The sequence below is a fragment of the Pholis gunnellus genome (genome assembly GCF_910591455.1).
Source record: "Pholis gunnellus genome assembly, chromosome: 20".
NCBI lineage: Eukaryota > Metazoa > Chordata > Actinopteri > Perciformes > Pholidae > Pholis > Pholis gunnellus.
The window spans coordinates 7,448,559-7,505,814 of NC_136547.1; the positions used below are offsets into that span (position 1 = coordinate 7,448,559).

Here is a 57,256-nt window from a genome sequence, read left to right on the forward strand (position 1 = left end):
AACAATAAAGTCTTGTTTTAACATAACTCTTTCTGTTTCCTGAGTGGCAGCGGCGTGCGCCTTGTGAACTCCGTGTGAATAGATAAAAGCTGATTGGATTATGTTTGTTTTATTTATTTATTTTCCTTTCGCTAACATTAGATTTATTATCTCATGAGTGTGTTGCTGAGACAAAGAAAGGATTCGAACAAAGCCAATTTTATTTGGATTTGTCAGTCGCTAAAATGCCATTTCAGTATCAGAATGTTTGGGAGATATGTGGCTTGTGAAAATGAGGTCCAATATTTACTTTGGTGACTATGGAGTTAAAGAATCTCTCATCTGTGTTCACAACCTGCCGCTAGTCTCCTAAAGGGGCGAAATGCGTGTGCATCTGGCATACAAATCAAGCGATCGGTATATTTTGGTAAAAAGCAGTAAATTTACACAAGCTAACATTAATATTCAGTATGGAACATGCTCTTAACCTCTTCAGGAAAACAGTAGAAATGTTACCTTATGCTAACGTTACATTACGCTGACTTTACTTGTTTTTTATGGTCACGTTATTTTTTTTAAATGCTAACTTTAACGGCCTCTGGGCTCTAAACACGTTGCAGCTGTTTGTTGATCGTCTGGGACTAACTCACAGTTTATATCTCAGTCACTGCAGAGTTAACTTTTTGAAGCCTCGTTAGCGTTATTAGCCACCTGCTAGCCATTTCTCACAGGAATTTAATATGTCACATTAGCTAACTAGAGCCAACAGATGTAACAACTGCTGTAACAAAGGTTTGGAACACTTGTTTAAAGTACTTCTACTGGTTTAAAGCAAGCTGCTCAATATCTAAAAACTGGAAATGTGTTGTTGTTGGGAAACGTACAGGGCCAAAGCAATTTCTTTAGCTCAAATGGTCACAACCAGAATATTTATGCCACAAAACTTGATAAGTAGTATAGTGCTGTCTGTATGTACACAAGATCTAAACTGAGTACTTTTTACCAAAACCAAATTCAAAGGTATAGTTTTTAGCCGACAGAACCCACATCTCAACACATCTAACTCACTCTATAGTAACCTCAAGGCCTGGATGTTTATTTGACCTCATCTGTTATTAACTCCTAAACATACAATATACCTATAATTATTTTTGTTGTCGTCATCCAGGTGAACATTGGCACTGTCACAATCAAAGTCACTTGAATCACCAAAGCAAACTTGAATGGGTGGAATGATTGTGACGTACATGACAAAGAACACTCAAATGCGTCATGGTAAAGACATTCATTGAAACACAATTGAAACAGTTCTCAATAATTGTCTTCATGCTGAAATTATGCAGTGATGTAAGAGCACTTATTGTACTGAGTGAAAGGCATCATATTTTGACCTTTAATTGCATTGTATAGCCGGATTGTAATAAGGTGGTTTCCCTGTTGCTTTCTGGTAAGTTTTGCCATCATGCACGTACATACATGCCGTGGTGATGATGAAATACACACCTCTGACAGCTGCAGAGCGTGGCAAATGAATGTTGGCAATATGTAGCAACAGGTAGGACAACCAGTAAAACAAGAAAAAAAAACTCCAATTCGAAGATTTAAAGAGGTACTGGACAAAAAAATAGTTTTGTAAACTAAATGACAATGCTGTAATGAAGAACACTTGAAAGTAGCGACTCATGTTTACTATGTCTACTGAGGTAATAAATCAAGTGAGAAGTAGGGTCATTTTCAAATAGACTTCTATACAATCTCACTTCTTTTTGCAACGAGAGAAGTCGCCCCCATTAGAAAGAATGCAGGTTTGAGACACTCCCACATTGGCTTCACTTCAGAACCAGAGGTTGCCGCCTGCTTTTTCCCAAAGACTTACATTGGGAAAGATACACTTATAATTTGTTAGGTAAATCAACTTCCTAATACAAACACTTAAATAGCCCTTATTTCAATCATTAGGTCCTAAAAAATGTAGAAATAGCGAAATCCAGAGTGATTGTCCTTCATCCGTTCATATGACTGAGCACGGAGTTAAAGGAAAAGCTAGTGGACTTGCTCCATGGTCCAGTGGATGTGGAAGATCCCTGGAAGATGTGGTTAATTTGATACTCGGAAGTCAAGCTTTGTTTACTTAATGCGCCACTGAACAACTTTCATGGGAATGAACGGCGCCTCCAACGCTGTATCCAGTTGTCTTATACATCCATGCTCCTGGCTCACATGTTAGTGAGCTTCAGAGGTTCTGGTATGCAGTTATGTTTAGACAGAGCCAGGCTAGCTGTTTCCCTCCGTTTCCAGTATTTATGCTAAGCTAAGAGGTTGCTAGCTAGCCTTATGTTTACCGAACAGATGTGAAAGTGGTATCAACTTTTCATCCAACTCAAATGATTCCTTTAAAGATACACAATGGAAAATCTGCAAGTTGAGTGTTGTACATCTGTACATTTAAAATGTGCTTTTGTAAAATATGAATGTTACAACAGTTTCTGTATTGCTTACATTCAAGTAAAATGTCTTCATTTAAAATGTTAAGTTTCATTGAATCTTGAAGTATTTTTTAACTTGTTTCCCCAATGTTTTCACCTGGTTCTAATAACTACACACAAGCACCTACGCACACACAAATGAGGAAGGAAACTCTTGGGATAGGTCAGCGAAATGAAAATGAAAAGAATGCACTCAGATAATGGGAGGTTCTTTCAAAGCTGATCAGTTAACACTGTATATCGCTCTTATGTATGACGACTTAAAAGCTGCAGGAACGATGAGCATGATTGTAAAAACATTTCTTTTTGTTTTCCTTGCAGTCTGAAGAAGTAAACCTGTTGGGTTGGTAAAAGGGAGCGTGCTCGATAATGTCACTTGATTACTCAATGCTCTAATCTCTGCTTTGCATTGCCAACTACACCTGCTGGAGCCCAAGTTTCCAGGTGGAGCTTTAAATTAGTGGGATTACAATAGACACAAAATGATACGATTGTAGATACTTTAATTTAAACCTTGCTGTGTAATTCATGACAATGGTTTTAATGATGTAATGAGCTTTAATAATGGTTAAATTAAGAATGAAATTCAAGAGTTGGTCTCTGTGAGTGTGTTAGCACGATGTCAGGTTACCCATTAAATAAATAATCGACCCAATAGTGGAATGTGCATAAAGGCTGTCACAGATTGAGATAACAGGCGATACTGGAGTTGTTTGTCTCAACCAAACAACAGGTCAAAAACAGGTCAGACTCATTAGTCAGTCTAATTGGAGGATAAAATCCCAACAGTTTAGAGAGGATATGACAGGTAAGTAGGAGGCAACAGGTTTCAGCCATTCACTCAAGCACAAAGGTAGTATGAGTAACGTGGCAAAGAACAGCAGTAATTATCTCTGTGGGGTCATTCGAGGGCAGTTTTGGACTAAAGAGTATTTTTCGAAAAAGTTGGAAACGAAATGAAACAAGCATCTATTTAGGCACATAATGTGAATATACTGCAAGGAAAATGACCAATATCTGACAACTTAAACATCAAAACAAAGCGGGCAACGACTTCATTATTTCCGGGTTTATTGCAGTTTTAAAGCAATCACTGAAACAGACGAGCACGTACATACAACGAAGTTGGAATAATAAAAAAAAGAACATTTAAATACACAAAACACAGAGGAGAAAAGAAAAGTAACTTCATTAAAAATATCAAGGAAATATTAATAACGTGCGCACAAATGTAAAGGCAGTGACATTATGTTTATGTTACAAACGTTAAACATTTAGACTTAAAACTTGTGTGCATTAGTTTATATATCCCCCATGGCACAGTTATGCATTATCTAGATATTTATCCTGCAAATTCGAAGTTTACCATTTGGCTGCAAAACGAAGGGACTGGCAGACAGATCAGACTAAAGGTGAAGTTGTTTTGGTTCGATAGAATTTTACGTACAGTTTATGATTATTACATCACAGAGAGAGACGTTGGTGAAAGACTTTGTGGTTTCTTTACAGAGAACATTCCATGCTTGGATGCAATATCAAAGAGTTTGACAGAAACTTGTCAATCAACTTTCTGCTGTATGCTCAGTATGCGGATGAACGGAGCTGACAGATCTGACTGATGGAGGAACTTCCTCATGTGTGAGCGAGTTCATACCTGCCGGGGCCAGGGTTGCAGCGCTTGGGCGTGCAACTCTGAATTTTGGTATTGGCGCAGTGTCACAAATAGTTGATAAAAGCACTATTAACATGTCTAGGGAATATACAAAGAAGGCCAATTGGTCTTTAGAAACAGGAGTTCTTCAAAATCTTCATTTGTGTAAATATTTTGCAGCCAAATCAAATTGTGTACAGGATGTTCAACCTTTTGTTTCTAGACAATGCATTTAATACTGGACGTGTTTCTTTACAGAGCTTGTACAAAGACAATAAAGTAGTTCATGAGTATGAGACATGAGTTTACAGATAATTACAATCCCGTCTCGTCATTGTGGAGGTTGGAGGTTTGGTACAAAGCTTAAGACGAAAGCAATGCAACCTTGTTTTGGCAATATTCTGTAGATATATCGAGACTTTCATTGGACGTCACTGAACAGCTACTTTACGGACATTTTGAGAAGGATTCTGAGTGGAGTGTCACTTTAATCCGTTTCCATGTTTGCTAGGATGCATTTTTCTTTCAAGCACAAACACATTGTGGCGTTTAAATGCACGCACGGATACATACAGTAACGCCTGCACTAGAGCGCTTTGGTTTGGTCAAACCTGACAGTGTGTGGAGATGTAGAGTCAAAACGTCGGATTCAGTACGTACGACGCAGTGACGACAACGAGAAAAGGCACTGTGGAGAGAGAGGGAGCGAGAGAGAGAGAGATCCATGCAAGGCTGGTGGTGCACAGATGTGTGTGTGTTCTTCTGCCGATCAGAGTCCTCCAGCGTTGTAGTCCGTGTGTCCCATCATGCATCATCTTCCGAGCGTTCGTCAGGCCTCAGCCTCTCTCTCTCTCGGTGCCGCTGGATGGCCCGCCAGATGCGGCAGAGGACCCCACCCCTGAGGAGAACGAGGGTTAATCACGACAGATTGGCGTATGATGGCGTCAAAAGGTATCTTTCAAAGAGGAAGACCTACTTCAGCTACTCTTGGAAGCTGATTTAAATAATATCAGTCTTGTTTCACATTCACATTTCATGTCATTTGAAATGTAAATGTCAAGGAGACGATGCATCTTAAAACCTGTAGATGTCGCACACGAGTGCATTTCTTTTTTAAAGAATTAGAACTTTCTAATTAAATAACAAATGTCAGCGGCCAAGAGTAGCTTCATTTCATGCTCCCTGATGACAAAATGGTATTATGATATGAAGAGCAGATACCGTAGACGTAGACAGTGGAGGTCATCTTTGGTAACTTCAGTGAGAACGTCGGTCAGTGTGTACTCCTCCAGCACAAACTACAACACAACACAATCAAATTAAAACATAATGTGTTTCAGCAGCTTATGGAGAGATGTTCAAACGGCGACGTATACTCAACCTTATCTATGGTGTCAGCGTCCGCCCCCTGCTCTTTAAGCCAATCAGTGAGCTGCTTGTCTGGTTCGTGGTCTGCTGGGATTTTGAAGATGGATGGAGGTAAAATGTCTGTTCAGAGAAAACCATAGAGTTAGAGTGGAAGAGAAGCCCAGACAGAAGAATAATCCCTCAGTGTGTTTACCGAGCGGTCTGTGTCGGGCTCTGACCAGCTCCATGTCGTGTGTTCTCTGCTGCAGCGTGGCCTTCAGGACCTGCTGGTACTCCTTCTCCTTCTGCAGCAGCTCCTCCAGCAGCCTGCAGCGACAGTGACATCTGTTATGATAGCCAAATAATCTCACAGGCGCACAGCATGGAGGGCACAGAGGAATAGCGGCACGGTCTAACCAGAGAGCTGTCGCAACAGATAGAAACGTGTGCAGAAATTACTCTGTTATGGGCGACAGTAGGACGAAGGGGATTGAAGAAGAAGCCTACACGCACCTCCCAAACACTTTGTGTGGCCCTCATAAAACTACTGGTTAGTCCAAGTTCCTGTCAGAAAACGGGGTTTTGTAATAAAACACTGCAACAGAACTGGCCAATTTACAGTTTTTATTTAGGGATTGAAAATGCCAAAGACTCTCATCAGAGTGCAATTGGCAACGTGTAAAGAGCTATATATTTGGTGTTTGTGTGTAAAATGGTGACGCAATATAACTTTTTAGATGAGTTTACATAGTTTTGAATGAAATGTTTTGTGTACATGTTTTCAGAGTTTCGACAAAGAGGGACCTTGCTTCAGAAAAGGTGTTTTAGCACCACAAGTATCAAAGCCACGCAAAAGCCCCCCTTACCACACCCGTACAGAGAGAGAAGAATACTCTGAAAAGACTGCAGCTCGCCAGGCTGAAAACTCCCTGAGCCTTCCACTCAGCACTTATTGTATTCATACTAGTTTGTTGCACTTATCGTATTTGTATTAGTTTGTTTCTGCACTGTTTGCTCTGGTTTATGCTCTTAGATGCTTGTTTGAAAAAAGGAGATGCACTTGTGACTTCTGGTGACTGTTGAATACCGATGTTGAATACACTTATTGCAAGTCGCTTTGGGTAAAAGCGTCTGCTAAATGACTGTAATGTAAATGTAATGTAGCCTCGAGTGCCTGTTAATGGGAGAAGAGCTACAAGATCTCAGATTAAAAGAGCCGCATAAAGCAGCTGCAACGGAAGAATTAAAAAGTGTTTCACACAGAGTGTAAACTGTGAGGTATGCAAACAAGAAACAAACAAGAAAGAAAGATCCAAAGTGTGGATGTTAGCCAAGAGCAAGGTGGGGCTACAAAATGAATTCTAAAGTAAATTAGTTTTAGTCCTTCTCTTTCTCTGATTGACTTAGAGATCTTCCTCATTGTCAGCATTTTTATGCTCTGGTTTCTGTTAAGTCCTGGCAACATAAACTACAGACATGCCAGGTGTCCAAAGACAGATGTGTTAATCAAACCTTTCATCACATTTGTGTTGTTGGTATCAGTGAAGATTTTGGTATGTTTACTATTTCTAGTCGCCCACATTAACATTCTGTCGCGGTTTCTCGGTTGGCAAGAAAATATGAAGTTATCATAGATGTTGGGCCTGTTGTAACACAATCTGGAATGTATGAAATGGCCTCATGTTGTCTCAAACTTTTCCCAGATGACAGCTGAAGTTTTAAAAAGCAGTTAGTTGTTTTTTGCTGAGACATTTTAACAATAATGTGTCTGAATAAATAATAAATCCAGAAAGCCTTTCTCATGTTGAATAATCTCTCTGAGCGTTTGCATCGTACTGCGTCTTTGTCTTTATTGCCACACCTGAAACAGACAAATGTAACTTCAGTGAGACTTTCACCCGGTTAAAGAAAGATGTTTTAACACAGAACAAATTCAACGTTTAGATGTTATATCAGTGTTCAGGTTTTTGTGTGTGGAGCTCTTTTACTCCTCTTGTTATGAACCCTGCTGTGTTTCATCACCCTGTGGGGTCAAGTGACAAACAAGTATCACACGCAGCCCTGCAGCTAATGTGTCCGCGACATGCATAGCGTGTGTGTGTGTGTGTGTGTGTGAGTGTGTTTGCACATTATGGGTGTGTGCACATTCTTTCCAACTCCTCCACTTCTTTGCACATGATTGGCTTCGAGTAGAATTTCATCATCATGACCTTCATTCACACAATGTGCCTGCAGCACATGGTTTTTCCATGTGTTTGACTGTATGTGTTGAAATCTTTGAATGGCACTTTGTCATGTAACCACATCAAAAGAAATAAAGAGTTGCACCGTACAGCTTTATTGACACTTTGTTCTTGACTGAGAATAAAGCACGTCTTTGTGTGTTTGCGTGTACCTGTTGGTCTCTTGTTTGAGCCGCCCCAGCTGTACTCCCAGTTGATAATGCGAGCGCTGATGCTCCTGCGAGTGGGCGGAGTTTGGCGTGCTGGCCACGGGGTGGGCGGGGTCAGCTGTGGTCCCGGGATGGGCGGGGTCAGCTGTGGTCCCGGGATGGGCGGGGTCAGCTGTGGCCCCGGGGTCGTCGGCGTGAGGAGCTAAAACGGGACCGAACTCTGCCTCCTCTTCGTCCACTTCGTCCTCCTTCTCCGCTCCCTCGCACTCCGACGCCGGGCCGAAGTGGGTCTGCAGCTCTGTTAAAGAGATGCGTCAATTCATTTCTTGTAACATCATATGAATATTGATCTGTTTAGGTTTAGTTCAGGACAGAATGTCACGCATGTGTCCACTAGATGGCGGTAGAAGCTCAGGCCAGGCCTCTGACCTGGAATGAGGATGGTGATCGCAGCCTGCACAGCTCGGCGGATGATGTTATCCATCGCAAACATCCAGTGAGGTTTGATGTGATGGTTCCTCAGGACCTTGTTTACCTGAGAACATCAGACAAACAAACAAACGAGGACACATATTCACACCTAAGATGAGTCATTACAGTTCATTTATTTTGTTATGTGCCAGCAGCAATTAAAAAAGACCAGATCTCTGATATAACAGCTTGCATATCCTGCTTATTTCCAGGTATGTGTGTGTGTGTGTGTGTGTGTGTGTGTGTGTGTGTGTGTGTGTGTGTGTGTGTGTGTGTGTGTGTGTGTGTGTGTGCTGACCGAGTCCTGGAAGCCAAAGAGCACCAGCTGGATCTGGTTGATGGAGGTGGAGTCGAAGTCCAGGTCCAGCTTGAGCTTGGAGATGGTGGCCGCCATGACGCGCCTCTCTGGGGAATGGATAAAGTCTCGGAGGATGCAGATGATCTGCTTGATGTGTTCGACTGACAGCTGGAGCTCTTCACTGCCCTGCACACACACACACACACACACACACACACATAAACACACGTTCACATACAGAAATGAAGTAGAACTTCATCAAAACACTGATTTAAGATTACAGCGCTATAAATGTCCCAAATGTAAAGTCTATCAGTGATGAAGATTTATGTTACCGTATGAGTTTACATCTTTCTAAAGTACTTCCCTGTTTTATGATATTGTATATCAGAAAGCTAACTATGAAGATACAGACACTACACACAAACTCAGGTACAACTAATAATACTATAAATTCAAAACCTCTTCGATGTCATCAAAGAGCCTATTCGTAGGATTTTAAAACATGTGCGCCCCCCAGTGGTAGCATCAGAAAATACAGGCTTCTTTTCTTAAACGCTTCAAAAGTTTTGCATGAAAATGTCCTGTAACGAACCAGTGGAGTGTATTAATGGGCTAGAAAACTCATCTAAATAGATGTCTTATAATCTGTTTACGGACGCTTTAATAAATAACACTGTTTTCCAATAGATGTGCAATATTAATGCAACACAAGAAGAACAAATTGCGAAGCAAACAGAGGTTACACCAATGAGATATAGGAGACAAAAGAGTATTTTGATTCATGTTTCTTTATATAAATGAAAACTGTTCTCGCTTTAAATGCTGTCCCAGACACACCTGGATGTGGTTCTCCTTCAGGTTGGAGATGACTTTAGCCTGGTCGTCATTGAGGACCTTGAACAGAATGGCCCGTCTCTCGCTGTCCTTCTTCAGCAGGAACAGACCGCCGTCCCTGTCCTCGGGGGAGGGGGGTGCACTGCGGTCGTCCGACGCCGAACCCTCATCTGGAACACTGCGACGCGCGCGCGCGCGCGCACACACACACACACACACACACACACACACACACACACACACACACACACACACACACACACACACACACACACACACACACACACAGTGATCTCACCGCAATATAAAATAAAACATGAAGCACGCAATTGATTTACAGCGGCGTGACGCGCCGTCCGGTTTATTTACAGATACAAGCCTCTCCTGGCGACTGTGTGTGCCCAGGAAAGTGCAGAGGCAGCATGAGTCAGCGCGCCAGGGTCACACGCGCACGTACGCACGCACGCGTGTCCGTGCACGTGGATGACCGTGTGATGGTGCGTGTGTGCTCAGCCTGCCAGCTGAAGCTCGTAAAGTTATCAGACCTCATTATATCAGTGTCGTAAAAGGCAGCAGAGCATGCTGTGGGCACAATAAGGCCACCTGCCACCAAAACACACACACACACACACACACACACACACACACACACACACACACACACACACACACACACACACACACACACACACACACACACTCATGCACATTCATTCACATCTTCTCAAATGATGTGTACTGCCCCAGCAGGATTTTGTCTGCAGTGACAATGTTGTAAGAGTATTTAATATATTATTTTTGCATTTAGAATAAGCATGACTCAAAAGAAGGCTATTCTGATGCCATCCAAATTAAATTTGCAAGTAAACATCAGTATTTAACCTGCAAAAGAGATCAAATAAATCTGACTTTTGGCTCTCAAAGTCCTGTAAAAACCTAGCTCACGTGAAAAGCCGACGTACACACCTCAGGTAGTTGGAGTTGGGGGGTTTGAGGAGGTTCTGGGAGCCGGGGCTTTTCTTCTTTACGAAGAAAACGTCGTGTTTGGAGTCGCAGTCTGGGCTTATGGAACCCGGTTCGCTGCTGCTGCTCCCGGTGGCCTCGCACTGCAACTGCACCGGCAGCGACACGTTGTGGATGTAGTCTGCAAAAACATCAGTTGATGTTACTGTAACATGTATGTAAGTCTGGGGGGAGTTATTCTACAACACGTCCAATGTGTGTCTTTTAAATGTATATGTTTTTGTGTGTGTGTGTGTGTGTGTGTGTGTGAGTTGACCTGATGGTTTGAAGGCGATCTTGCTCTTCTTGCCCTTGGTGTTTTGTCTGACAAACGTGTCTCTGAGGAGGTCCGAGGTGATGGCTCTCTTGTGAGGGTCCGGCTCAAAGCAGCGCAAGATGAACGACTTGGCCTCCAAAGACAAGGACTCTGGGATCTCTGGGTGGATCTTAAACATGCCCACCTAAAACCACATTTACTCAGAAGAATCAGGGCCTGGACATTTGTTCATCTGATGGATGTAATGGAATACACATGTACACAGAGTCCTACCTTAAACATGGCCGCCTGTGGTTCTCCCAACTCATGAAAGGGCGGTTTCCCAGTGGCCATTTCTATAATGGTGCATCCCAGGGACCAGATGTCAGCTGGGGCCCCGTACCCTCGAGGGCCCTTGTCAATGATTTCTGGAGCCATGTACTGCAGAGTACCTGCAGACAGAGAGACAGATGGTAAGCTGGAACAATTATCTCGTAAGAGGTAACGAGAGGCAATCAAATTCAGTTAGCATCAGAGACAACAAATTGACTGAAGATGAGATTTTAAAATTGAACATTTCTGGACACAAAAGCTGGAATTCTATCTCTGAGTATATTTGGTCTGCAGTCAGTCAGTCTGAGCATATTTGGCATTCGTGGTCTGCTCTAAATACTGATGTAAACAGTGAGAGACAGAGCTCTACAAAGATGGAGACAGAGGAGAGACAGATAAGGACACACACACACACACCTGCTAATGAAAGGTAAACACCCTTCTGCCTCTGCTTGATTAGCTAATCTAATCACACACCTCGCTGGCAGCTGGAGGAGGCCAGATGGCCGATGAATGTGCATGTTCGTATGCGTGCGAGCAGGTTCGTGCACGCTCGTGTGTCTGAGCGTTTCCATAGAGGCTGATAGTGGCTCTCGTCATTTTGATATTTATACTTCAACGTTTCTACGACTCCGTTAATGCTGTCCAGAACCGAATCACCCACTTATGATGTGTGCAGTTTCTTTCTCCCTCAGTCATTACTATCACAGTTCATTCTTTTGTCTTCGACAAAGCTGTATGTAGTGGTAAACCGTCTTATTTTGTCAAAAGACACGAATAGATGGACGTCATCATTTATTAAACCCAGGTTCAAGGAAACCCTTGTTGAAGTCTCAACTTTTTAACTTGCACTTTAATTTAAAGGAATACTTCACCCACAAAATGACCATGATATCAATTACTCAGCCCATGTAACCTTTAAGTCTTTAAGGAAACTCTGTTTTTCTCACATTCCTCAACAAGCGAAAACGTGACTGTTTATGCGGAAGTGTTTTAGATAGTTAGGTTTTATCGAAGATGCATGTGTTTGGCAAGTTGTGAGCATACGACTGGATAAATGAGACTGGGACTAGACTGCACGAGTTGTGTGAGAGTTTGTGAACCATACTTAATTGTCAAACTGTTAAACAAGGCCCCCACTTACTTCAATTGATCAAGACTTTTGTCCGTTTTCTTCAAGAATTCATGGTGAGTAATCTACAAATTGTCATTTTGTGGGTGAAGTATTCCTAAATGTAATCTGGGGATTTGGGGACATGTCAGTTACAAATAAAACTAAATATATGTTTTTGTGTACAAGATATTAGCGAGACAACAGATTGAACAACAGATTGTTTTGTAGAAGAAGAAGTTACCGGTGAAAGTCTCCGTGCAGGGGTTGACTCCCGCCAACCGCTTCGAGGTACCAAAGTCTGAGATCTTCAACACACCACTGTAGGTGTTCACCAACACATTATCACCCTAATGGAGAAACAGCAGCTGTTTACTGTCAAATGACCAAAACCCCACCACAGTGTTCTTACCAGGGTGTCACCTCTATTGTCCCATGAGCATGAGCACTGCAGTGAAAGTCCATTCCTGATTTCATTGATGTTTGCATTATAAACTCGCACCCTGGATGTTACTCTTGGTCAAACCACAGACTGTGTTGCTGCCTCGTACCTTGATGTCTCGGTGGACGATCTGGTTCTCGTGCAGGTACCGGAGCCCCTCCAGGATCTGTCTGGTGTAGAAGATTATAGTCGCCTCCTTCAGCGGGCCCCACTTAGACCGCAGCAACGCGGACAGGCTTCCTGGAGAAAGGAAGAGAAGGAGTGTCCAAAACCTATCATGAAATGGGAAGATGACCAAGCAGTTAGAGAGACCGCCCAGTAACCGAGAGGTCACAAGCATCGATCTCTTAAATAGACAATTCTTTCCGACATGAATCAAGAACATCTGGCTGCCTGCACAGGATACAATTATCAGTAAAGCACAAAGCATGTTGAGCGATAGTACACATATTGAGTTTGTAGTGTATAGTGTGCGATTTCAGACGCAGCCAGAGTTTCTAAGGATCTAGTCCTAGTTCACACAACTGTGTTTTACTATCTCTCTCTCGTACCTCCAGGCACTTGTTCCATGAAGATCTTGATGTATCCGTTCTCAGAAACGGAGCCCAAATACTGAACAATGTTCCTGTGCTTCAGGTACTTGTGGAGAGCAATCTCTTCATGAAGGGGCTGGGAGTATCTGATTTACAGAGAGGGAGAGAGAGAGAGAGAGAGAGAGAGAGAGAGAGAGAGAGAGAGAGAGAGAGAGAGAGAGAGAGAGAGAGAGAGAGAGAGAAAGAGTTATGTTGAAATGATTTGGAAAAGAACCGATGGGTTGGTTGCTGACATATCTTTAAATGAATACACACTGCAGCACCCGGATGAACGGAACCGGTGCCGCCATGTTTCTTCTTGACAAGCTCGTCTGACCTATTAAGAGTAACTAAGAGGTAGCGGGACTTTGAAAGGGTTGATTACCAACTCTGAGACAATAAAATACCAATTTTCAATGTCAAAGGTGGTAAACTTTGACCCGGGTCACTCAAGATCATCATCTTTCGACCCAAACGTGCCTACCTGCTGTCTCTCTCAGGGATCTCTTTGATGGCGATTCGGACCTGGTTGCTGACGTCTCTCCCTGCGTACACCACTCCATAGGTGCCCCGCCCCAACACCACCCTGTCCCCGGTCTCATCGGTGTCATACTCATACTGTAACACACACATATTGTTAATCAGTAATCACAAACTAGAGCTAGAATATGTATTTACTAAAAAAGTAATGGCTATATTCAAGACCTCCAGCGTATCTCCGTCTCCTTCCCCCTCCAGCTCCACAGCGTTCCCCGTACCATCTGATATCATCTCTTTCACCATGGAGCAGAACCTGCAACACGACATCATAGCGTTACCATTTCCTGTTCACTGCCATGTTTCAAGACATTCGCACATACGTACTGTACGAGCACAAACGCAGACAAACACACACACCTACACAGACACATCTAGAGGTGTGTGTCCTCACCGACCGCACTGTTCCTCAGTGGAGAAGTAGATCTGGAAATCATCAGAGTTATCGTGGACGTAGAGGAAGCAGCACCGCTCATCAAACTTACTGATGCTGCAGACAGGACAGTTAAGAGTAGATGAAAGATCATTTAACACACTTTAAAACATATCTAAAAGTACTCTTAAAAGTGTTACTGTACAAGTGAAAACAAGGTGTTTTGGCGAACATTTTGTAAAACAAATAACGTGACACATTTTGTCTCTTAGCTGCATAAAATCCAACATGCCAAATGTACATTCATACCTTATGCCTTTGATGGACGTCGCAGTGAAGTTCCACTCATGGATCCCTTTCTGTAATGAGAGTGAATTAAGTGTTAAACTTTGAAACTGTTCAAATTTGCAGAGAATGGTCTTATATTCAACCAGGACTCATTTAAAGTCAAATTTTTTGTTTAAATGGATAAGGAACAGAAGGACATAGCACATGTGTGATGTTTCTTCTAGATACGACTGTTGGGTTTCCATTCAAAGGTAGTGGAAATTTGAACTGAACTTCCTGAAAATTAACAAAAGAAAATGTTAATTAATCTAGGTTTCTTTCCAAAGGGATCAACCTCTCAACCAAGCTTATTGTTTTTTGGCATACTGATCATAGTATAAAAACAGCTGGATGTAACACACTTTGACAGTTAATTGTCGATGGTGCAATGCAATGAAATGATGCGGTAATGAGGAAGTGGGTTAGGTGGTACAGAAGGACATTTTCTTACCGTTTCGGGAGGAGAAACATGCCAGATAGAGACGTTCTTCTCCTCAGCCTCGTTGTTAATGGACACATATGAGGGCTGGTAAAGCTTAGTTGGCTCCAGGATTAACACCTGTTACACAAAAAGAAAAAGATGAACAGACAAGGTAGCATGAGTCTTTGAAAATCTGATCGAGCGTGTTCATGTATGCGCGTTTGTACCGGAAACCGCAGTCGATTGGTGGTGCCCTGCGTGGCCTCGACGATGATGTCCATCCAGAAGTTGAGTCTCTCCCGCTGTGGAGAATGTTCCACCGACTGCTTCTTAAACCTCAGGATCAGCTGCAGGTTCTGCACCACCGACCGTAAATACCTGGAAGAAAATACACATAAAATAACATAAGTGTTTTTATGGAGCTAAATAATATACAGACCAGCCACAAAGATCAAGGAGCATCTCTATTCCCCTGTTAATATTTACATTATTTACTTTCATAACATTTTTTGGTTGGTATTGTGACTTTTGTGTCATGCTTATGGTCACTGAAGGGGAATAGGAATTATTTTTGTCATCAAAAATACATCATAAGAATAAGAGTCAACATTTTTTGAAGGGGGTTTGGCCTGCTAGTCATTATCAGAGCCTCCTTTTAGTCCTCCTGTAGTCATCTGGTCAGTGGTATTTGAAAATGCAGAATATAACACAGACTAAAACAGTTATTTTGATTGTTAACATGTATTTCATTGAGTCTATTTCCTTTACTGTCATTATCCTGTAGAAATAAAGTTGCTTAAAACAAAAAAGTACTTTTTTTCAGACTACAAAAAGCTCAATCTTTCTGATACTGTACCATAAAAGCACTGACTACATAGTATATAAGTAGTATTTATTGTGACTGTGAATATCTACCAGAGAGGCGGCTTGAGTTTGAAGAGCTTCTCGGCCGCCTGAGTAGCTTTAGGGATGTCGTTAGCTAGCATGCTAACAGTGAAGAACTGGCCCACGTCCCAGTAGTTATTCATTTTTTCCAGGGAACCTTTGCGCCCGAGCAGACTGTTCAACCTCACACCTAAAGACATCAGATTAAAAGTATGAAAACATTATGATATATTATAATATCGAGAGCAACTGACACATTTGAGAATATTTGTATCGGGCGGTTTCAGCTTTATTAATGCATTTTGTGCTGGCTTGATCAAAGGGGGTGGCAGGTTCAGGATCCTCCTCTTACCTATTTTCCTGAGTTCAATGGAGCTCTCAAACTGTTGGCCAGCAACTATGAGGAGGACAGCCAGGTTGATGCCAGAGTAGAGAGTTGGCTGCAGCTCAAACCCCTTTCTGTACCTGCACAGATGTAAATAATTATATGCAGATTACATATTTTTAATGAAAGAATGTGGAAGGGATGTACGCATTAGAGTGCGAGTTCTCACCACTGTATAGCGTTGTCCCTGTTTTTCATGTCTTTGCAGTCTGAGTCCAGGAAGATGTCTTTGTATATCCGTCCACAGAGGCAGAACATATCGGGGGCTGGATGTTCGCACGACTGCAACACCTGCAGCATCACTCCGAGAGCCTGCTCCCTATCACCAGGACTGTTCCTCCTGCACACATGAGAATTAATGTTAAACAAAATCCACAATTCAATACAGAAATATAAATAATGTGATTTAAAGATAGCTTAACAACACCAAATTGCAAGAACTCAACTAGACTTGGCAGCTACTGCTAAAGTGCTAGTTAGTTACCGTTAGCCGGAGTTAAATGTTAGCCAGGTTTGTTGTTTCCACCATGAATGGATTTGATCACACCTCAGTTGGTTTACGGACCAATTTACTTAATTGCCAGGTTCATCAAATTGGCTATTTTTCTAGGGGAAAAAAAGTTTATATAGATTTAGCTAAGCTTTAGCAAAGGTCTAGCTGATAGATTAAATTTGATTTGATCTCTCCTGCCAGCTGTCTGTCTCTTTGTGACACATTTTTATGGCACAGTAATGAACTTTTATTGTAAAACAGATGCCACAATGTCATATTCTAGACTTTATCCAATGCCTTGCAAATGTTGTGTCAAAAGTACGACACTGATTCCATCAAAAACAAAAGTGAAAAGTTAGCGAAAAGGGAATAAATATGTAAGAAACTAATTTGATGGGTGACAAAATAAAAAGAGTAGTTATGACTTGGTCATTCTACCGAAAATAAACCCCTTTTAGCTTAAGGCTTAATGTTTGGCAGTAAAAGCTTCTTTTGGCACACTATGCGTGGACTCTTCTCTAAGCCTGAGCTTGAATCCACCTGTTGAGGGCGAATGCGTAGTGGAACTGGATCATGGGCTGCGTTGCCAGATCACAAGTCGGCAGCATCTCCAGAGTCTGCACCAGCTTCACCATGGCATCGTAGTCCTGGTGGTGGAATAAGGCAAACTTATGTCTTGCTTTTCACATTAATATGCACATATTTGTTTAGCACAGTTTCCGCAAATTGTGTGTTTGTACCTGTATGTCTCTGTAAGAAAACAGCAGGTTCATGACGATGTCCTGGGTGAGAACTTCCGTGTTGTCGATTCGGAGTTTGATGCGGGAAAGCTCCTTGGCCAGCTCCTCTCCCTGGTACTTCTCTCTGGCCTTCCTGATGTCATTCAGCAGGGTGTCCTTAAAAGAAGCACTGCAGACGACAGATGAGTAAAAGTAAAGACAATTAGAAGAGAGGAAATTGGTGATTAATTAGATTTGTGGAGAAAGACAGTGACACAAATCTAAATGATGACAATCACTTGTCGATTAAAAGATTTACTTGACAAAAGTTTTAAGTTGTCATTGTCTTCATCCAAAAGATTGGTTTTAACCAATTGTCTCCGAGTTTTTGTGTCCCCCACACATTAAAAATGTTTTGTCTATCACACAAAATTATATCCTCTTGGGATTAATCAGCTCAGAAAATATTTAATACAAGGTGAAGAGAAAGAAATATAGGAAGAAGACACAAATGAGTTGCTGGTTAAGTAGGCAACCACCACCAGGAAGTGTTCATGCCACGTGTGAAACAAGAAGTCAACATTGATTCATTCAACGCGTAACCTTCGTACTTCAATAACGCCACTTCTGTAGTTTTTTTTAATCCATTTGGCTTTACGAGAGAGTCAAGGTCTTGGCTCTCTGCATGTTGGGGCCTTTGAACCTACCGATCAATACGCAAGTAGAAGTTAAGACAACTTGTGTATGATCACGTTTATGCTTTAAATGTCTCACCAGGATGTGACGTGGATGTCCTTCAGCAGGCTGGTGAAGCGGTCAGTCAGGGGGACGCAGAGCGGCCCCAGCAGGTTGTCCCAGCTGGGCTGCATGTACTCACTGGCCCTGCGCTGGGCGTCACTCTCACAGCACATGTACTCGTGGTTAGGAGTCACTATGTAGGGGATGAAGTAGTAGTTACCACTGGATGCCTGGAAAGACAAAGAAGACATTCAATGATTCAGATTTGGGTGTGAGTACCAGAAATAATTAAATACAACACAGCTTTATATCAGATAGTAAGACATCCAGGATGTTTATGAGTCCAGGGAGAGGAAGTAATGGACACATGGTGATTATAGAGGGATTAATAACTAAGCAGAGGATCAGTGCACCACTGAGATTGTTTGGTAGGATCTTGAAGACAGCAGCAAAGGTAAGCTCTAGTAATGAGGCTCAAGTAGCTGTTAAATATCCAGAACAGCAAGAACTAATGCACACAAATACACACTGCAACAACAGGCTTTCTTTCTTTCTCAGTCTCTTGGTCTTTAATTAACATCTACATTTTGTATAGAACAATGTCTGTCTTTTTCCAGTTCAATCTTTCTTGACTGGCTGAGCGACTGTTCGGTTGTGCTGGGATTTAACCAGGCTGCAACCTCCGGTTCTGATGATGGCGACGACCAAAACGCCGTACTCAAGGCTTCAAAACGGCGGTCCTACGATGACTACGTCCACTTTTTACATACAGTTTATGGATTTAACTGATGGTGGCACTATATGAAATCACTGCACAATAGGGGCAATTGGGCATAATTTGATCTAATTCATTTCCGCCCTTTCATGCAGAATTCTGTTTAAACCACAAGTGATTCTTAATCCAAGTGTTGGAGTTGCCAGATCTATAATTCTATTAATTGGTTGCATTTCCAAAAGTTGTCAACAACATCCTTCACGCTGAGCTGAGGTACAAAAGGGATAATAAAGAAGATTGCATGGTGTTAAATTATCTTACACTGTTGTTAGGAAATTTAATTTGTTATTCACACAACATCTCATGCCAATGTCAGTGTTTGCCCTTCCACCATGTTTATTATCATTATTATTAGGCTGTGAAAAAATCTCCCAGCATGCCCTAGTGCAGCGTGGTACCTACTTTATTACGCAATCCAGAGCCTCTGTATTCTGGAGGCAACTGAACCCAGGGAAAACCTAACACTGGAGGACGAGTGGCCTTCTCCACACACACACAGAAACACAATACATACTTTAATAATCAGCTACTAAGATTAATGTTGTGCGTGTGTGTGTGTGTGAGAGAGAGAGAGAGAGAGAGTGAAAGCATGTAGATATGTATTCCTGAATGCACTTGTACGTCAGAGGAAGAACGGCATTTGTCACGAATATTATTCCACAAATAGCACGAGACAGTGTGTGCACATAAATCACTCTGTAACACACACACATACACTTACTGTGTTTTTCTGCGCCACCATGTCCTGTAAGAAGAAAAATAGCACATAAGAATGGATTTTAAAGACTGGACAGCAGAGCAACAGTGTGTATTCCTGTGTACTCTTGTTGTACTGCCACATTACTACTTCAAACGGCTGTTCCCCCTTGGCAACACAGTGCATACTGCTCACACACTGACCAATATGCACACTCAAACACACACACTAGTCTGCAAATATCATAGTGGATCACTTTGTTCTCAGGCGCTGACAAAGGAATGGCATCCATGAACTAAATACACCTACAGGAGATTCATAGAGGTGCATGCGTGGGAGTACCTTCAGTGACTGGGCCGTGTCAGGGTCAGTGTCATGGTACAGGATGACGTTGTTGGCCATGTCGAAGCTCTCCCTCACACCCAGATGGTAAAACAAGGAGGGCTGCCGAAACACATCGCTCATGTCCACAACCGCGATGTCTGGATGGATCGAGGTAGAAGAGGCGGCGACAATGTCGATGCACATAAAGATGGAGACAACAGCAAAAACATTCTCAAAGCTCGTGCTGAAATCCATCAGCCCTTGAATAAGACACCCATTTCGTCTTACCCTATTAAAACTGTAAGCATTGGTGGTGGAAGTACTGGGCCCCAGTAAGTCTTGCTTTTCAGAGTTTTAGTCAGCAGTGGTAGAGGAAGAACTCAGATCCTTCACTTAAGTAAAAGTACCGATACTCACTAACTGATTGATCCTCATTGTGTCAACTGGCACATAGGGCAAAAAGGTCTCCCAACTCTGTTGGTGGTGTTGGAGTTCGTTCTCTATCGTCCTGGGCCATCTCATTTTGGGCCTCCCTTTCCTTCTGGGGTCCAGTGTAATGCGACTCTTGGGATTGCCCCTGATGTCTGTTCTGGGCACATGACCAATCCAGGTTCACTCAAGTGTATATTGTCTTGCTGGGCGATTTTGGAGATGGTCTTTGGCCAGAATATATGCAAGATCCCATTAGCATGATTTGGAAGGTGGATAGTTTGAAAGTGTATTGTACCTGTGCTGTTGATAATACACGCTTTTGAGGGTTTGGTTTTGGTGCCGTGTTGATTGGACTTTGTAGGTTTGTTAAAGTCTTATGAAGGTTGATCCGATTTGAGTATCTTGGCGTGTACCCCCATTATGGTAAATGGTGCTTAGGTATGTGAAATTATTATATAAGAAGTGGATAGTCATCATGACGTCATCCATTGGTTAGTGGACTGCGATTTTGAAGGCTTGAGTTCGGCATTTTGGCCGTCGCCATCTTGTTTTTTTTACCATATTTCGACGGTGGAGGAGTGGCGAAGAAACGCTGTATATGGCTCTGGTAGCGGTATCGACCTGTCAATCACAAGGTATGACATCATGATGTGTTGAAGAAGACTTAAAACGATTGAGACCATAAACTTAGTTCATAATGTTTACTCAGGGAATAAATCAAGTGAGAAGTAGAGTCATTTTCTCATAGACTTCCTTAAAAAAAGGCCACTAAAGAATGCAAGTTTAAGCAACTTTCGCAATGGCTTCACTTTTCAAGACAGAAAAGTTGTTGATGTTGATGGGCATGACTTTTGTTTTACTGCCGTTCATCAACAGTCCTTGTTGTCCATAGACCTGGATTTTGTTTGTCTTTTCTTAAATGTAAGTGCATGTGCTTATCTTAAAGGAAGGCAAGGTCTTCAATGGTGTGCTAGAGGGTCCATCAACTTCATCTGGCCTTATCTTCTGTTGTTCTACGCATGACCCGGTCTATGGCGAGGTTGAAGATCTATAGTCGACACATCCCTCAATACAGCTTGTTCATATCTGATCACTTTGTCTCCTGTTCATGTGATTCAGTGTATAATGATCTTGCAGAATATACTATATACTATCTAATACACGTTCATTTGGTATTACCAATCTAATGGTCAGACGATGGATGACATTCAGGGTAGATGTTGTACTGTACTGTGTTTGGCATCTTGCACAAAAGACTCTCAGACATGTCACAGCAGGAAAACCACAGGACTACTTGTCCCAGATCTGCAGTGTGAATGCTGGCTCTGTATTTTACTGGGAAACTTGAATGGTGTATGTAATGGATGTTAATAAAATGTTTTAACTCTTCCCCCCCAAATCAGTTGAGTTTTTTTCTCAAACTAATCGCATGCTTTTCCCAACTTATTGTACCAAAAGGCAATCAAAACACATCCTATCTAAAATAAAAAATAAAGAGATTTTGTGGCTCTTTAACTCCATCGTCCATTGAGATTTCAACAAATGAGACCCTTTAGTTTGTCAAAAAGTTGTTCCCAATAATAAACCACAAAAAGGGTCAGTTATCGATGTCATATTGTATTAAGTATTAACATCAGACATAGAGCACCATAGGTCATTAAAGCCTTTTATATTGTATCACGTTATGTCTTCTAATGTTTTCTATTTACGCATTTATAATGTAAAATGAGTGAGTTAGAATAAACAAATACTGCCCTTATAATATAAAATTGACTTGCTGCACATATAATATTAGATTTGCAACAGGGCTTTGGTGATTTACTGGTCAAAAGACATATAAGTTGCACAAAGTACAGGACTGTCTCAGAAAATTAGAATATTGTGATAAAGTTCTTTATTTTGTGTAATGCAATTAAAAAAACAAAAATGTCATGCATTCTGGATTCATTACAAATCAACTGAAATATTGCAAGCCTTTTATTCTTTTAATATTGCTGATTATGGCTTACAGCTTAAGAAAACTCAAATATCCTATCTCTAAATATTAGAATATCATGAAAAAGTATACTAGTAGGGTATTCAACTAATCACTTGAATCGTCTAATTAACTCGAAACACTTGCAAGGGTTTCCTGAGCCTTGAAAAACACTCAGCTTGGTTCAGTAAACTAAATCACACGTATGGGGATTATCACAATATTCTAATTTTCTGAGACAGTCCTGTATATTCGTTGTTTCAACAGCATTTCAGTGACTTTTCATCATGCAGTAGAAACAACTTTTACGCAACTTATGCGCATAAAACATGCATTAAAAAAATGAGCCTTTCCCATTTCTAACCTTAACGACTCAAATGTTGAACCAGGTTTTTTTAAGTAACACACACCTGCATCGTAGAAACTGTCAAGCACTGATGTTTCTCCAAAGTCCAGCCGTCCGAAGGTGACGGTGGTGAGCAGCGCGCTCTCCGAGTCGCAGGCTCTCTGTAGACACTGCAGCGCTCCAGATTCGGGGCTGCTGGCCATCACCGACTTCAGCCCGTCGTTCAGGACGTACACCACCCGCAGGGAACGCTGCTTGGCCGGTGGGCAGGGGCTGGACACTTCGCCCCTCTCTCGGTCCCGCTCTACCACGGGCACCCCGGCGGAGTGCTCTCCTCCCATGTCGGCGACCTGCGCGCTCTGGCCCGTATCCATAGCGGGGAAACCCAGGAGGTGTTCCTGCTTTATCTCCTTCCTTCTACTTTCCGCCTCTCCCTCCCGTTACTTCCTTTATTCTGTCCGTCTCGTCCTCCTCTCGCTCACTTGTTGCGCACCTGTCGTCGCTGGAGAGGAGCGCGTCTGAGTTTGTCCCCACGCATCTGCGCCTCATTAACTCACATCATCTGCCGATTATCTCGCACCAAGAAGTTCGCTTCACCCAGACTGGATCCGACCAGATCCGAAAAAGGAGAGGACGTGGAGAGAGGGGGTGATCATAAAGTCATCCAGATGTTATCTTTGACTCGTTTGGCTTCAGTAGAATATGCTTTGAAGGATCAGGTCCGCGATGTCCAGTATATGAAACGTTATCGCGTCTCTCCGGTTGTCTAAATATAAAACGGTGTGTTCCTCTGGTCCCCTCGCTGCAGCCAAGTTATTCTCACATGCACACCAATCAGCACGTGGCTCATATGATTTAAGTTGTTCCTCATAAGTTATTCATTGTTGTTGATCAAGTGTAATATTGTTTTCCAAAGTTTTGCAAGGCAGAACATTGGAACCCACATCCTTCAAACAGTCTGGATCCGTTACCCACCGGTGGCACGTGTTAATGACTGTGCTGACAGCCAGAGGTCAATAAATCACACACTGACAGCAGGGACATGAGGTCCATGTGTTCCCGAAATGGGGTCAGTGCCATTTGTCCTTCCCTGGAAAGGTTCTAGTGTTTCCTATGGAAGAACCACAACTCTATTATCATTTTGTATGTTGGCATCTTTTCTAAGAGAAATAAGTAGAATATTTACAGTAATTATCTAATTTAATTCCTAAATAATTTTGTAAGTAAATGGAATGGACTATGGCCAACAACAGCAGCTCTAGTTCAAATGCCTCAAACTTATTAGAAGGGGAGAACAAGTCCAGCTGCCTTGGCAACTGTGAATCTGAAACCCGACTCCCTCTCTCTCTCCATAAGAGACTTTGCTTTCTTTGGATGCTCAGAGGACTCTTTTATTATCCCTTCTCACATTAAAACAGCTCTTTTGAAGGACATGGTTCTAGCAACAAATATTTTCAAAGACTTCATACTTCAGTTGGCTGCAAAACATGGAGAAACTGCAAACTAATTGTTTAAAATGTCAACAGAAATTAGGAATGAGTCTTTATGCAATATCTGGATTTTTATTTATATATATTGATTGGGTTTTTCTTATGTTTTGTTCTTGTATAGTTATTTTCCTTTTGGGTTGCATTTAACTTAATGTCATCTTTTTTATTTTTACTGCAGAATTTTGCAGTAAAATGCTCCAATGTTCACTCGCATTTTATACTGTTGTGAAAATGTTAAGGTTTTTCTACAATTAATCCCCCAACAAAGACGTTTTCAGTAACAAACCATTAGACATCTAAAAACTATTGTAAACTCCGAGTACAGTTCATTAACTTTTAAACATTTTCAGGAATTCTTTTCAGTTGTATCTGAATAAATGCTGTTTCAGAAAGTTTGCGGTGGTTTCACTGCCAGCTAATGCTGAATTGAGACTTTCACTTCTCGTTTTGTTCACTTAGATGTCCTGTTTACATCAGTCATCTGCACAAAAACACCGACCTATAAAAGCAATCTGTGGAAGAGCAGCAATTGCTTGAATGTAACAAAATGCCCCTTCATATAATACTGTATATTACACATTTTACCAGCAGACAATTTAAACATTTGGTTTTTTTTTTCAAGACAAACAAAATATGCACATGTACAGTACATAATAGCATCTTTATTACACTGAAATATAAAAGTATATATATTTATCACTATCCTGGAGAGAAAGGACCAAGTCAAGAAAACAACTTGTAGACTCAGTTGTAGCAGTTTTCTTGTTGTCATACGAAAGAAAGACAGAAAGAAAGAAAGAAAGAAAAAGAAAGTTTTGGAGTCAAGAACAGGAAGGCCACAGTGACGGGTTGCCATAGATTCTGTGCACATATAAGGAAGGGAGGCAAACAGCCGTACATGCTACCACACACACACACACACACACACACACACACACACACACACACACACATTTGTATCTTGTTTTACCTGTAAGGTCCTTTCACCGACTACATTCCTCCAACCCTGTCTTTACCCTTCACCTGCTGCCAAAAGAGCACCAGAAACATCTGATGCACATGGATCTCGTTTTTAATTCTTTTTGGGGGGGGGGGGGGGGGTGCGACCAGCACAGCTGTTTGATTTTTGGAATCGTGGTGCAAAAGTGCAAAAGCAAAAACAAGGTGAAATATGTTTTGGTCCAGAAGGCAATGCTTTTCACATGACAGACAACATAAATAAGAGTGTTCATGCAGGGACATGTGCTTTTTTTCCCGCATTGGTTTGTAGCCAAATATCACAGGGCAGTTTTGGATTTTCTCAAAGAAATTGTATGATATTGTTGGGAATGTGCTTCTTTGCTTTCTCGCCGAGTTAGAAGAGAAGATTAATACCACGAGACGCTTAGCATAGCATTAAGCTTCACCAGTTCCTGTAAAGAATAAATAACATTATGTTTTTGTTTCCTACATATAAAAAAACAAAAGCAAAGAGTAAAAGTAACACATTGTGGTTTTACGCAGATTATTTGACAGACTACGTCTCAGTCGGAAGCGGTGACTGTCTGTCATCGAAAAACCACAAATTGTCATTTTTAAAGCTTGGTTTTCAGAGCTTGGATTTTAGAGCTAGGCTAGCTGTTCTCCCCCTGTTTCCAGTCTTTATGCTAAGCTAATTAGCTGCTGGCTGTAGCTTCACATTTAGCGTATAGAGTGGCATTGATGTTCTCATCTAACTCCCATCAATAAAGCAAACAAGCCTATTCCTTTAATTAGCACCTATAGTATCAGCACTTGTCATGTTGATAAGACTTAATTAAACTAATAGGGAGAAGAATCATAATGTGCTTATAGTTTTAGCCTCCCAACAGATGGAATATTTGACCGCAAGTTATAAAGTTAGGACATCAAGAAGAAAAAGGTTAGGGCTGTTAATGGCTGATGTTTCGAAAAATCCTCCGCCTGCAGTGTACCATAGAAACATCAAGCTCAGTGTATAAAACAATGCAACCATAATGCTAATGATGTGCCTCAAAATGAAGGCTTTGATCAACCTAAATCATAATCATAATGTTGCCCGTTGAAGAATTAATGATCGGGCCAAAACAGCCTCACTTTACAAAGATGTCCCCAATCTGACTGTTGGTCCCCACATGGATGGAAAAACAAAACGCTCTCTCACACACACACACACACACACACACACACACACACACACACAGATAAGAGGTGAAGGCCACAGAGTGGACACAGACCAGCACAGAGGTTGTCTGAACCAACCGGGCTACGAAGGTTGAGTCGCCTTTACACTTAGAAACCAGAAGTACCAGCGAGGTCGCCACGGAAGCCTCTGTGTCATCGTTCCGAGTACCGGTGGCACAGCAAGCTTTGACAAGATAGCAGTAAACTTAACAAGAGAAGCCTCTTTAAAATAAAAATGAAAATAAAGAAGTAAACGCTGGATAAGGCGACGTCAGAGGGGGTGGGAAGGTGGATGGTTCCATGGTACTGTATTGTTGCTGATGTTGATCCTGACGATCATTTGGCACAAACTTTGTTTTGGCTGAAGTGTCTCGGCCAACAGTGAGAATGTTCAAATGTTGTCCTCCGATGTGGCGATAAGAGGATGCTTTAGTCTTCATTTCGACAGGCTCTTCCTTATGTGCTCTACTTCCATCTGTCAAGCAAAGACACACATAAAATCTCTTAAAATCCTTTCTGGATGAGAGTACGCCAGTGTTACTAGAGAATGAGTGGTTTCCACATTCAATTAATCAGTTGATTATCTAATCTACAAAATGGGTTACATCGCTTGTTTTTTGTCCTGACCAAAACCAGAAAGTCTTAGTACTATTGCATCCAATGATCACAGCATTTTTCATAACGTGTGTGTACTATACCCGGTATTTCTTGGGTATTAGAGCAGATTTTTTTATACCGTTTTGTTCAGTCCTGTGGCATTTCTTCTAAAAAGCTCAATAATTAACTCTAAATGAACCAATTTACACCCAATATATACAGTACACACATAGTATTACTATATACTAATATTTCTAATGCCATTCATTTCAGAACCTGCTTTGTTTGTTTGTTTAGTCTCACCTGTAAACTAACGCGAATCTTCCTCTCGTCATCCAGCGCGTTGGTCAACTGCTTCATCTCTTGCCTGAAATACACAGAAATACACCATGACTCCAATACACACACACTCATGCATGCTTGTATACACAGGTATAATAATACACTTTATTTATAAAGAACTCTTTAAGTGCTTTACATGGGTGAACCAGGATTATAACATTACAGGATGGCAATGAGGCAAATACAAGTTATAAATAAAAAAATAAAATGGAATAAAACACCCACAATAAAAACAAAATAATGACAAAACAGATAAATCAACGTGTTGGAACTGAACCCATAAGGTAGCATTAATAAAAAACTTTTAAGTTAAAAGGTTTTAAAAGATTCTAGGTTTAACGTACCTGTGCTGGCTCTTCAGCAGTTCTACGGAGGACCTCAGGTCCCTCAGCTGGTTCCTGAGTTCCTCCAGTGTCGGGGGGGTCAGAGGTGAATGCCTGAGCTCGGGGGAGGGGCTCAGACCCGAGGAGGAAGACGGGGATGCGGGGCGATGGCCGGCGTTCGGCAGGGTCAGGACAGAGGGCTTGGTGGGCAGTGGGGCTTTACTGTCAGGTACCTGAAGGCAAATGTAAACACAGATCAGAGATGATATTATGAATTATTCTATTTTAACATCTAAAATATAACCTGGTAGTTCTGCTTCAGGTTTTTCATAATAAGGAGCAGCTGACAGATGTATAATTTGGTGGTGAGCACTTTACAGAAAATATGTCTTTAAAGTGCTGAGAAAAATGGAAATTGTAACGTCTTGTAATTGTAACAAACGAGATTGTTTTTGCCAACTGAAAGACATCCACCTTTCAAAACTTTTGACACACTGCTCAGAAACATGAAAATATGTGGCGCGGCGCCCTCTGCTGGATGAAATAAATAGTGATAATGAAGGAGGTCGTACAGGGACGGTGGGGACTCCTTTCCTCGCGGAAACTTCTACAGGTCTGCAGGGGACCGACTCCGGCTCCTCCTTCTGCTTCCTGTCCATCACTGTAGGGGAGTCCAGGTCCATACTGGACAGGGAAGACTGCAAGACAGACATCTATTCAGTGCAAAGTCGGTGGCTTTCTGAAGCACTCTACAGATACTGTTATCAGAAATATGAAATTTACATACAGTCATAATCCATACAAACAGCTCCACTTCGCACTGCTCAAAAATATAAAAAACACATAAGTTTCCTGTTGTTGCACCGTGACTCAACACTAACCTTCGTATTGATCAGTACACGACAAGTACACAATACGTTTTCCACAAATGCACACTATGCTTTGAATACTGATTGCTAAATCATTAGCATGGACACCAAACAGAGTTATGTACCCATTTCATGCTGTACAAAGTAGTTCGTACGAAATAGTCATGATTATAGTATTCTGCTTTTAGCGATTGATTCATTAACTTTACTGTTTTGTACTATAAGGAAATGATACACTATAAATGTTATACAAATTTGCTCAACTTTTACCTGCTGCAACATTTAAGTCATGAACACATGAATGCATCAATAATGAATAGCTAATAATACAATATACATTATTCTGAAATGCACACTTCTGCATGAGGACTTTAAGTATTTTTTATGTTAAAACTTTTGTACTTTTACTTAGTAAACTTGCAGGACTACTACTTGTAGCAGAGTATTTCTGCACTGTGGTATTGTTACTTGTACTTAAAAGGATGAGAGTGCTTCTTCCACCCCTGTTGGTGACACAGTGGTGTACATCAACACGTCCTTCTCGATGGGCTGATTAAAGACACTCACTGGTGTGATGATCTGTGATCGAGGCCGGCGGTCTGTGACTCTCGGCCGCGTCGCCGTCGGATGACTCAGCTTCTCTGTTGACGCCACCACGACATTGAGGTCAACATCTGAAACACAAACAACAGCTGATCATCAGCTGTTTGACATGAGACAAAGAGAGAGAGCGAGAGCGAGAGCGAGAGAGAGAGAGAGAGAGAGAGAGAGAGAGAGAGCGCTCCAACAGTTACTGAGGCACCATATCTTGATCTCAGCGGGTCGATGCTCCTGTCACTCAAACTCACCAGCGTCATGTGACCTGTCAGGGGCAGAATCTGGTGTCGAAGCCCCGCCCTCTGACTTGGGGCTTTCACACCTGAGCAGGTAAACCATACAACAACATTAGGCTGTATACGCTCAGGAGTATTTGGGATTTCTTTCTTTTTCGTAAGAGCCTGCGTGTGTGTGTGTGTGTGTGTGTGTGTGTACTGACGCTAGAGTGGGCGGTCTCTCAGGACGCCGCGGGGGTTGGGAGGAAGAGGAGGTGCTTGTCTTTGGGGGGAGGGGTTTCTTGGGAAGGGTAGACGGGAGGGAGGGCTTGGGGATTTCTCCAAGCTTCACTTCTTCACCTATACCTACACACACACACACACACACACACACACACACAGAATCACACATGGATGTTCAAAGGGAAAAATTATTAAAAAAAACGTATTGTACGGTATAAATACACACAAACATGCAAGCATAATAAGGTGAGGGCAAGGTAGGAGTACAAGAGATGCAAAGCCAGAGAAGGTTGTTAAAGATTAAAACTGAAGGAGAAGAAAGGTCTGGAGTCGCCCCAGGCTGGGAGGGAAAACAGAACAAGAAGCAAGGAAATAAAATGGACCAGAGAGGATCAGTTGATTTTGGTTTATGAGCGCGCATGAGATTTAGTAAGGGACAAATAACTAGAAATAGCAACTTTATACTTCTACTCCACGACATTTCAGAGGCAAATATGAAGTACTTTTTACTTCACGATATTCATCTAACAGCCGTAGAGTCGACTATAAAGATTTTACATGAAAAAAATGATGTGATACATTTATAAAATAGCTTCTTCTTGAGGCCCATTGTCACAAGTTTCAGATATTGTGTGTGAGTTGTAAGCAGTTCAATCAGAGAGCGATGACCCCAATTAAAAAACAGTTTGAGGCCAAAAAGGTCAAATAATAATAATAATTTAATAATTTGTCTATTTGTGTTGTAATAATACGGTACAAGGAGACAACTGAAAGTTTGTGTCTGTCAAGATCACCACCTCAGTGCCGAGAGCTTCCTGTTGCACACAGAATGATGTTGACAGTTTCCTCAATCAAAGCTTTGTTCCTCCGCTTTACAACGGAGGACAAACAAACTGCAAAGTGATCGAATGTTTCAACAGAAACCTGCTGCATGTTTGGCTCCATTTACATCGTCATCGTCCAGTTTTCACGCTGATATTGAGTCTCCGTTTTATGCTGCAACCCTTTCCAGCTAATCAAATCCCGGATTATTAATATGAAGCGTGTTAATTAGTGATCTGTCCATTGCCCGCTGAACAGATCAGTAGAAAGTTGCAGGCTGAAGGCGGGCCGAGCCGGGCCGAAGCGGTCTAGACTGTACCTCGATCCTGGTCTCTCTGTGGCAGGTGTTCAGGTCGCTCAGGAGGAACCTTCTTGACCTCCGACTTTCTCTCTACAGGTCAGAGTTTTTACAGGTTTCTCTCTCTTTCTCTCTCTCAGAACATGGAAACACCAGAGAGGAAAGACATACGGTGTTACTGTACCTGTGGTGTGTTTAGCTGAAGGTGCACTGGGAGGAGGCGGTTTCTTTGGTCTCTGGAAACACACAGAAACATAAAAACATGTTAGTAATGCATCATGTCTTTGAGGCTTTCCTGCCTTCTAATATCACAATAAACAGACAACTCCTGCATGTTTCCTTGCTCCAAAAGAAATCACCTCTTTATCCACGTCTAGCAGCTTGACAAAGTTATCTGGGAAGACACCTTGCCGTCCCCCGATCTCCCCCTTCCACCAGCCCGCGTCAGCACAGTCCTGCACAAAAGACAGCAAAGTGTGTTCGGTCTGAACTGCACCTTAAATGCTTGCTCGGTGTATTTAATGTGCACCTGGATGCAAATTGTTCTTCAAGCAAATGAAAGTGACCAAAAGTTGCAAGAATAAAAGCAGACACATAAACACACACACGTTCTGAATTACCTTGCTGATGATGTTGATGATTTCTCCCTCTTTTAGTGACAGCTCGTCTTCGTTTTGTCCTTCATATGGGAAGAGGACTTTACATTGCTCCCGCCCTGCCAATCAAATTCAAGAATTAAGAGTTGAAAAACAAGAGAGTGGTTTTCATTGCATGTCATTGTTCAATCCTGTGATGTATAATGACAATAAAGTGGAATTTACATGCAAAAAAGGTCAATCTTTCCCACAACAATCATGTTTGCGTTTTATTTTGTCATCTAGATTTGAGTTTATGCAACACAGCTCGTTAATGCAATACTTTAGCTTTCCCAAAAGTTTGATGTCGGAGCTTTCCACAAGCACCTGAACACATCAGTCAGGAAGTATTTACAAGGCGGTGGCTGAAGAAAGCTTCTACATGAAAAACGTCAGTATGCTTTAGAAAAAGGTTGAATGTTTCTTTGTCTCATCAGACTATATTGTTGTTTGTGTTGGATTTATCTTTACAACAGTTCAGCTGTCTCACCTTTGGCTTTGCCATCAGGTTCAGTCTTCATGGTTTCCGGCTGAACGCTCGCTGCTTTCCCCTCGTTGACCTGAAAGAAGGACAGATGAGGGGAAACCTTTAGTTTCACATCCAAATTTAGATCTTCAGATGCACTTATGTACATCTGCAGCAGATATCATCATTTTGCAACCAGCTGCGTAATCTCCGTCTCATTTTAGTGTGTGTAACCACTCGGACTCGGTTTGGACTTCCTGTCCATGCCAGGGTTAGTTTGACCGACGTCTCTAGAAATGATCGTGACCTGGTTTGATTCAGCTGTGGTTCACTCCTCAATGAATGCAGGGCTGCAACTAACTAATGTATCGCTTCATCTACCAGTTATTAACTTTCCAAGGTGATGTCTGTAAATCTCTTGTTTTTTTTTTCAGTCCTACACCCGAAGATATTCAGTTTAATGTGATATTAAACAGAGAAAAACTCCATATTTGAGAGGCTGAACAAATCATAAACTGAAGGACAAAGAAATAAAGAATTAAATTGAAGTAATCACTTTCCTCTAGTGGACAGCAATGTCCCACAGCTCCCATCTAACCATCTAATTAGAGAGGATGAGATCGGATTTAGCACAAAAGCCACCGAGCTGACTGCATGATGCAGTGTGAGTGTGTGTGTGTGTGTGTGGTGTAGGTTATTAAAGGAGCCGTTGTTTTCTGGCTGGAGTGGATCCCTCGACAGTGTTTGTGGAACCAGGGTGGCTCTTCCACAGGAAAACACACACATACACACATTCACACATTCACAAGACCCGGTCTGTCCCGAACACACACACAGCTCTGTTCTGTTCGGCCCGAGAGAAAAAAAAAAAGTAACACACCACCTCCCCCGCCAGCTTCTCTCCTCTCTCCTCTCTCCCCCCTCCCTCTCTAATGAGACCCATGTGGTGCCACAAGCATTGAGACATCATTACAACATCACAGAGACGCTTCCATGTCCAAGCATCACATGTTTCTGGGCCTCTTATAGACAGACAGAGGAAGTATTCTGATCCTTTACTCAAATAAAAGTACTAATAATACATTGTGAAAATACTCGGTTAATTAAAAAGAACAGTCTGTAGCATTTAGGGGGATCTATTGGCAGAAAGTGAACATAATATTAAGTTATAAGTAAGAGTTGTTTTGTTTTTGTTACCTTACAACGAGCAGTTTATACCTATATAAGGAGCAGGTCCTCTTCAGAGTCCGCCATGTTTCTACAGAAGCCCAGAACGGACAAACCAAACACTGACTCTGAAGTTTTCCTTCAGGCTTAACACGCGGTAGAAGTTTCAGTTGGTTGCAATCTGCAACCTCACCACTGGATGCCGCCACATCCTACACACTAGACATTGACGTTAAAATATGTATTTATAAATCAGGAAAATGTACTCAAAGTATCAAAAGTAAAAGTACTTAATAGAGAGAAATGATCGCTCTGAGTGTATATAGTATTTTAGTTGAGGTGAAGCTAATTTTAAACAATTTTATACATAAATTAAATTATTTCATGAGAAATATCAAAACAGCAGATTTTTGTATAACTTTTTTAATTAGCTAATTGATTAATTGACTCATAGTTTAGCCTACATTTTTATATACTGTTGGGTAGTTGAATTTATGACAATGTGTCATGTCAAAAGTCTTGGTTTGTAAAATAAAACAAAAATTATTGCTTTAATATAAATTTAGTGGAGTAGAAGTGTAATGTAATGAAATGAACTGTTAGTTTCAAAAAGGAAAAAAGGGAACTATTTTCTTATTTAGCGCAGGAGAAACCTCACATGACCAAACAGCTGCATTTACTGTACTGCACATCTGGCTGCTTCAGAGCCGCGTTGTTGTAAACCAAAGTGTGACCGGAGGAATTTCAAACACGCGTATAAAGCCGTCAGTTTTCTTTTTCTACTGTAAAATGTCACACAGTGAGAATTAAACAAACATCACCAACCTTGAGTAAAGTGTTGAGCTGGCCTCGGGATTTCAAGTGAGTCCATTTGAACGACCCACTAATGTGGCATTAATGACTCAGTGAATGTTTTTATATGACATATGCTGACGTTTTTAAAAGTGTCCGGCCTCTGGAGGGGACTTTTCATGTGTTTTTAGGTGGTTTGCTGTACAACTGACCACATCCATATAACAACGCTTATGAAAGTGGTGAGAATGAACCAAAACAGTGAAGTTGAAGGCTTAGAAACCAAAACAATGAGCTAGAAGACACTAAAATACCCCCCCCCCCCCCCCCCCCCCATATTCACATTTTACACAGTCCATTCATCCATTGATAAAATAAAAACGTGATTTATTGTAGGGGCTTTAAGTCTTCTGCCCGTTTCTTGTCTCATGACACTAAATTCCATGATATAACATTTTAGTCACCTCTCTACAGCATTAAGTACAAACAGTATATTTACTGTATGACACTGCGTCCTGCTGGCCGTGAGGAAATAATCTCGTTTTTGGGCCAAGTTTAATAAATCCACAAAAGATTTGTTGATTTGTGGAATAAGTGGTTTGACGAGGAAAGCGTTGAAGGACAGAGAGAGAAGAGTTCAGACTAAATATAAACCTGCCATGAATGATAACGTGTGGGGGGGGGGGGGGGGGGGGGGGGGGGGTAATTGTTTTACATTGAAGACTCAGCTGAGTTGAGTGACTTTGACTCACTGCAATGAAAAGAGTCTGGATGAAACACTGAAACACTTCCCCTTTGGCCAGATTCAGAGCTGAACGATGTTGAATTCTGGCACAAAAAGAATCTAACTCATCATCACCAGCTAGTGAAACACTATGTGTGATGCAGCACATCAGGACTTCACCCACTTTAAGAGCAGCTGACCTTCTAGTTCAGTTATAAAGTTGACGTGGCTTCCTGTGACTCAGCGTCCCCCCCGTCCCGGATGGAGACGCTCTGCTGTCACCTCCTTCAAAGCCTCATTAGAGAGACATGTCTGACCATAAAGCAACATAACGGCCTCCTGCTCAGCAGGACAGGCTGACAGACATCCTTCAGATGTCTGGAGAAGCTGCAGGAAGGTTTGATCACCACTCTGTGTTTTAAAAGTCTCTTTACATTCAGGTTTTTAGTCTTCTGTACCTTCTTAATTTATTGTGTTTCCATCCCGCGTCTCTCACTTTCTTCATCTATTAGTCTCAGTTCTGTTCAGAAATGTTTCTTATTTAAATTACAAAATGAAGTGAAAAAATCATAAATGTGGGGTTGTATAAAGAGTTTCATGTCTCCTGAAATGTGATTTTAAAAACCTGCCGAGATTAATGTTTAGTGGGAAAATGAGCACCTTTTTAAAACTTCTTGTCATTAAAATAGTTACATTCATAGATTTGGAATTTAAGGTCAGCTCACCACAATTACCAAACCCGCACTTTCTTCCTCCTGGTGGTTTCCAGCAATGCAGATAATTTACATTTTTATTTGCAGAACTTTTCATCTACATTTTTAATGTCTGACCCTTTCTTTCCGATACCCCTTTTTAAAAAGATCTGCAAATAAAACCAAAAGTATCTGCATCGCCAGAAACCAATGGGAGTAAGTAAATATGCTTTTCTTTTCTTTGTAATTTTGGTAAACTAAAATTCCTTTAATCCATGAACTTGACTATTTTTATGCCAAAAAAAAGATTAAAGCGTATTTAACCAAAAAATGCATTCCTGGCAGAGAGACACAGCCTTTGAAATGGTACTTTGATCATCAACAGACACATTTAATGTGTAATCTACAAACACTTTCTGTCTGCACGATGTATCACTTAACTTAAGGCTGACTCCACCGACTTCCCCAAACCTGAAAGTCCACCGCAGCTAAACCACAACACTTGAAACTCTGTTTAATCTCACGTGAAACAGCGCACATTAACAGGATAAGAGAAGAAGAACGTGAGGGACAGAGGAAATAAAACAAATCAAACGGGGGACAAACACAAGAGAGGGACAGAAATAGAGAAAACGTGACCTTACCGTCCTCTCCTCTGGTTCCAGTCAAACACAGACAGACGGACAGACAGACAGAGCTTTGCTACATCAGCGCCGGCAGCAGGAGACAGTGTGTGTGTGAATATGTAAACGTCAGTGAAAAACTGTAAAACCTCCCCTCCTCTCCCTCTCTCTCTCTCTCTCCCTCTCTGCCCTGGCGAGCTCTCACTTCTGCTTTGCTTGTCAAATCCCTGCAGGATGCGTGTGTGTGTGTGGGTGTGTGTGTGTGTGTCAGTCAACATAAAACCACTTCCTGTGCTGTAAAACTGAAACAGAGGAAGGGGAGGAGCCAAGACTGGGACTTCCTTCCTTAGCTTCACAGAATACAATGATCACAGTATCAAAACATGTATGAAGTAAGTGTTTGTGTTTGTGTGTGTGTGTGTGGGGGGGGGGGGGTCTCACCTTGTCCCCCTCTGAGTCCACTTCCATGGAGCGTGGTCTGAGTCTGATGGGCTGGTCTTTGAAGATGTCACCAAAGCCAAACCCTCGGACCTACAGGAAGCAGGAAAAAGAGGTGAAACACTGGAATTTAAACACAATATTTAAAGGAACACATCGCTGAAAAAAATAAATCTGAGGTTTGGGTTTCACACACTGACCCCTGGTGGACCTGAACGTGTGAAGCTTTGTGGGAGGCAGCAGCTGTTTCAGTGGATTCCAATGAGTCACCACGTCCACTGCAGCGTCATCTGAATGTTCACATTGTTCCCAAAACATGGCTGAACACACAGCTTACATTTGTCCCTGGCAGTCACACAAGCTGGGAGTTTAGCCATGTTTTTGATCTGATTGTCAGTCACACTGACTTTTGATTTTGATTTCACTTTCATTCTGTCACCCAAACAGTGACATTCATGTTTGCTGATTTATTTTTGCCCCAACCAATCAGGAGAGAGAAACAGTTAACGGTTGTCCTACTGATCAAAATAAATGCTATTCTATAACAACTCCTACATCGGCGTCAATTTCATGCACCATTTTTCTATTGCTGTTTTTCATGAATAGAGTGCTGCAGGAATGAGTCCTAAAACCAGGAAATGAGTTCGTCCTTTTTGCACTCCCAGTTCCCTCGTCTTGAAGGCAATGTTGTTGTTGTTTTTTAATGTGTTTCTGGTTAGACGTCTGAAATAAGGACGTTTATACTCGCACTCATCTGACTGTCCTTTATAGCCTAACGTTAACATTGTATTCATGCTCCAAAATTCATAAAAGCGGGGTTCATTTGTGAAGCTTATCTTCGCTGAACAACACATGTACGTATCATAAACGTTTGTTTGCCACAGAGCTTATCTTCTGCAAAAATACAAATGGAAAAATTCTATTGGCTTTTTGTCAAGGGAACCAACTAACTTCCTGTTGGTCTGCACAATTACTTCATCCCTGCAGTAATTAATGTAGATAGGTAGCCGGGATGACATCTCCATTCTTAACCCCGCCTCCTAAGCTCTGATTGGTTAACTATGTCCCAATAATGCAAGGTGCTTTAAAAAGGGACAGTTCACCGCCAAAACAAAAATAGATATTTTTCCATTTCCTCTTTTCATCCACAGACTTTGTTGTGAGCGGTGTCTTTCAGGAACTATGGTTGAAATAAAGTAGTTCCTGCATGAAACTGCTCACAGCGACGTCTGTGGATGGTCTTGAGCAACCGGGTCAGGATTTTTTGAAAGAGACATTGCGGTTGATCTTCTTGGCGCTTTAAGCACCACAAACCAAATGAATACATTGGAGAAAATATCTCTCCATGTCTCCAAAACTAGGCAACTCACACCAAAACAATCGAGACTGATAACTAGCACTACAAGGTAAGAGTAAAAAAATATGTATGTTTTGGTTTTGGGGTGAAGTCTTCCTTTAAAAATAAACTACAAGATGTGTAGAAGGTGTGTTTTTGTGTATTTTAGAAAGTACTGAGCATACGGGTGGATAGAGGAGAGGGGTGCATTATGCTGCAGGAGTGTGTTGAGTACAGACGTTTTATTATTAGTATTTTCACTGCACAACTGAGACGCTGTTGCAACTGCTTTAAATCAAGAAGCCAACATTCGCTCCGTTTGATACTAAAAACGTGGTCTGACCGTGTGTGAGGCTCACAGTGTGCGCTGCAGGGCATTAAGATTCGGGTTTTAGATCTCGGGCAGGATCATTCTTGTCTGATGATGGTCCTAAGACCAGTGTGAAGAATCTATTGTTTTAGTGTTTAGACGAAGGGCGGTGCAGAGGAATGTAGAACTGAACAACATCGATTACCTTCTTGGGCTGGATTTCTCCTGAACCCGTCTCTGACCGACTGTCGCCTCCATCACTCTCACTGCCTGGGCTGTCCTTACCTACACACACACACACACACACACACACACACACACACACACACACACACACACACACACACAATAGACATTACATGCTAGCTTCATCACTTCTGCAAATGTAGATTCAGTAGAATCATTTTCATTATTTATAAGAAAATGTCATGGTAATTCAAACATCCAAAGTTATTTATATAACAACCAGAGAGAGTAGCTTATGTTTTTTTTATATGCGACGGCCTTCCCACCGTCCGATTGGCTGAGACTCACTGGTGCGTGTGCTGTGCAGCTCCTCCTGCGATGTGTCCAAGGAGGAAGTTTCCGACTCCGTCTGGACAACTTTGGTGAAATTGGAGGGGAACATTCCAGTCTTCCCATTTATAAATCCCTCCCACCAGCCCTCCTCCACCTAAACACGCACACAACACAACACACAGAGAAACCAGAGCAAAGATTTACACAGATATCTACATGGGCTCTCCAAAGAGGAAGAGCTTGTGTTTCAGTTTTAAGGTTCATTTTAGGTTCACAGTATGTCAAAAGCAGTATGCCAAAAAATAACAGGAAGTCTCACTGCATTCGGTTGTACTTTCATTTATTGTCATTGTACAACTGGGTCGCATAACCAGATGCAGTCTGTAGTCTCATTTTGCTACATGAGAAAAACCCAACACAAAAAAACAAACCCGAGCTCTTTATATTTGGTATTTGGATGAAAGAATTTGGATCAATATATAAACTTGTCAATGCTCTCTGGTAAAACAAACATTCATATATAATGTTTACTCCCAAGATATCTCTTTATAAATCAAGAGATAAATGTGCTAAAAAAGACACTTGCTTGTGTGTTTTATGGAGGCGTATTTCTGCAGACTGGCCTTTATAAAGTGTATTTATGATTCACTATGAGTCCAGTGATCAGTCTTACCTCTGATATGATCTCGATGACATCTCCTATTTTCAACTCAAGCTCGTCTTCATGCTGAGGCGCGTAGCTGAACGCCGCTTTACATCTCCGCTTACGGATCTGCTCTACTGCGAACACACACACACGCACACACACGCACACACACACACACACACACACACACACACACACACAGAACAAGAGCACATACAGACATATTTTAGGCTTACATGTGGCATAATTGGCTCCCACACTTATCCATAATCCAAGACTTAGAGTGAGCGACAGGTGTTCTCTGACTTATTAAAAGCCCTCGTGGCTGAAGACTGTAACGCCGACCTCTGACCTTTCAATTAGAGGACAGTCTTACCAACCAGCTCTGACACCAAACGCCTCCCACCGGCCTTTGAGGTGTTTGTCTTACACTCATTAGCCTGCTCATTACTCTTGACTCATTCCACACCAGATGGGGCATTAATAAGACGAAGCCCTGCGATTCCTCTTTTGTCCACAAGGTGTCCCCCCTCATGAGAAATGTAGGGGAGTGTATGCATGTACAGTGTAAAATAAGACATTTATTCTAGTGCAAGAGATTGATGAAAGATTACAAGATAAGAATAAGAAAAAACAATAAGAGTAAAAACATATATAAACCTTAGAATAAAAAGTATTAAGTGTATAAGAAGTAATACAAACACCAGCGCAAAATAGAATAGCAATAAGAGAAAGGTCAAAACAGTAAAAGAAGAAGTGTATACGAAGTAAGTGGTGGAGGAAGTATTCAGATCCTTTACTTCAGTAAATGTACTAATACCACGTTGTTAAAATAATCCAAGATTGACCGCCGTGACTGTTACACTATCGTATGTTGCATCATTAGATTACTATTATTCATACATTAATGTAAAGTAGGATTTTAACGTTGTTGCTGGTTGAGGTGGAGCTCATTATAAAATATGTTATATTATGCTGCAACTCATGATTATTCTCATTATAGATTGATGTACTCATTAATTCTCCATTAATCAATACATTTTTTGGTATGTATGGTAATGTGTTGAAGTACCTCTGAACTGTTGTGTAGTAGAAGTATAAAGTGGCATGAGAAGTAGTAGAAGTACCTCAAATTAGTATTTATATCTGACCACTGTGTATACGTGTGTGTACTGAGTGTGTGTACGAGGAATGCTTGACCCAAATCCTTCCTCACACTAATAGGATCCATGTTTGAGACTGAAGACTTAAACCTGTCTGATGACTAACACATATGAATGTGTGTGTGTGCGTGTGTGTGTGTGTGCGTGTGTGTGTGTGTGCGTGTGCGTGTGTGTGTGTCTGTGTGTGTGTGTGTGCGTGTGTGCGTGTGCGTGTGTGTGAGTTGAGCACCTTTCCTGCCCGATCGTACGCCGGGGTCGGACACGGGACTGGCTCTCCCATTGGAAAGGTCAGATCTGATCATGCTCGCCTGTCCTCCATCCCTCTTCCCCTCTTTCTTGATCTCCTACGAAGAGAGAGGAGCAGGAGACGATTAGTGGAGGAGGAAGAGGAGGTGAGGAAGCATGAAAAAAACGTTGGTTCAGGTGAGAAAATTAAAGTTAGAGAAACTAAAATACGGCATGAATGAATCAAGACAGGACAGAGAAAGAGAGAGGGGAACGAAAGCTTTAAAGTTTGTCTCAATGGCAACTTTATTATAAAAACAATTTAAGACATGAACATATTGATAAAAAAGCACAAAAATACAATATGTTAGGATAACAAAATAGTTAATCATCTACATTTTAAATGACACTGATGCACCACATTTTGAATACAATCTTAAAATGAAATAAAATAACTAATTATTTGTCATGACTAAAATATTTCTGTTCGATACTAAAATGAGTCTGTGAAGGTTATTTGTTATGCGATAAACTTCACCCGGCTGCGCTGCAGTATTAGATGTCAGTAGCCCAGGTGAGCCTCACTGTTTACCTTCAGCTTGCACAAACACACAAACACACAAACACAACCTTCCCCCCTCTCCGTCAGCACCACTTTCACTCGTGCGAAGAACCGCGAGACGGCCGTGCCAAACTGATCCAGGGGAACGGGCAAACAAATACGCCGAGCGACAGACGAATCAACAAGAGGACAGATGGGGAGACGACACACACACGGAGGGGGGGGGGACGGGGGACGCTCGTCCACAGAGACCCAGAAGAAGTAGACATGGCGTCTCACATCTCCCCACCACATTCATCATGACACTGTTTCATAAGCCCCGGCCCCTGTGGCCAACGCGGCTCAGTGGAGCATACTGGTGTACTGACTCACAGAAGCTAATGCTTCAAACACACACTCTGGTTTGTGTATGGCCTGGTGTGGAAAAAAAATAAAAAATAGCCTTAATGAGCCTCTGAGATCCAAAAATACCAACAAGAGAAGACGTTTCCTAGACAACAGCCGAAGATCATCTTGGGCTAAGAGCCATTTTAGGAGCTGCACAGGTTGGAGACTGGACATGGCGCTGGTGGAAGGATGGTTTAAAAAAGAAGCAAACTCATTTGGCAGAGAAGAGATGAAAGGCCAATTAAATTCTGACATGTGGTGTGCGCCCTCTTCTTCCAACAGGAAGTGATGGATTGAAACTTAAAAGGCAGAAGGAGTAGGATCGTCCAAAAAAAACAACCAAAAAATCTCTGTAAATCATCACTTATGACCCACTAGAAGTGTGCGGCGTTGTCTGTATCTGTGGAGACCCGGCCCTCCGCCTGCATTTTCCGATTTCTGTTGTGTTCAGGATGTTTCTGGGTGTGAACCTCTATAAAAACGTAGCGACCAGGTGCCAGACAATAAGCACACATCCAAGAAGAAGCGGACACAGCGTCGTAAAAACCAAAACGCGAAGCGGACAAAGCTTGTTCCAAAACAAGAGTGAATCTGGGCCGCCTGTGAGCACCCTAAACCTAACCGTGATCAGGGGGGCGTGGCTTCTGGTGTCGTCGAGTACCAACATCTGGTTTATCACCTTTCACCTCTCTATACATATATATTACTGTATTTATATTATATTTATATTATAATGATAGTCCGAGGAAGTCCGTGCGGTAAGACGTTCGGGGTGGAAGGTTGGGTCAAGCAAACACACGACTTTCACCCAGGAGACCACTGCTCGGGTCCCGTGTGAAAATAAAAGTATGGATTTTATTTTGTATTACTACAAGGAACTATTCCTACTATTCTTCGCACATTTGTAATCGTGTATAGGAGACAGCGTTGACATGAGAGTGGCATAAATCTTCTCATCTTACAACAAAAAAAACGATAATCAAGGTAATGTATGTTCTGTTTATTGGAGCATTTTCAGTGAAACGACTGAGAGCTGTGAGACCCAGAGGCAGTAACAACTGGCAGATTTCTTTTTTAAACTGCTATGTTTAGTTATTTCTGTTCTGAGGTCATTCACACTCATCTTTCCACGTCGTGTGGCGTTTGCATTGGTTAAGTAGGCTAATGCAGTGCTAATGTAGTACTAGAGCTTAAAAAGACATTGATTCTGCAGTCAGAGTGCGGATGGACTCGCTCTTAACTCTGCATGCCTTCACGTACTGCAAAAGCAGATATAGAGACACACACACACACACACACACACACACACATTCATTCAGAAACTCTCCTGCACAGACTAACTGGTGAAAAAACAAAAACACTTTGAACTCGGAGACACAAGCCAACCTACGCAAAAAATGTGTTGGCCAGCAGCTTTCCTTTTTGTGAGTGGTGGAGGAGAGGCGGCGTTTACTAGCTGGTTGGCTTTATGCTTCATGAAAAGCAACATACATTCTTAAATCCATCTGTTATCTATTAAGGCTGCTTGTGTTAAATAATTTATGCATTTTGGAACAGGAGAACAATGGCTGCACGGTTCTGCAAAAAGGAAATCAAGGATAAGTAACTGCGCTGCACTCGGAGGCCTTTGTTACTACTTGGACTGCAATCATGCTCTGCTGCAATTCCTCCTGCGGGGATACGGAGGTAACTCAGAGTCAGAGGAAACCCAGCTGAAAATAGGAGAGGAAGACGACGTGATTCATCATATCTGCACAGGAAACACCTGCATAATCCACACTGCAGCGCTGGCTGTGTTTGTCTGCGTCACGTCTACCGCAAGTAGTTTAGGCTAACACCGATTTGTGCATCCCCTCTCAGCAGACCTCTGACCCTTCTCTCTCTCTCTCTCTCTCTCTCTCGCAGTCACAGATAATGCAAAAACAATGCAGTGTAGCAGCCACCGTGTTAGCAGCGCAAAGGAAGCTGTAACTCTGAGATATGGAGAGAGAAGAAGAAGAACGGGGAAGCAGAGAGAGAGAGCTTTGCTTGTAAAAAAAAATCATTGTGAAATGCAGAGGAACGATGACGCAAATTATTATTTCCCCTCCTTTCATAAACCCCATTGTTATTGCAACAACTCTATGCACCGGTCGTACTGGCACAGAGAGAAAGACTTTACACAAGTGCAATGATTGGACATCTTGGACATTTTTTTATGCTTTTTAATGCTGAATGACTTATTTCCAAGCAAATTCTGAGCACATCTTTGGTTTAAAGTGGTGCTTTCGTGTGATTCTTTGTGGGGAAACTCAGCGTTAGTCGACTCAGAGTTTCTTTGATCGAGGACAAGCACTATTTTGCAGATCTTGTGAGCCTTTATGGTTCACATCAGAGCTGAAAGAGTTGAAATATGAATCAATAAGATGAACAGAAAATGAATCTGCTTTATAGTTTTATATACAACACGCGTCACTGAACATCTTTGAGTTTCAGTTGGACAAAACAAGGCATTCTAAGACGTTACCTTGGAATCTGAAAAGCTTTAATAGCAATCGGTATTTTCTGACATTTTATAGACGAAGCGATCAGTCAGTTATCTAAAAGAGGTTTCAGCTGGGAACCGCTCCCATTACAAAAGAAGTAAAGTTCCACGACCAAATAAAGAAGAGCGTCACCGTCAGCAGGTTTATTCTTTTGCAAAGGTTTGCTACTTTTCAAACGTCCACGGTGACGTCTGCACCATGACGGACAACGTGAAGCACTTAATGTCAATCCAGAGCATGTGATTCTGATTTGCAACACCTGCTCGTCTGATCCACAGAGGTCAGACGATTGCAGCACTTCCAATAAACAAACACCACAGAGTATTTTCAGACGAATCGATTGCAGCCCCAACAGTCTCTAAAAACTATTCTGTGCAATATTGGAGGTCCTTGATCTTGAGAAACAGCAGTTGAGAGCAGCTATCTACAAACTATCTCTGCAGACATTTCTTTAATGCTGAGAGCTGAGCACTTCCCCCCCAAAATCTGGTTTTTAGATAAATATCAGTTGAGCGAGTTGGAGGGCTGATAACTGCTCCAGGCTTCAATGAATCTTCAATAAGTCTCATGACTCTCCGTAACATCGCTGAATTAACCGCCCGGTCCTCAATTAGCAGTTTGTTAACTTGAGCTGACCTAAAAAACTAAACAACAAACATCTTTAAAACTGTTTTTGTGAAAAAATTAATTCATTGACCTTCACCTTAATAATCTGTGTTGTGCCGGTTGTCAGCTATGACGGCACCAGAGGGGGGTGGGGGGTTGCTTGCATACCATTGCTTCCTGTCCCCCTTTTCAAACTGTCTGTCCGCATCCCCCCCACTTCCTACACACACACACACACACACACACACACACATTCATCAGCATGGCAAAGCTTAATGTCGCTGATTCCCATAACTGCAGTCTTGTGACACACCAGTCTGGCATTACTGCATTACTCACAGCCTCTCTGTCACACACACACACACACACACACACACACACACACACACAGACACACACACACATGGACACACATCCACTGGAACACCGTCGGTGGGACTTCACGGGCCCATTGTCCGGCTCCCTGACAGTTAATGAGAGCTGTGACATTCAGTCAGCACAAACGAGCCACCTGACGACAGACTGACTTCTTCAGCGGCGCTGTCGAAATGTGAACGCTGCTCTCTGCCCTTGCCTTGCGGTACTTTTCTACTTCCCCCTCATGGTACAGTGAACAAGATACTTCCCCCTTTCTCATTACCACAGAGCACACTGTTTTACTACTCATACCAGAAGCCGAATCGTCTCTCTAACACCTACATGTCTCATTTACTTTGAGCCACCGGAAACACTGGAAGGAAATAGAGAGGCTCGCCCTGACTGTCCCCATCACCCAAGGGCACGCAAATTTGAGCTGCAACTAACTAATTATTTCATTATCAATGCATCTTTTTTACTTTCTCTGTTAATCAGTTAATTGTTCAGCCCATAAAATGTAAGAAAATGCTGCAAATTGTCCATCACATGTTCCCAGAGCTCAATGTGTCGTCTGCAAATGTCTTGTTTTGTCCGATCAATCATCCAAAGCTTGTGTGTATTCAGTTTTCTATCAAAGAAGATACAGAAAACCAGCATGTACTCACGTTTTAGCAATTTTGCTTCAATAACTACATCGATTGTCCAAATTACTGCTTATCATTCTAGCTCTGATTCATAGAAGCTAGCTTTTGGATTCATAGAAAAACCTCGTGTTTACCACAAGTGTTTACAGACTTATGTTGCTGCATCTTAACACTGGTTGGTGGTTAACGGTGGTGCAGTCACAGCTTTAGTCTGATAAGTCAGCTCGGTATACCAAAGACAGAAACGTAAAGTTAGAAACGAGAGAAAGAGAAAGTCATGAGATGTGCAGAATTAACAAGCCTGCCCTACATTTTTAGCCTCTTGTTAAAAGTATTCTCATTGATGCTATCGCTGCCAACCAGTGGAGCCTCTCAATGCACTTTAACTCAAAGTTCCCATATTGTAAAAACCCAAAGTCTGACTTTTTTACTATAAAGCAGGTCTAAGTGTGATATAAATACTGTGAAAGCATCGCTCAGTCCAGGGATTCATAAAATGTGCCATTAAACCAGCCGTCACAACTATGTAATATATCCGCCATTTGTTAGTTTTTAACCGTTATACAGTGTATGTGAACGACGTCAGCTGACAGGAAGTAAGCACGGACCCAAGCTGTTGACTTGCAACGCAATTCCGTTGAAACGGGCTAAAGCCGGGCTCAGAATACAGGGCCTTTAATCTCAAAGATGCACTCACTACAAGATTAGAAAGATAACGGCGCAGCACACACTACAGGATATTATTAAGATTATCACCGGCTCACCTGATCTCATGGGGAAACAGAGACTTTTATGTGTCTGGAGAAGACATTTTCGATTTCAAGTGTTCAGTTTTAATGTCCGTCAAAAGTAGCATGCTAGCTAACGTTAGCCTCAAGGGCTTGAACGTTAACCGATGCTTAGGAAACACCGTCAGCTGCTCCGGCTCGTCTCTCTCATTGGCTATTGTGGTTATAGCCGCTCGGAAGGAAAGTATGTAAATATCAAACATGTTTGAAACTATCGGGGCGGCGCTGATGGGGCTGTAAACGCCTCACATCAGCAGAAAGTCTGGACCAGAAATCTGTACCAACCAAGGTCCAGGACCAGATTCCCCCTCCGACTGTCGGCTTAAAACGCAGCGCTTGAGACGGAGGATGAAAACAGGAATTTTCAGACAGATAATATGAGAGAAATATTGTGTTTTTTTTTATCATAAAAGCATCTAAACATGTTCTAGTTAAAACCCAAAATACAAGTATGAACCTAAAAATGGACATGATATGTCTCCTTTAAAAGAGCCAGTATACTTCCCTCCACACAGATGTTTCCGACATCGGAATTGCGTGGGGCTGCGTTCAACAATTTCTGAAAACACCAATCCCACATTCACAACTACTTCAGGCAGTGCAATCTTGTCCAAGTTCAAATCTGACCACAAACTCAACCTTAACTTAGCTTTTGCTCTTTTGTCCGATCTCAAACTTTACCAAAATAAAAGCATGAAAAGACGTCAAACTCTCACTTCTGATGGAGAGTTTCAGAGCACATACACAAACACCCCATGCAACAGCCATACTGCAGTGACACACTGGAAACCGCATGTTTACTCTGCTGCTATTTATGGAGCACCTCTCGTGGGTTTTATGGAGCGAGTGAGAACGAGCAGAGGAAATATATTGTGACAACTCACCCTGACAAAGTTATCGGGGAACAGGCCCCTGCGTCCGCCCAGCTCGCCCTCCCACCATCCTCCATCGTCCCGCCGTATGTTCACGATGATGTCGCCCACCGCCAGGCTCAACTCATCGTCCTGCTGAGCCTCATAGTCAAACTCCACCACGGCCTCCACTGGAAGACAGAGAGAGCGAGAGAAAGAGAGAGTAAGTGTGTTATCAATAAACCGCAATATATAAAGGTCAAAACAGCAAAGGTGTCACATTGTTCTATATTTACTCTCTGGTACGGTGGTTTACATTGTGATGATTCTGCTGGTTTTCTTTTTATTGATTCAAAAGTAAAAGTGAAAGACAAACACCTCACAGATCAACACACACACACTCCTACAACAACAAAATGCAATTTACTCTGAGCTGAAACACTGCAGAGTTTGCTGTAAACTGTATTTAATTCCTCTTTGCTGCAGCTCTCATTCTGATGAGTGTTTTCCTTTCCTCAAAGACATCACAAACAAATAAAGGCAAGAAAAAGGGGAAGTTGGAGTTTCCTGTCACAAGTCGAATGGTAAATTCATCATAATGGACATTTCCACTGCAGTAATTACATCAGTACAACATAAAGTCATAATGGACTCATCAATCACAGTTTCACTTTCCAAACAGGTTTTCTCTCTCTTATTAAAAGCGAAGGTTATGTTTACATTCGCCGTCAGTAGTTTCAGCCATTACCCCCAATGACATCATGTGACGTTCTTATAGAGTGAAAAAGAGACCGCTGTTCGTTTCCAGCCGCGATCAACATTGGTTTCTTTTAACCCTGACCACGATCATCGCATAACCTCAACCAAGTGTTCATTATTGTAATGACGACGAAGCCTAAACCTAACCAATCCTTAATTATAGGAACAGACAATTGATGAAATGTCTTCTATGTTTCATTCTAGATGGTACAGACAGACGACATATTTCCCCGTTTCAATTTAGACTTACAAACCCTATTTTTAGTTTTAAACATAAAATCCTGCATACTTTACATCCATGTTTGCTGACTTAGTCTTCTCCCTTTCTTGTCTCTCGTTAGCAAACTGCTAGACTTCTTTGCTCATTGCCGTCGATTAGCGGAATAACATTAAACTGCCGGCATGACTGTGTATAGTTATCATGTGCAAATGCATCCTTGAGAGCATGTTCAATTCAAGTGCAGACGTGCACAATCCTGCATTGCGCTACGAGGGATGAAAAACTCCAGGATGAGTCGCATTAAAAGGTTTATTCACTGTCACATGTTCCAGTGCGACGAGACAGCGATATTCTTAGGCGTCAGACAGTCATGAGCAAATAGAAATAGGGTAAGAATAAAATGTAAATAAACATCTTGACATCTGTTGTGCTAACCCTGGTGTAATACTAATGATGATGATTACTAGAAGTGATAATGAGCGTATTACTGTACACGGTTGCTGCTCAAGGCTGTAAACGAGGTAGATAGAAACGTAAATGTATCGTCCGTCATTTGAAATCTAACAGGAAAGAGAGTTATTATGCCCTCTATGAGCCGCTGGAAGTGATTCAATGTAAAATATGTTAAAAACGTCTCTAAACGTCACGAATACAAACAGTCCCAAGCACACAAAAACACCTTGTGACGGCTGGTGCAGCTGCTAATACTTGTAAAAATGTACTGAATGTGTCATATCACATAGCTTTCCTAACTCTAACCCTTTACACACACTCACACACACACACATGTCGGCCTCTGTGTGTCTAAACTATGCGGGCAGCTAAAGGGGGGGTGAAGGCGGGGGAGTTTCGGGGGTGGGGTAACCATGGGAACAACAGTGCAAAAAGGGGGTAGCTATGACTCAGACTCAGCGACACTGGCTTCCTCCCCTCATCCACATATGTATACTGTAACATACACACCAACAGGCCAAATGAGGAAACTGGGCAGAATTGACACCAAGACCACACTTCTTGTGAAAGCAGTTGAAGTGGAAGGTCAGGGCGTCGCTGAGTGTTTGCATAGACACAGGAGCAGAGGAGGATGAATACCGAGCAGATGAAGAAGACGACTGTGGTCCAAGTTGGCCTGGTGCGCAGATGGGGAGGACATGATTCTGGCGTGAGATAACTAAGAGAGATTAGCCGCAGATGAGACAGCGACGTGGCACACAAACATACAGTTTCTGGGGAAGTGGCGCATCTCATGAGGGTGGAAGTAAGGAGAGTTTTTTTTTTTAGTAAGGATAAGTGTGTGCAGTGAATTGATAGCTTGTGGCGGTCGTCTTGCAAGCCACATCGTCTGAGTGGCAGTACGGGACAAACACACTGCGGTCCACCCACCCGTCCACGTCAGTCAACAACACATACACCACTGAAGAAGACGACAGCTTGTGGCTCTGCACAGAACGCACAGAGCCGAGTGCAAAGACGGGTGCAAGTTAAAAGTGACACAAAGTTAACGCCAAATAGGCTCCGGAGTGGAGCTCGGTCTGGTGTGAAGCTATACGCAGGAAGAGGGGATCTGAGCTTTGCGATAGATGAACGCTGGATACGATTTGACAAAAGCAACCATTTTTTAGATAAGGAAGGAAAAGATGTGAACCAGCAATGCACAATGTAACGCACTGCAGAGCAAAATGAGAAAAAATTATTGATATTTTTCCCATGAAAGTACCAAAACCATCAATGAATTTATCCTGAAAAACATCTGCTGTCTGTGCCTCCAAAGCCTGATATAGCTCCTCCATTGTTATCCAAAAGCTATTTAAAAACGCATCAGTGAGCCACACTGTTGCACTCATTACCACGAGCGCACACGCTGTAGTTTATTTTGACTCAATTCCACATGTCCTGCTGCTTTAAATAAATACTCACCCGAGCACCAAATTACACAGCTGAAATTAGCCCCCAACAAATACATTATTCACTCCTGTTTGAGAAATGTTTGCAAATAAAAGAAGGGGGTCGCTGCATTTACGCCGGGAATAAACGTGCAAAGGTTAGTGCACAAGCACCACGTTGCACGTTGAGATCTGATCACAACGCGTGCAGAATCAAGATAACAAGAATGCTTTTTAAATACCAGCAAAGGCCCATGAAAAGCACACAGAGAGCATGTTAATACCAGGTGTAAGTGGAGAAACAGTGTTAAACCAACGGTTCAAACAGCTCTGATAAGCTAATTAGCCTCTTTTAGCTCATTGTTGGGATTTTATGGTCGACTCATTTACTTCAGCTCCATGGTTCAGTCTCATTAGCTATAATATCCTCCTGTGATTTTCACCACCAAACAACAAAGCGAGCGACTAGCTGATGAAGACAGATACAAAGTCAGGAGTTGGTGGAGTTTGAAACGGTGCTGAAGGAGGGAGGATATTGGACATTCATCCGACGGACACCAACAACACTCTAAAATGAACGTTGTTGCTTGATGGCTGCATTATATATTTGGTAAGTGCATGACTAAATGAAGTCGGCCTACGTTTGGATCAAACATGTGGAAGAAAGCAACAGAAAGTGTTCACAAGAACCGTAGTGTTTTAGCTGTAATAGGTGTAAAAAGCAAAAACTAGCTTAATGTTAGCTCACTCATCCACGTTTCCCACCAACACATCAAATTGTAGCCTCACAGCTAGCTAGTTTAAAGCTAGTATATATACTACATTTTAGTTAAATCAAATTTAATAAAGACTCGGTCTGCACTAACTAATGTCAAACAAACGTTATGCTTGAACCAAACTTGCATATAATGCTGCAACTATTAGTTGAAAAATATGTCACTTTGGCAAGTTGTCTGCTTCTTGTTTCCACTAATTCATGCCGTTTCAAAGACCAACCGATCAATCAAGGAAACAATCGTTAGCTGCAGCCTTACTTGCAGACACTTAAACACTGTGTTAAAGGCTTGAAGGGGCCTTGAGAAGAAGACAAAAGACCAAATATCTCAAACGCCTGCAGACAAAACCAAACTCCCACTCAAGTGGTCGAGAAGCAATCTCGCATACAGGAACCGAGATGGACCCGTGGCGTCCGCTGAGCAGCTGCAGTCAGTTTAGATAAGAGGAAACTACACAGACAAACACACCGAGCTCTGCAAAGCCACACTGACGTTTCACTGGTTTTGCAGCAGACCTGTGTTTAGTTTGTGGGTTTGTTTCTGTGCCGTCGCTGATGATGTCAAGAGCAGCTGCGTGTTTTCTGTCTGTAAAACATTCACGCTGGACTGAAGCCCACTGGGAGACAAAGCCGCCCACTCCAACTCTGGATCGGATCACAGACTTCAGCCAATTCTCCCACATTAAAGAGGAAAATACCAACTATTCTCTGCTCAACTCATCGCTCTGTTGCATGCTACTTTGTGACAAAGTGTTTGTACTCCCTCCACCTGCATTGAATATTTCTAATTCCCAGCACTCTTATCTCCCAGAATTCCTATGACGACCCCGCCGAGATAAGATTGTGTATGGAGAGAGACACAGCGACGCATTGTATTTCTTTCTGGGAATGTTAATTCTGAAACTAAACTTCATTAACAAACGTGTCTACCTGTAGAACTGTTGGATCTTCAGTTCTGAACTTCAAAACTGCAGCAACAGCAGAAAGCTACTGTTCAGAGGATGCTTTGACTTCAAATGAGTCCGACAATGTAATGTAATGAAAAGGGCCTTACTGTATTTCAATTTAAATTATTTACACTAAATTGTCTTGCACGCATCAATATGCACTTTATTTAGAGCAAGTGATTCATTACAACAAGCGACACACAGAGCAATATAGTGAGCAACCGTTATTGAAAGTTACGTGGTATAATATTGTGTAGAACAAAAAAGAAAGTCCACTAAGGGCAGGCGGGAGGGGTGGTAGAAAAACGAACACAGGACTTTCACCCAGGAGACCGCTGTTCGCAAACATTGTTTTCACGCAAGAAGATCCGCTAAGGGTTGTTGCAGAAACCAAACGTTAAACCTTGTCCGTTTCTGCCATTGGCTGTATATAAGAAGTGGACGTAGTCTCCTCGGTGTCACTCATTGGTTTGTCGGCTGTTTTGCAGCCTCAAGTTCTGCATTCCTTGGGGTAAAACATCTTGTTTTTCTTTGCAACCAGAAGTTCTACAGGAGGGGCGAGCTAAGTACAACCACATTTTGAACATCATGCTGTATCAAAGAAGACTTGAAACTAGCGATTGAGACCATAAACTTGTGTTTACAATGTTTACTGAGGTAATAAATCAAGTGAGATGTCGAGTCATTTTCTCATAGACTGCTATGAAATCAAACTTCTATTTGCAACCAGAGGAGTTGCCCCCTGATGGACATTAGAGAGAATGCAAGTTTAAGGCACTTTCCGCATTGGCTTTACTTTTATGACCCACAAGTTGCCGCCTTGTTTCCGCAAGTTTGATATGATTGTGACATTAAACATATTCATAAAACACATATTATTGATTCAGAAATGTCCACATTCAACGTACCATGGTTTGCAGAGAAGAACTGTTGTGTTTAGATTGTACAGGTGTACCTAATAAAGTGGCCACTGAGGGAATATCTTGAATTAGACAACTTCTTCCTCCTGTACAAATGTCATGGATGGATTAACCCACTTTGGGGGGCAACCACTGACACCACCACAACCACCACCACCACCATCCTCCTGCATTGCATAACCCTTTAGATTCATAAAGGGATATGAACCCTGTGAAGTAATGTATGAATATATAAAAACAAGTGTAGCTAAGACCCGTTTAAAGGCCCTTGTAATTTCCATTCCAGCTCTCATTAGTGGTGCATATTACAGCCAATTTTGCAATTAATTAAGCAGCCACAGTAGCCACACAGTGAATCTGCTATAGGCCCATGGGGAAATCGCCTCCTTCTCCCAGTTGGTCATCCAGCCTTGACGGTTGTTTATAAATGTGTGTGTGTTTCCCTTGACTCTTGCTGTACATTGTTTGTTTACATGTAGCAGAGACAGGGGTCCAATATAAAGTATATGCATACAGAGGCTGACTTCATTATGTTGTAGAACATTCTCTTAATTGTCAAATAATCCAAAGGAATGTATCACAGATGGACAAAGTAGCCTGGCAAAAAAGGGAAGTAGCCTCCCACCTCTGGCCCTGTCATGGCTAACTGGGAAATAATGAGCAAATCTGAACATGCACTTAATTGATTGATTACTCTCCCAGCAAAACCTGCTGCTATCAGTTAAGTGTCATGCATTGTGTGCAGCAGCGCGGTGCTGTGGGAAATGATGGCGAGGATGAGAGGAATGTCACAGTCAGGCCTGTTTGATTCACAGAGAGAGAGAGAGAGAGTCAAACACTGTGCAACACAATGGGAAAGACAGACACACAGTGAATGTAAACGTGTCAACATCTGCAACTCATCAATGTGACCCGCCGATTTCCTGAAATCGCACCGGCGCGGCCGAGGCGCTGCACACCCACGCGCAGCTTTCTGACCATGAATAAAAAGCATCGGCAACGCTGAGAAACGCCAAAAAGAAGACCCGCGCGGTCTCTTGCAAACAGCTCAGCGAGGTCATAAAGCGACGTCAGAGCGGAGGTGAGGTGAGGTGGGGAGGAGAGGAGAGGGGAGGAAGGAAGGAGAGAAGGCTGAACCCCGCGCGCATCTGGACCGGGCGTTTATTCCTGCCCATCCAGATGCGCAGAGGCGCCGGAGGCTATTTTTGGGCGCATTCTCTAAATTAAGAGCACACCAACGAAAAAAAGTGCCGCATCTCACCCATTTATGTGTCCCGGTGTGCCGGTAGTGCTCCTGCAGGCTGGTCGGTAACGGGGAAAGGTGGTTGTGAGAGCTTTGTGCCGGACCGAGCCCCAACCTCCTGCTCGTATAGCTCCGCTAAAGCAGCGCTGAAACGGGAGGAGCGTCTGATGAAACCATATTCCTTCCTCTTTCTCTCTCTCTCTCTCTCTAACTCGCTTTCTCTCTCTCTCTCTCTCTCTCTCTCTCTCTCTCTCTCTCTCTCTCTCTCTCTCTCTCTCTCTCTCTCTCTCTCGCTCTCTTGTTGCCTTCAGGTGCACCGCGTAATTTCCGACTTCTTCATTTGCATTTTTCACCACAGCCAGAATTGGGAGCAATGTGACGCAATTTGTTGAATCCATCCGTGATGCACTCAGAGCAGATGGTGGTGACACAGTTAATCGTAGATCTCCACACTCAAAATGAGCTGTTTCATAAGAGAAATTGGGGATTTCACCCGGCATGCTACAACATGGTCATTAGACATGTTCCTCCTGAATAAACACACTTATTTTGTTTTTTTGTGCTAACTCTGTCAAGTTGACTCTGAAGCCTACCTGTTAAACAAACTCTATGGTTTTGTTTCCCAACCATTACTCACACACATCCTCATTTACATCACTGACTGCCACAACTCACAAACTAATTTAACTCTCAGGCTGGGTTATGATGAATGACTGTTTCTGTTTCGTTTTGTCCATAAAATGACAGAAAAAGTGAAAGTTGCCATTATAGCGTCCCACAGCTAAAAGTGACGTCTACAAATGTCTACGAACAAGTTTATTATCATGTATGTTAAAAAATAATCATCAAATCAAATTGGAGACTATCTGTTTAAAAAAATTACAAAAACAATGATTCAATCGACTAATTGGTTTATTGACTAATCACCACACATAACAATTAATTGACAGGTTGGTATACACATGTATATAGTGAGGTAACTACATGTACATGCAGGAAAGTTAGATCTTTTAATACCACGATAATCAAGATTGAATCAGCGGATATATTAGAAACGAGAAATATAATAACACAAACCATACGAAAATACAAAACACAGGATGCAAAGTAAGTAATAAAGACACGTCTTGGTAAGAAATAGTGACAATATATGTTGCAAATATAGTTATATTTTAGAAAATAGCTAAAATAGATTCAATACAATGCCCCTTTTATGTTTTAATCCAATTAAAGGAATTGCAATTTACTTAAATTATACAGTATATATGATAGAGTTTATTCCGTTTATTCTGCTCTATGTTCTTCAAATAATAGACAAGTGAATTCAGTATCTTCTCACTTCTATCATTTTTTCAGGGTTGTTCATGAGCGTTTCATCGAGAACACCAATATTTCCAACAGCATTTGAAGGTAGCATCGTTCTAAGCTCATAGCCTCGCACCTGTGTGGCCCAAATCTCGCGATAACAAAGTCTTCACATGCAGTATACCCAGCGTTGCACTGTGAGGGGATTCTAGCTCATGTGGTGAACTCAAATCGACTATTGCGTTTGTATAATCAGTGTAATCTAATAGTTTCAGGTAGATCTCACGAAAAGATAGTTTAAATAAACATATGATGATATCAAACATATGATAAAGATACATACACACACACACACACACACACACACCGTGCTACATGCAGGGCAGAATGAATGCTGGCAGCAGCAGAATGATGCTGCGATAGTAAAGAGACGAGGAATTTAGATTATTCTTCACAATCAGCTGTCACTTGGGTGGAGTGCAGTGACAGAACAAGCTGCTGTGCTGACAATAAAGAAGATCTGATACGATTAACTACAGCAGCGAGCAGAGAAAGTGTCATTCATATGACCGACCGGTTTTGTGAATGCATCTCCTTTATCTGTGACGCAAGAGAGATGATCAGACCTTGACCTGCATTTTGATATCTACTGCATCTATGGTGACTCATTGTTTAATGCAAAAGAAAAGAAAAAAGCTCTTGTCACCATCCTGTCACCAAACTGTCCCACAACAGCCAACAAATCCATTCATCCAACCAGGCTCCTGAGTAATGAGCACAACAACCCACTGTGAAATGTAAAATGGCATGCCTGAAATGTAAAAGATGTGGTTTATCTAAGGAGTAACAAACATCACCATCTGTGCTGCTGCTGCTGCGTGCAGCTTGCCTTGAGAGAGACAAATTGTTTCCTCATCCAGAGATGGAGGTTAATGTCTCCGGAGATCAGAGGTAGTTTTAACACAAAGCACTGAGGTGACACCGTCAGGGACGGCGTTGCTACTGCACGATGTGCTCAGCCCCAATTATTATTTGCCACCTACTGTACATGTGGAAAAACGCACAACCACACACGCTGAGAAGCCTCAGCAGTACTGGCACTCTTTTTTAGCGCCTCAATCCCTCCCTTGGACATATTTGTTATTTGATGGCATCTGAAATGTTGCATTTAGGGACTGCAAGAAAATGAATGTTTGACTTTTTAAGAAAGCAAGACCCTCTTTATGGTTCTATTCGGTTAAGAGAGATAATGTTCAATCCCTACTAACTCTGATTGGCTTTTTATTGCATTTATAATTAACTCCTTCATTCATTTTATTCAAGTACCTGTTTACAGTACCTCAAATGTAATTTTACAGTAAAACAGCTTCACGGTGTTTGTTCCAGTGAATTGTGGATTGCTTTATGATACTAATATTCTACTGTATGATACCGTCATTTTATTTTATAGTATGATATTGAAAATATGTTTTGGAGTATGATACTGTTACTGTGTTTGATTGCAGTGTGTGTACTGGCTTTAATCATAACAACCACTGAATATGAGAGAAAACTTACAGACAAAGAGATCTACATAAACAGCCCGCGATGAACCACTCAAATTAAGTCAAATCCTTAATGCTGCCATGGCCTAACTATAGTATTACCAGTAGTTAGCAAACAGGAAATTACCGCTAATTCAAGAAAATAAGGTGAGTTACTGTAATGCTGCATTCACATGGAGTCAGGAATATGGAGGACAGCAGACAGACACCTTCTGGAGCGCACAGGAAAAACAAACAAACAGATGGAATGGTAACACGCATGCTGCTATGGTAATGGAGTAGAATTAATTGAATTATTTTGTGTTTACTACTTTCTGTAACTATTCTAGTAATTTGCATAGCTTTAAAATGCAGTTCTCTCTTACTATTTTATTAAACTTTCTTCTTGTTTGATGACATACATCCAGTTTTATTTATATGTATATATATATACATATATATATGTATATATATGTATATATATACTATATTTAAACATTTAAACAGTCCACTGTTACCATTGCACTGGTATTCTCTGTTAAAGTCCTGCTCTCTTCCACTAAATTCATACCTGGGTTGTCCATCTATACCATCTGCCTGATTTCATGTGAACGCAGCATAAATCACACGTGACGTGTGCACTC

General features: G+C 41.9%; 2 protein-coding genes across 3 annotated transcripts; both read right to left on the bottom strand.

The window, feature by feature from the left end:
• Positions 1–3,535: 3,535 nt before the first annotated feature.
• Positions 3,536–23,176, bottom strand: map3k15 (mitogen-activated protein kinase kinase kinase 15). 2 transcript variants are annotated; one of them, XM_079181249.1, is made up of 30 exons: positions 22,669–23,176; positions 19,870–20,009; positions 19,552–19,575; positions 19,233–19,310; positions 18,092–18,285; positions 17,339–17,507; positions 17,139–17,245; positions 16,275–16,445; positions 16,073–16,185; positions 15,751–15,910; positions 15,063–15,213; positions 14,866–14,973; positions 14,397–14,446; positions 14,109–14,204; positions 13,883–13,970; positions 13,662–13,795; positions 13,157–13,284; positions 12,715–12,845; positions 12,408–12,513; positions 11,014–11,171; positions 10,741–10,924; positions 10,428–10,605; positions 9,465–9,639; positions 8,625–8,810; positions 8,285–8,390; positions 7,859–8,153; positions 5,678–5,790; positions 5,498–5,604; positions 5,338–5,414; positions 3,536–5,014 (listed from the first exon to the last, which is right to left on the bottom strand). In XM_079181249.1, the coding sequence occupies exons 1-30, from the start codon at positions 22,976–22,978 to the stop codon at positions 4,921–4,923; spliced, it is 4,131 nt and encodes a 1,376-aa protein (XP_079037375.1). In that variant the 5' UTR covers positions 22,979–23,176; the 3' UTR covers positions 3,536–4,920. The 2 variants fall into 2 exon arrangements, with proteins under 2 accessions (XP_079037375.1, XP_079037374.1); XM_079181248.1 differs by having other exon boundaries at positions 19,233–19,313.
• A 1,560-nt stretch (positions 23,177–24,736) lies between these two features.
• On the bottom strand, positions 24,737–53,967 carry sh3kbp1 (SH3-domain kinase binding protein 1). Its single transcript, XM_079181023.1, has 19 exons — positions 53,803–53,967; positions 47,071–47,228; positions 40,322–40,436; positions 38,957–39,063; positions 38,299–38,437; positions 37,970–38,049; positions 36,122–36,211; positions 31,707–31,776; positions 31,202–31,296; positions 30,941–31,036; positions 30,766–30,817; positions 30,603–30,674; positions 29,443–29,584; positions 29,255–29,325; positions 28,974–29,080; positions 28,110–28,235; positions 27,559–27,770; positions 27,176–27,239; positions 24,737–26,750 (listed from the first exon to the last, which is right to left on the bottom strand). Exons 1-19 carry the CDS (start codon positions 53,804–53,806, stop codon positions 26,712–26,714), a joined length of 1,839 nt encoding a protein of 612 aa, XP_079037149.1. The 5' UTR covers positions 53,807–53,967; the 3' UTR covers positions 24,737–26,711.
• Positions 53,968–57,256: the final 3,289 nt, after the last annotated feature.

What these genes read in the sequence shown, in the direction of transcription:
- sh3kbp1 (XM_079181023.1), bottom strand. An exon ending in CGTACGATCGGGCAGGAAAG is followed by an intron (nt 39,064 to 40,321) that starts GTGCTCAACTCA and finishes GTGTGTTCGCAG; the next exon opens with TAGAGCAGATCCGTAAGCGG. An exon ending in AGATTCGCGTTAGTTTACAG is followed by an intron (nt 26,751 to 27,175) that starts GTGAGACTAAAC and finishes TTTGCTTGACAG; the next exon opens with ATGGAAGTAGAGCACATAAG.
- map3k15 (XM_079181248.1), bottom strand. Translation starts at nt 22,978, where the DNA reads ATGGATACGGGCCAGAGCGCGCAGGTCGCCGACATGGGAGGAGAGCAC. An exon ending in ACGTCCATCAAAGGCATAAG is followed by an intron (nt 14,205 to 14,396) that starts GTATGAATGTAC and finishes TCCTGTCTGCAG; the next exon opens with CATCAGTAAGTTTGATGAGC. An exon ending in ACTGAGGAACAGTGCGGTCG is followed by an intron (nt 13,971 to 14,108) that starts GTGAGGACACAC and finishes GTCGTGTTGCAG; the next exon opens with GTTCTGCTCCATGGTGAAAG.